Raw genomic sequence first — 72,089 nt, 5'->3', positions numbered from 1 at the left:
TGGCTAATGGGATTCCGATGCCATTATCCTGATTGTAAGGGAAGGGGCTAGCGGCACCGGAATTTTGCCCAGCGGCGGGATGCTGGCGTCGGTATATCGACGTCCAGCATCTCGTCCACCAGGATATACACTTTGTTATTGCTGAATCTAAATAAGCAATTCGTTTTCTCCTATCGTTCTTTGTTTTGTTGTGGTGCCATGCTTATTTACCCCATTTCGAATAATCTTGGTATAAAAATGATTTTATATGATATATTTTTTAACATTAAGCAGCATTTGCAGAATGAATCATGCTGGCAGGATATGTTTGATAAGAGCAGCAAACTGCGCAGGTTGAAAGTTGAAACCTTGAGATCTATTCAGACATGAGCCTGGTTTCTGGGTGTAGAGCAGCTCCAAGTCAGTCTGCTTTGTAGGTGCCACAGTGCTAACGGCTAGGAGTATATTTACTAAAAAAGTCGTTTTTAATCGATTTCAAATTGATCTAAATCGATCAACATAGATGACGTGTTTCAGGTGCGAAATCACACATTTACTGACACTTAAAATAAAAAATTGTGTATTAGTAAATGTGTGAGGAATCAAATGAAAGATCATGACGTTTTTGAGCCAGCATTCCAGGCTACCTTTTCTTCCAATGAACCGCCATTTACTGTCACAAGGAGATCCAAAGGACCTTGTGACATGCAGTCAGGAGAGGCAGAGCCTCCCCTGTCATACTCCCTCCCCTATTATACTCCCCTGTCATACTCCCTCCCCTATCATACTCCCTGTCATACTCCCTCCCCTATCATACTCCCTGTCATACTCCCTCCCCTATCATACTCCCTGTCATACTCCCTCCCCTATCATACTCCCTGTCATACTCCCTCCCCTATCATACTCCCTGTCATACTCCCTCCCCTATCATACTCCCTGTCATGCTCCCTCCCCTATTATACTCCCTGTCATGCTCCCTCCCCTATCATACTCCCTGTCATGCTCCCTCCCCTATCATACTCCCTGTCATACTCCCTCCCCTATCATACTACCTGTCATGCTCCCTCCCCTATCATACTCCCTGTCATACTCCCTCCCCTATCATACTCCCTGTCATACTCTCTCCTCTATCATACTCCCTGTCATACTCCCTCCCCTATTATACTCCCTGTCATACTCCCTCCCCTATCATAGTCCCTGTCATACTCCCTCCCCTATTATACTCCCTGTCATACTCCCTCCCCTATCATACTCCCTGTCATACTCCCTCCCCTATCATACTCCCTCCCCTATCATACTCCCTGTCATACTCCCTCCCCTATCATACTCCCTGTCATACTCCCTCCCCTATCATACTCCCTGTCATACTGCCTCCCCTATCATACTCCCTGTCATACTCCCTCCCCTATCATACTCCCTGTCATACTCCCTCCCCTATCATACTCCCTGTCATACTGCCTCCCCTATCATACTCCCTGTCATACTCCCTCCCCTATTATACTCCCTGTCATACTCCCTCCCCTATCATACTCCCTGTCATACTCCCTCCCCTATTATACTCCCTGTCATACTCCCTCCCCTATCATACTCCCTGTCATGCTCCCTCCCCTATCATACTCCCTGTCATACTCCCTCCCCTATCATACTCCCTGTCATACTCCCTCCCCTATTATACTCCCTGTCATACTCCCTCCCCTATCATACTCCCTGTCATACTCCCTCCCCTATTATACTCCCTGTCATACTCCCTCCCCTATCATACTCCCTGTCATACTCCCTCCCCTATCATACTCCCTGTCATACTCCCTCCCCTATTATACTCCCTGTCATACTCCCTCCCCTATCATACTCCCTGTCATACTCCCTCCCCTATCATACTCCCTGTCATACTCCCTCCCCTATTATACTCCCTGTCATACTCCCTCCCCTATCATACTCCCTGTCATACTCCCTCCCCTATCATACTCCCTGTCATACTCCCTCCCCTATTATACTCCCTGTCATACTCCCTCCCCTATCATACTCCCTGTCATACTCCCTCCCCTATCATACTCCCTGTCATACTCCCTCCCCTATCATACTCCCTGTCATACTCCCTCCCCTATCATACTCCCTGTCATGCTCCAGAGCTTTGATATAAAAACTGTGTTTTTATACGTGTGCCTCCCCGGCCATTGACCTCACCGCACGTCACTGCGCGTGTTCATCATATGAATTTATCTAGAAAGCAGGAGGAAGTTCAAGATTAAAGGATTAGAATTTACTACAGCGTGATTCTAAAGTTTGTTTTTTGCTGCCACCGCCGCCATGGGGAAGTCAAAGACAACTTTTCCCAAGAAGATTTACTTGTATTTTGTAAAGATACTTATTCAGTAATGGGGGCTCTTGGTCATGAACACAACGTGGACGAGTGGAACCTTGTCCATTGACTCACCAAAAGTGAGCTTAGGTAACTTTCCTTCTATATCTATTGCACATACTGCAAACATGAGAGTCGTACAGCACGAAGGTGCTTTTATAAAAGCTTCTGTAACAGAAATATAAGGGAAATATCTTTGGAGATCTAAAGGTCATTGCACTTTTGCTGGGGTTGCAGCTAGGTTACACTGAGTACTGTTATTATTTATGTCAGTGGGACAGTAGGGACAAAGCAAAACCACTAAGTTCAGAAGGTTGTGGCCAAAATGCACCTCTCTAGTTCCAAGCAAAAAAAAAATGTTGTAATCTGGTCACTTGCTGACCCTGATACAATCCACCTTCCCAGGGCAGTTGTGAGCTGGCCCCTGGCCCCAGTACTATTGAGAGGGCGTGGCCTAATCCAGAAGGCGTAACCCCCTCAACAGCAGTCTCCCTGCTCCCACTGCAGCCCAGCACACAGCAGCCTGTGCTGGACTGCTGACAACTAAGGGGGGCGTGGCGTCAGATCCGGGCCCCCGCCAGGCCCCTCCCACCAATGAGCCCAGGGCCGGGTAATTAGTAACCCCCTCTCAACGCCCATGCACCTTCCTCCTTTGCACATCTACCTTAGACTTATGAAAAACTTTGTTAAAGCCATGGATAAAACAAAAACTGGATTCACATACGTGAGAAATAAGTTTCCCCGGATCAGTGATGCTGAAATTAAAGGAGGTCTATTTGTGACCCCCTCAGACCCGAGAACTGTGCAAGATGGGAGATTGGAAGTAGAGCTAAATGAAGCTGAGAGAGCTGCGTGGCAAAGATTCACAAGTGTCTGCTCTGCACAAACATTTGGGGGAGTCAATCGACCAAAAACCATACTGAACTAGTGGGTGACCACCGTACGTCTCCCAGAGTACCGTGGTGCAATACAGTATGTCATTAAAGGCTCACTTCTTGGACTTTCTCTTGGACTCTTTTCTGGAAAACATGGCTGCGGCGAGCACTGAGCGATTTATTAGGACACCTCTAACATCGAAAAGCGTCACCAAGGCAAGTAGGGACCCAGGGGGGCTATTTGCTAAGCAGTGTTAGGAGACAGAGTGAAAAGTGATAAGGTGCCAGCCAATCAGCTCCCAACTGTCATCTCACAGGCTGTGTTTGAAAAATGACAGTTGGGAGCTGATTGGCTGGCACCTTATCACTTTTCACTCTGTCTCCTAACACTGCTTAGTAACTAGACCCCCCCAATCTGCTGGCTGACTGCTGCTGGACTCTTAAAAGAGACGTTCCTCAGGCAAAGTACAACAGGAAATCAAAGCTTCTTTTTATACTACAGTTTGTCGTTTTGATCAGATTTAAATACATACGTAAATATTTTGGGGGATATTTGAGAGTAAATTGAATGTCTATCTATTTAGTGGCTTTCTACACGAAGTTATCATTAGTTCGCCAATCATGGTGCGGCTAAGGGGGCACTGCGACTATCATCGCAGACACCGATCGTCACATGCGTAGTGCAATCTGAATCAGGGCCTGTAAACACTAATTACAAAAAAAAAAGTAAATTCTTTTTTTTTTTTTTTAAATGGTATCCTCATTACTAGCCTCTGTAACTTTACCTTAACATAATGGCAGAAATATATATATATATATACTGTATATATTAGGGGTGTGCACCGGCCACTTTTCGTGTTTTGTGTTTTGGTTTTGGATCTGGATCTTTCTTCGTGTTTTGGATCTCGATTGGTTTTGCCAAAACCACCCTTCCGTGTTTTGGGTTCTGGGTTTTGTGTTTTGGATCTGTATTTTTTTGAAAAAAAGCATAAAAACAGCTAAAATCACAGAATTTGTAGGTTTTTCTGCTCCTATGCTATTATTAACCTCAATAACCTTAATTTCCACTCATTTCCAGTCTATTCTGAATACCTCACACCTCACAATAGTGTTTTTATGTCCAAAAGGTTGCACCGAGGTAGCTGGATGACTATGCTAAGCGACACGAGTGGGCGGCACAAACACGTGACCCATCTAGGCGTGAAACTGCAGTGGCAGACAGGATGGCATTGAAAAACTAGGCCCCAAACTGTACATAATGCAAAGAAAAAAAAGAGGTGCAAGATGGAATTGTCCTTGGGCCCTCCCACCCACCCTTATGTTGTATAAACAGGACATGCACACTTTAACAAAGCAATCATTTCAGCGCCAGGGTCTGCCACACAACTGTGGCTGAAATGATTGGTTCGTTTGGGCCCCCACAAAACAAGCTGGCAATTAATCTGTCCCTGCACAAACTGGCTCTACGGAGGCAAGAAGTCGTCCTCATCCTCCTCATCCACAGATTCCTCACCCTCTTCAGTGTTGTGTACATCCTCATCCTCACAGAGTATTAATTCGTCCCTGCTGGAACCACAGGTCCCTCTGTACGTTCTGGAGGCTGGTCTCCCTGGAAGAGTTGATCATTCATTTTATGAACATCATCTTCTCCACATTTTGTGGAAGCAACCTCCTACGCCTTTCGCTAACAAGGTTCCCGGCTGCACTAAACACTCTTTCGGAGTACACACTGGAGGGGGGGGCAACTCAGGTAAAATAGAGCCAGTTTGTACAGGGACCTCCAAATTGCTTCTTTTTCCTGCCAGTACAGGTACGGACTGTCTGACATGCCTACTTGGATGCTGTCACCGATGTAATCCTTTAACAGACTGACGCACGCTTGTCGCTGCTGCTTTGAGGATTCAAGTGCGGCTACAGCCCACACAATTCACAAAGACAGAAAAAAAAAAAGAATATTTTTATTGTTTGTGGAGCACACTTTGAGGGTTACACCACCCTCTAACAGACAGACGCACGCTTGTCGCTGCTGCTTTGAGGATGCAAGTGCGGCTACAGCCCACACAATTCACAAAGACAGAAAAAAGAAGAAGAATATTTTTATTCTTTGTGTAGCACACTTTGAGGGTGTCACCACCCTTTAACAGACAGACGCACGCTTGTCGCTGCTGCTTTAAGGATGCAGGTGCGGCTACAGCCCACACATTTCACAAAGACCGAAAAAAAAAGAACAATATTTTAATTGTTTGTGTAGCACACTTTGAGGGTGTCACCACCCTTTAACAGACAGACGCACGCTTGTCGCAGCTGCTTTAAGGATGCAGGTGCGGCTACAGCCCACACAATTCACAAAGACAGAAAAAAGAACAATATTTTAATTGTTTGTGTAGCACACTTTGAGGGTGTCACCACCCTTTAACAGACAGACGCACGCTTGTCGCTGCTGCTTTAAGGATGCAGGTGCGGCTACAGCCCACACAATTCACAAAGACAGAAAAAAGAAGAATATTTTTATTGTTTGTGTAGCACACTTTGAGGGTGTCACCACTCTTTAACAGACAGACGCACGCTTGTCGCTGCTGCTTTGAGGATGCAAGTGCGGCTACATCGCACACAAGTCACAAACACATTAAAAAAATAGTTTTTTATTTTTTGGAGCACTTCGTGAGTTACACCACCCTTTAACAGACAGACGCACGCTTGTCGCTGCTGCTTTAAGGATGCAGGTGCGGCTACAGCCCACACAATTCACAAAGACAGAAAAAAGAAGAAGAATATTTTTATTGTTTGTGTAGCACACTTTGAGGGTGTCACCACCCTTTAACAGACAGACGCACGCTTGTCGCTGCTGCTTTGAGGATGCAAGTGCGGCTACAGCCCACACAATTCACAAAGACAGAAAAAAAAAGAACAATATTTTAATTGTTTGTGTAGCACACTTTGAGGGTGTCACCACCCTTTAACAGACAGACGCACGCTTGTCGCTGCTGCTTTGAGGATGCAAGTGCGGCTACAGCCCACACAATTCACAAAGACAGAAAAAAAAAGAACAATATTTTAATTGTTTGTGTAGCACACTTTGAGGGTGTCACCACCCTTTAACAGACAGACGCACGCTTGTCGCTGCTGCTTTGAGGATGCAAGTGCGGCTACATCGCACACAAGTCACAAACACATAAAAAAAATAGTTTTTTATTTTTTGGAGCACTTCGTGAGTTACACCACCCTTTAACAGACAGACGCACGCTTGTCGCTGCTGCTTTAAGGATGCAGGTGCGGCTACAGCCCACACAATTCACAAAGACAGAAAAAAGAAGAAGAATATTTTTATTGTTTGTGTAGCACACTTTGAGGGTGTCACCACCCTTTAACAGACAGACGCACGCTTGTCGCTGCTGCTTTGAGGATGCAAGTGTGGCTACATCGCACACAAGTCACAAACACATTAAAAAAAATTTTTTGATTTTTTGGAGCACTTTGAGAGTTACAACACCCTTTAACAGACAGACGCACGCTTGTCGCTGCTGCTTTGAGGATGCAAGTGCGGCTACAGCCCACACAATTCACAAAGACAGAAAAAAAAAGAACAATATTTTAATTGTTTGTGTAGCACACTTTGAGGTGTCACCACCCTTTAACAGACAGACGCACGCTTGTCGCTGCTGCTTTGAGGATGCAGGTGGAATCTAGACGGGATTTGGAACCGAGGACACACTACCTCCATCAATTGTCTAAATCCCACTGCACTAATGTCGGATACCGGACGCACGTCTAACACCAACATAGCAGTGAAGGCCTCAGTTATACGTTTTGCTTCAGGATGACTGCTGTCGTACTTCATCCTCATCGCTAGGGACTGTTGGAGGGTCAATTGTTTAGTAAAAGTAGTGATGTTCCTACTTCCTCTCTGGGATGATGAACAACTCCCAGCAGCAGCAACAGCACTAGTAGGAAGTGGTTCTTGATCTTTCCCTATTTTATTTTTATCAGAGAAAGTTTGGTCCTCCATTTATGTTATATTGATATATATACGTGCGGCTAAAGCGCACACAAACACAGAAAATATTTTTTTATTTTTGCTGGAGAGTAGTGCACTTTGTGGGTTACACCACCCTTTAAGAAATGAGCCAGCCGGCTCTTTACTTATGGGACACAGGCGCACGCTTGGCGCTGCTCCTTTGTTGATGCACGTGCAGCCACAGTGCACACAATTCACAAACACAGAAAATAAATTTTTTTTTGGTTTGGACTGGAGTGTACTTTGGGGGTTACAGCACCCTTTAACGGTCAAGCCAGCCGGCCCTTTACTTATGACACAGGCGCACGCTTGGCACTACTTTGTTGATGCACATGCGGCTACTGCGCACACAATTCACAAACACAGAAAATAATTTTTTTTTTGGTTTGGACTGGAGTGTACTTTGGGGGTTACAGCACCCTTTAACGGTCAAGCCAGCGGGCCCTTTACTTATGACACAGGCGCACGCTTGGCACTACTTTGTTGATGCACGTGCGGCTACTGCGCACACAATTCACAAACACAGAAAATAATTTTTTTTTTGGTTTGGACTGGAGTGTACTTTCGGGGGTTACAGCACCCTTAACGGTCAAGCCAGCCGGCCCTTTACTTATGACACAGGCGCACGCTTGGCACTACTTTGTTGATGCACGTGCGGCTACTGCGCACACAATTCACAAACACAGAAAATAATTTTTTTTTTGGTTTGGACTGGAGTGTACTTTCGGGGGTTACAGCACCCTTAACGGTCAAGCCAGCCGGCCCTTTACTTATGACACAGGCGCACGCTTGGCACTACTTTGTTGATGCACGTGCGGCTACTGCGCACACAATTCACAAACACAGAAAATAATTTTTTTTTGGTTTGGACTGGAGTGTACTTTCGGGGGTTACAGCACCCTTTAACGGTCAAGCCAGCCGGCCCTTTACTTATGACACAGGCGCACGCTTGGCACTACTTTGTTGATGCACGTGCGGCTACTGCGCACACAATTCACAAACACAGAAAATATATTATATTTTTAGCACTTCTGGGGAGCACCCCTGATGGACAGAGCACCCCCTGGACAACACTACAGCACCTCTTTAGGACTGGGACACTGCACAGGACTTTGGAGTGGACACAGCCCCTATGGAGAACTGACTGCACAACACAGTCCAGCCAGCCCCTATGGACTTTGAAGTAGTGGACACAGCCCCTATTAACAACAGCAGCACAGCACAACACAGCCAGCCCCTATGGACTTTGAAGTAGTGGACAACAGCAGCACTACACTACACTACACTACACAGCCCTAACTCCCACCCTCCCTCTTCACTGTCCACAGCTGAGTGAGAAAATGGCGCCGACGTGGGTACCTTATATAGGATCCAAAACCCGCGAGACTCGGAAGGCGGGAAGATGACGTTTTGCCTCGATTTCAGAATCCGAGTCAGGCGGGAAAAGTCGAGCCTGACTCGGATCGGACTCGGATCGGGGGGGCTCGGGGGGGTTCGGATTTCAGAAATCCGAACCCGCTCACCCCTAGTATATATATCCTATTTTTTTTTTTTTTCACTGTGTGGGAAATCTGAAAGGTGGCACTGTGCAGTAGTGAAATGTTACATGGCACCTCCAGCATCCTAACACCTGACTACCAGGAATTGTTTTTTCTTCTTCGGGGTCCATAGCCATTATGTTGGGGTATATGGCTTTATCCAGGCACCAAACAGTTAATCCAAGCTCTCGGCTCCCAGGATGCACTCGGTCCTCCCCCATATACCCCCCCTCGTGCGTTAGTTATTCTGTTTGGTACGAGAAGGCACCGGACTAACAGTGGGACTGCTGGAGCAGTCCCAAAAGACAAGGTTTTTTTTTTTTTTATTCCCTCTGGGCAGGCGGCACGTGCTGAGCAGCTAAGCGTCTGATAGGAGACGCGCGTGTCACCTGCTACATCTACCCCCGCCGGCGCCGCAAGGCTGGTCTAAAGACTGGTACTTTCAGCTGGGGCATACTCTCTGGATCGCGACCGGGTACAGGGGATGCAGGTAAGTGTGATTGTGGGCGGCCGCTGACGCCGCACTCACGTGCGGTCCGTTTTCCGGCATGGAGACTGGCCGGGGAACTGCTGTAGTGAGCAGCCAGGGAAACCTGCCTCCTTTCACTTGATGTGCCTGACAGCTGGGGGGATGGCAGCGGCCCTGTCAGTGTGCCGGGTGGGTCCATGCAGCATAGGGGAGGTACGTTTCCCCGGCGACCTCTCCCCCAACCCTAACTACGGCCCTCACAAGGTTTGGGTTGCTCCTCCCAGCCTCAAGCTTTATGAGTTTGCCACAGTCACTCCTGGTTACTCAGGAGGTATTGGGTCAGTCTCCCTGTATGCCTCTCCCTTGGGACCAGGCATACAGAACTCCATGTGCTACTAAGCTTCAGGCTGTTCGTAGTTCATTGGGAGCCTAAATTGCATAAGCTCTGCTGAGATATATATATGCATTGTTTTTGTGACTTTTGTTTGAAACTGTGTGTGTGCTACAAGTGCTAACCGATCACTACTGTTTCCCCTTATAGCCCCCTGCTACCGGTGTGTGGGGTGATTAAAGGGAGTAGCATTTTCACATATGTACTCAGGGCCTGATTCAGACCCAGTCGCAAGTGCTGAGCGCTCGCAACTGGATCGATGTTTGCCCACTGGGCATGCGCACGACGGAGCCGGCTCCGTCGTGCGCATGCGCGAGACCCGGCTAACGACGGGTGCTCCGTCGCTCCGGGTCTCGCACCAAAGGGGGCGAGCTGGCGATGGTGATTGACAACTCGCCCCGTTTGGTAGGCAGGCAGGGAGGGTGGCTGGCCAAACGGAGGCGTTCCCGAAGGAACACTTGCCGTTTGGGTGCGGCCCCACTGACATTACCAGTGATGTTAGTGGGAGAGCTTCCGGCTCTATTAGAGCCAGAAGCTCTCTGGGGCTTGCAGCCACGAGACCCTACCACAAGGGTCTCGTCGCCAGCCCGATGGTCGCGATGGTCTTGACCATCGCGACCATCATCCTGGCAGCTCGCTATAGCTGTGGGTGGTCACCCACAGCTATGCGAGCAGCCAGGATGCCGCAAAAAAAAACGCCCAAATTCAGAGCGAGCACTCTTTCAGGGCGTCTGTCTCCGAATCAGGGCCTCAGTTCCTTGCATAAGGAAAAATTATGTTAAAGGAAGCCGAAAGACAGGTGGCAGAGGCCCCTCTGTTGGTATCTTGTATAGCCTGTAAAGCGGGTTTGTCCCCTGAGGATTTTATTCAAAATGGTCTGTGTGCTCACTGTTTTAGGGAGTCTCCACAGCAATCTAATTTGCCGGCTTCTGGGCAAGAACCCCCTCGGGCTTCTTTTTCCCAGATCCTGGCACAAGTGGCTGAACGGCTGGCAGTACCAGCGGCTCCAGTGATGAGATATCATCAGCCACTACAACCAGTCATGTTCCTGCCCCCTATGATGCCATCTTGGATGGACATGTTTGCGCATACAAGTCAAGCTGTACCTTCCTCTTTAATAGATTTTCAGCAGCAGCCACAGATGGCCAGGCCAATACGGCCAAAGGCCAGAAGGCGTTTGGTCGCTCATATGGGCCGGGACACAGACTCTGATATGTCCTCGGAGGAGGGCGAGGAGGCCCAGGTGTCCTCTCAGGAGTCTCTTTCAGGGGAAGAGGGAGATCATATTCTGGTGGCTGATGTCCCCTTCTTAATCAGGGCAGTCAAAGCAGTATTGAATATTGATGAGGAAGAGCCGCTGCAGAGAAAGGCGCCGGTATTTAAGCACCAGAGAGTAGTTAAAGATGAGTTTCCCAGATCAGAGCATTTGTCAGAACTCTTGGGGGAAGCATGGAAGGTTCCATAGAAGAAGTTCCATCTTTCCAGAAAGATCACAGCTTTATACCAGTTTCCTTCAGAACAGTGGCCCTGATTCAGAGCCGGACGCTCTGACAGAGCACTCGCTCTGAATCAGGGCCGTCCCTGCTCCTTTTTGGAGTGGCCGCCTGGCCGCTCACATAGCTGTGGGTGACCACCCACAGCTATAGCGAGCGGGCAAAATGATGGTTGCGATGGTCTTGACCATCGGGCTTGCGACGAGACCCTGCGGTAGTGTCTCGCTGCCGCAAGCCCAGGAGTGATTTTGGCTCTATCAGAGCCAAAAGCACTCCCACTGACATCACTAGTGATGTCAGTGGGGCCGGACCCAGACGGTAGGCGTTCCCATGGGAACGCCTCCGTCTGGACAGCCACGCCCACCAAAGGGGGCATGCTGTCAATCACCATCGACAGCACGCTCCCTTTGGCGCGAGACCCTTAATGACGGCTTGGCCATTGTTATTCGGGTCTCGGACATGCGCACGACGGAGCCGCCTCCGTCGTGCGCATGCGCACTTGGGCACCATTGACCCGCTTGTGAGCACTCAGCGCTCGCGAGTGGGTCAGAATCAGGCCCAGTGTTTTAGGTGGGAGGTCCCGCCTTCGGTGGACACACATGTGGCACATTTGGTGAAGAGTACCACATTACTTTGCCATCGGCCTGTTCTCTTAAGAACCCCACTGATAATAGACTGGATGGTTGTCTTAAGGCAGTTTTTTCAATCTCTGGGGCAGCCACCAGCCCGGCTATGGCTCCGGCTTGGGTTGCCAAAGCCATCGAAGAATGGGTGAAAACTTTGGGGGAATCCCTGCCAGAATTGTCTAAGGAACAGCTGTAGATTGTTTCTTATGTCAAGGAGGCTTTGTCCTATTTGGGGGAGGCAGCATTAGATGCAGGGATACTATCTGCTAAAGCATCAGCTGCCTCTGTGGGGGCATGTAGAGCCCTGTGGTTAAGGGATTGGAAAGCGATTCTGGGTCCAAAGGGCCTTAGAGTCCCTTCCATTTACAGGCGGAGTCCTTTTTGGCACGGACTTGGACAAAATTGTGGCTTCAGTGGCAGCCTCTAAGGCAGCTGGATTACCCTCAGCATTGGTTCCCAGGCAGAGAACTTCTTCCTTTCGCACCTTTCGAGCACAGGGGAAGGTCAGAGGGCAACCCTCTGCTAGAGCAAGTTTTAGCAGAAAACCTCTATCTAGAAAGCCCTGGCAGAATAAACGCCCAGGTTTCAGGTCCCAGGATAAGCCTGTGGCCTGATGGCACAATTCTAGATAAGTCCTACAAGTTATATACTGTAGTGCAACGTTGGTTCATTTTTGGGGTGTGGGTCCCCCTGGATTGCATTGGCTGATTTGTCTCAGGGCACTGCATTATTTATAACACGTTTTCCATTATAACACATTTTAACCCTTCACTGTGTGTTTAATATATATGTACTTCACTTTTTTATTTTCATTCTTTATATGCAGCTGCAGCTGCTCCTAACTAGCTCTTTACACTGCACTTTTCTTACTATGCTGGTGCCCTGGGGCGGCTTGGCTGGGGCAGTTTTTGGGGGGTCCTGCACTCTGGATTTGAACCCTAGTATGTTAGGTGCCTACCCGAAAGAGGTTACCTGGATATGGTGGGTAGGCCCATAAGCTTGGCCATGAGTATGCTAAAAACCTCTATTGATTGCAAAATTTTATTGCATTTATATATATTATTAATTATTTGGAGTTGTGCACCTGAGATTTGTCTGTTTCTGTGCAAGTTTATTCAGGTACCCAGGTTTCACAAGGAGACACTGCGATCAATCGTATTGGCCATGGAACCAGGGGATTTCATGGTTTCTCTGGATATCCAGGATGCCTACCTGCATATTCCAATTTAGTCTTCCCACCAGCAATTCTTTCGGTTTGCGGTGGGACAGGATCATTTCCAGTTTCAAGCACTACAGTTTGGTTTATCCACAGCTCCTCGAGTGTTCACCAAGGTGATGGCAGTGATAATGGCACATCTCAGGCACCAGTGTGTCAGAATTTTGCCTTACCTAGATGATCTCCTGTTACTGGGGCAGTCCCCATAGGGGTTGTTGTGTCATCTCGAATTGACAATCTCCTGTCTACACAGGCACGGTTGGGTCATAAACTGGAAGAATTATTTTCTCCAGCAAGTGCAACAGTTGGTGCATTTTGGGGGCGCGTCTGGACTCCGTGAGGTAGATATTATATCTACCGTAGGACAAGATTGCGGTCCTGCAGGGGCAAATACGCAGTCTGTTTCACAACAGACGAGTCTCAGTACACTTGGCAATGTGAGTGCTGGGGTCGATGGTGTCCACCTTCAGCATGGTGCAATATGCTCAGTTTCACTCCCGTCCATTACAGCAGTGGATCCTCTCATGCTGGAACGGGGAGTATCAGTCAATAAAGTCTCAAAGGTTCCAGCTGTCTCCAGAGGTGCGGTTGTTCCTGTCCTGGTGGTTGCAGACGGGCCATCTCAACCAGTGTTGCCAATTTTGGATATCGGAATGGGCCCTCCTCTCCACCGATGCCAGTCTTTGGGGCTGGGGAGCAGTGACAGGCCAGCACATCTTCCAAGGGAAATGGACAGAGGTAGAGAGTCATCTGCCCATAAATGTCCTGCAACTGAGAGCAGCGTTCAGGGCTTTAGTTCAGGCCCAGAGTTTATTGCACGGCAGACCTGTGCAAGTGCAATCCGACAATGTCACCACAGTTGCCTATCTAAATCGTCAGGGAGGCACTCGGAGTCGGGGAGCCATGACGGAAGTGTCAAGGATCCTGGTCTGGGCAGAGCATCACCTTCCTGCGATAGCAGCCGTGTTCATACCAGGGGTCCTAAATTGGCGGACTTCCTAAGTCGGCAGGATATAAACGTCGGAGAGTGGGCCCTCCATCCACAGGTATTCCAGAGCCTGGTAGACAGATGGGGTCTTCCTGAGGTAGATCTCATGGCTTCGAAACACAACCACAAGTTGCCCAGGTACGGGTTAAGGATTCTGCCTTTTGAACCTCTATATACCCCTGCCTATACTTGCTACTATCCTACCTATAAACCTCTAAGGATGACGCTAATTTGCGTACACAGTCATAAAGTAAATAAAGACTCCAGACCTAGAATCTGTGGTTCCAAAGCACAAAGTATTATTCAAGTAAAAGTACAACAGTTACACGCTATGATCCTCATATAATCTTAGCACAAAGAGATTATACAGACCCAAGTACAATTATACATACGCAGCGCTCTCTGGTCCAGATGTTAGGCATCAGCAAGAAACCCCTCGTACAGCAGCATTCAGCACAAAGACTAGGAATCCAGGGTCAGAGCACACATATTTATACCCCCCAGAAATAAACAACACAATAGGGAAGTTTGTTGCTAATACCATTGGTCCTAAAGGAGAGGGCATATGTTACAAGGCATTTAACAGGTTGATTCAAATAGACACAACCCAGCCTCTAACAACTGGGGGTCTCTGGTTTCCTGCCTCATGCAACATCCTAACAGTTGTTCATATAATGTACATTTTGTTGCTTGAAGTCTCTGTGGTCCATAAGTTGAGAATGCATGTTGCGATCTCTCCATCGATATTACCGGAATACTGTTGAGAGAGTACGCATCAGTACAATTCCAAACATGGCTTACTTATCACGTTTAAAACCTTAGTTACGAAATAACCTTTATTTCATAGCAATTATAGTAAATGTGCATACTTGAATCTTATACCTTAAAGCTTATTAAACCTTTTATGTGACTATGTAATGTGTAAGTATGCGGGGTGTGATGTAAAGACGCTAGTTAATTTGGGGCAGATGCGTGCGCATGAAGCTAATAAACAGCATTTTCATACAGGATCTTATGCGTGAAGCTAATATGCGACTAGTTAACAGCGCAATTGTGCGTATTAATGTGTGTATGAGAAATGGTGCACTTAAATCTCACTTAAGTGAACACCTAGCAGCGTGGAATGCTGAGCCTTATAGTTCCATGCCTTGCTCATGCCCCAGCAGCCCCCACCCTTTTCAGGCTCCAAAATACTAGTCTTTGTTCTCCCAGGGCCTGTGTGGATGCAAATTAGCACAGCTACAAGACCCAAACCTCAGATAACACTCTTGGCTTTGAAGGTATTTTATTGTAGGAAGCCTGCTAATGTAAGGTGCTACAAACGACCCTCTTGCTGTATTCGAGCAGGGCCACCTGGAGTGAGAGCAGACATTATGTCTATGAAGCTTGTCTACACAGGCTAGTTGTCACGTGGCCATTTGCTCTATTTAGCTAATGCAATCCAATTTTGACATACTGTACAGCCATTTCTGAAATATATCCTTTAGGGGAATTATAATAATATACACTTTATCCAGAGCACGCAAACTATGTAAAGTAATGAAATGGGCTTTTGATGAATCGCCGTAACTTATGGCGATGGTCACAGATGCAATCGCATGATGCTAATAGTAATATCGCCACATGTACTAAAGTGTGAGTTTATCTAAAATGGCGCTTTGGCGGCTATTCGCAAAATTCCAGCTTCGACAGGGTCCAGTACCAGGGATCTGTTAGCCAAGTTCACACATGCTCTGGCAGTAAGGTGGAATTTCGGGCTGACTTATCTTTTTCCGCCTCTGGCTCTTCTTCCCAGAGTCATCAGGAAGCTCAAGCAGGAAGACAGTGTGGTGATTCTTATAACTCCTGCTTGGCCCAGGCGCCATTGGTTCACCGATCTACAAAATCTATCCGTGGACACTCCGTGGCCTCTTCCTCTGAGGCGGGACCTGTTAGTTCAGGGTCCCAGCCTGTTTCTGAATCTTCTTCGTAGGTCTTTGATGGCGTGGCTCTTGAGGCCTCCATCCTCAGAGCCAAGGGGTTTTCAGATTCAGTGATACAGACGATAAGGGCACGTAAACCTTCTTCTGCCCACATTTACTATAGGATTTGGCGCTAGTGTTTTCAGAGGTGTAAACTGAGGAAATATGACCCTAGTGTGTTTAAGGTCTGTCGAGTGCTTTCTTTCTTCCAGTCAGGTTTAGAGCGGGGTCTTCATCTGGCCTCCATGAGAGTGCAAGCTTCTGCGCTTGGGGCTTGGTTTCAGTGCAGGGTTGCTCCGCTGCCTGATTTAAGGACCTTTTTCAGGGTGTTTTAAGGGTGCAGCCACCTTTTGTTCCCCCGGTAGCACCGTGGGATTTGTCCTTAGTACTCAAGGCATTACAGGCTCCCCCTTTTGAAATCGGTAGATCTCAAGAGGATGACAGCAAAGACAATGGCCCTCATTCAGAGCCACTCGCTATTTGCGGTCGTTCGTTCTAAAACAAGGGGTGGCTATTCAAATGAACCGTTCGCTCTTTGCGGTCTGTTCACTCCTCGAGGTCTGAACGAGCGAACAAAACTTGCGGTCGTTTTTTGAAAAAATGCGCCCCCTGGCCGCTCGCATCCTACGTCATGTCCGCTATTTATTAGATTAATCGAGTACATCGACCAGGGTATGAACTGCTCGCTATTCTTGGGGTTGGTTTTTGCTACCACAATTTTGCGAGCAGTTCTGGCTATAAAATAACCCAGTGACATGGTCAATGACGCTGCTGTTTTAATTATGCACACCCATAAAACGCCCGTTTTGACCTTTAAGCACGCCTGCGTTCGGATCTCCACTCCCCGTTTTCGAGCACCTTCCCATGTTACCACCCACATACGCCTACTCCTGTCACTCAAATTATCAGGCATTCGCTATTTTGCGAGCACATGAATTTCAACCGCACTGACTGGTTCGCGCATGCATATAACGATCCGTACGCATGCGCAGTTGGGCAAACATCGCTCGGAACGAACGAGCGGCCGCTTACGAGCGGCTCTGAATCAGGGACAATATTTCTTCTGGCCATCTCTTCAGGCCGTAGGGTGTCTGACCTGACAGCACTATCAGTCCGCTCTCCTTTCCTAGTGCTCCATCAGGATAGAGCGGTGCTGCGTACCAGAGCAGGGTATCTTCCTAAAGTGGTATCACGGTTTCATATAAATGAAGAAATTGTGTGTTTCTCTCTTTGGTGTTTGCCTTCTCTAGGTGGGCTTTATAACAAACTGACTCCCTGTAACCAGGGGCAGGGTATTTGGGGGAGGACCAAGTGCATCCTGGGAGCCGAGAGCTTGGATTAACTGTTTGGTACCTGGATAAATCTATATACCCCAATGTAATGGCTGTGGACCCCATGGACCTAAAAAAAAAGAGTTAACAAAGGTATGTTACACCATAACTCTTATTTTTTGTTTGTTTACTTTAAAGCTTTTGTACACATTGGGTAAAGTACACCTTGAAATGTTCTCCCCTGCCAAAGTGCAACTAGAAAATTTAATTGTATACCATTAAAAGTAAGATGAAGCCCAATCTCCACCAGCTCAGAGACAGTGACGTGCGGTGCCTCCCCAGCCAGGTAAATGGCTAGGGAGGCACTGGCTAGTATCAGAGCCAGATTTAAACATACATCTATGAACCCAAGGGTTCACGTGAGCATTATACAAAGGTGCAGCAGTATGTAGTGCTGGAAATTTGGTGAGTTTTGGTCAGAGGCATACGGAAAATATTGACAGGGGAGGCAGTGCCTCACCTGCCATAGACTTTTTACTCCAAAGTTTTGACTATAAAAATGATAAGAAAAAATTACAGTATACCTGAGTATGATAGGAAAGGCTCTGCAAACCTGCCTCACCTGACCACACATCATTGCTCAGAGGTGATACAAGATGAAATTCGCAGACAGGAAATGGTTGATAGTCTCCAGAACATCACTAAAAATTTCCTATGAAGAAATATCACCCTAATAATATATACTTGTTAATATGTGATTTTGTTTTTTGGTTGCTTAAGCTATGCAATACTTCTTGTAATTGAGGGGTTAATCGAAGGCATCGGGGTGGGGGGGTGTACTAATTATCAAGGCCTGGGTTTGTATGAGGAACCTGGTATGGGCTTGTGCCAGCTGTGCAAGGGGAATTATGACCCACTCCTTGGAGTGCCAGGTTTTGGCCATGCCTTGATCATCACCTGTGCCAGTCATTGCTCTCTACATCCCTAGGTTTAGTAGGCTAACATATACCACTGAAGTTCAGTTTTTTTAACTAAACAGTGAAAATGTAATAATTATTTATTTTTCTGAATAGTTACTGGAGGTTGGCACCCATAGTAGCAGTATATTGAGGGTAAACAAACAAGATACATTTTCTACGCATTCCCAGAGGTTTGTAAAGCTTCTCTGTCTGTCTCACATCTCTTACTGCTTTGGCTTAGCAATGAGATCAGTGACTCAAAGGTTCCAATACTAGCAATATATCAGTGTATTTATAGTAACTACAAGTGTGCTTAGTATTCGTCCACACCTATATGCCGGCATTTAAAGAATAACTCTGGCCCTGATTCAGAGCCGCTCGTAAGCGGCCGCTCGTTCGCTCCGAGCGATGTTCGCACAACTGCGCATGTGTATGGGTTGTAAAACGCATGCGCGAACCATTCATTGCGGTCGGAAATTGTGTGCTCGCAAAATAGCGAATGCCTGCTAATTTCAGTGACAGAATGAGGCGTTTGTGGGTGGTAACAGGGGAAGGTGCTTGAAAACGGGGAGTGGTGATTCGAACGCAGGCGTGCCAAAAGGTCAAAACGGGCGTTTTAAGGGTGTGCATAATTAACAAAGCAGCATCATCGGCCACGTCACTTGGTTGTTTCTTAGCCTGAACTGTTTGTATGATTGCGGTAGGAAAATCCAACCACAAGCACTGCGAGCAGTTCAGATGCCTTTCGATGTACTCGATTAATCAAATAAATAGCGGAGACGACGTATGATGCGAGCGGCCAGGGGGCGTCTTTACAAAATAGCGAGCGCATGTTTCGTTCACTCGCTCAGACATAGAGGCATCAACAGACCGCAAAGAGCGAGTGCTCAATTTAAATAGCCGGCCCCTTTTTCTGAACGAGCGAGCGCAAATAGCGTTTGGCTCTGAATCAGGTCCTCTGTTCAAAGTGATGTAGACTAATTCAAATCCTTTTCATGGTTACTACAGCAATAGCTTACAATTCCTGATACTTGAAATAGGCCTGCTGCCAGAAATCAGCTGCTTAAAATGCAGAAACTCACTTTTGAAGACATTTGACAGTTGACACTCTGTAGCTACCTTTGCAAGCATGAAAGCCAGCGGTTCATCCGCAGATTGTTTCCGTGGTTACAGATGATGCTATAAAAGAATTTAAAAGTTTTTAGTTAACATTAGCATACATGCCCTCTCTCCCAAGTGTCGCGGGAGGCTCACGATTTTTCGGGTAACCCCCCGCACCCCCGAAAGAGTAGACATATCTCCCGCATCCCACCCACTTCCTAGTGAAGTGGGCAGGATAGGGAGATTTTAGGACAAATTTGCGGGTACGTATTCAGGGGGTGGAGCTAAACAACGTGAATTGCGTCTTTAAGCCCTGACCCCTCCTTGCGCACCCGCGAATAGCGGGCTTCCTGCAAAGGGGGCGGGGCCTAATGACAGCTGTAACATGGCCTGCATCCCCCGAAGCCGAGATAACCGGGCTGCTCCCAGGAAATATTAATTAAAAGTCAGCAAGTATGAACATTACTGATGGAAAAACAGACACCAAGTATTATGCACTAAAAACATAACAAGAACCTTTAATAAAGTGCATTAATTTGGTCTCCCTGTAAAGGCCGGATTCAATTAGGTGCGAAATCGGACGATATTATCGCCGGTGAAATCGGGCAATTTTCGACAAAAAAATCAGGCATAAAAGAGTAGGTGCGAAAAAAAACAGGTGAAATAGGGTAGGTGCGAAAAAAATAGGCGAAAATAGGCGAAAAAGTCAGGACATGTAGGAAATTGCATCTGTACTGCAAAAAATGGCTGACGTACATCGGAAATTATTTTTGTACGATAATAGCCATAATAAAAGTATTTTGGGGACTGATAAGGTACCAGCCAATCAGCTACCAACTGTCATTTTTCAAACCCAGCCTGTGACATGGCAGTTAGGAGCTGATTGACTGGTACCTTATCTCATTTCACAGTCTCTTAACACTGCTTAGTAAATAGAACCCCCAATATGTTAAACCCATTTTCATAGATTTGTATTTTTCTTCACCCAAAATTTGACCGGACATTTTTCGCCAAATTACAAAAAACTTTTGGGTAATTTATCATTAGGGGGTGTCCAAAGGGTTCTGAACGAAATCCCCACCTTTTTAGGCAAACAATAAGGATTTTGCTTTTTTTTTTCACCTGTTCTGAGATGATGAAAACTTTTTGCCTGTTTTACACTAATTATTGCACTTGTGATAATTTGCCGCAAAATCGGCCGATTTCGCACCTAATTGAATCCGGCCCTTAAATGTGTAAAAGGCTCAGAACAAAATGGAAGATTTGTTTTGCCAATGAAGGATCATTTCATGAAAAGAACAAAATCTATTTGATTATGGCAAGAGGAGGAATCTCAGAGGTGTAAACATGGCAACAAAAAGTTTGATAGTTCAACCTATTGTAGTGTACAAATGTCAGTCATAGTGACAGGGAAGGGAGTAATGTAGAGCGGTGTTTACCAAATGTTATCCTGGTGAGGAAACCGCTACACTGGTTATTTGTAAAAATATGTTTATACTAGAGATGTGCGGTTTATTTCTCCAGAAATCCAAGTCAACCCGAATTTCGGGAATCCGGACCGACCCAAGTCACGGTCCTGATATCCCAATGGATCGGAAATCGGATTTTAAATCCAAATTTTGGGTTTTGGATTGCAAAAAGTACATGATTTTAGCTGTTTTTTAAAAACTTTTTATAATTTTTTTAAATTGAAAACAAAAATCCAGATCCAAAACCAAAACACTTGCGGGTGGTTTTGCAAAACCAAAACACAGGAGTCAGTGCGCATGTATAGTTTATGCAATTATCTAATGAATCCCACTGTAAATATCACCATCTTTATTTTATTGATGCTGTCTGCTGATTCGGGCTTGCCGCGTGCTCCGGAGGATGGATCTTAAGCTACGGTGATATACGACATCATTAGAACCTTGGCAAGTCCCATTTACATTATGAAAGTTGTGTTTTCACTCATTAGAACAAAGCCGCTTGACAAACAACGTCCTCCTATGATTTAAAGCAGAGAAGCAGTCATTAAAATTCCGCATATTCTATTTTCACGCTTTACTGAACTGTCCATATTGTTTTTCCAGTTCTCAAGGTTAATATTGCTGTAACCATCTGGATACGGTTGTCACCAGTCGTCACGCTGATTTATGGTAACGCGTCTTTGTACTAGTAAGTATATTATGACACGGGGTAGAGGACTACACAGTAAAATTAGAATAATCTGAGAATGTTCTTAAAGGTGTGTAATGGAACAATTTCACAATGTTACACTTGTATACCATTGTATTAAACATTCTTCTGGATGTCAAAATGGGTTGATGTCGAAAATAATTTTTTTCAGCGCTTTTTGGGGGCCTGATTCTGAGAGGCGCATAGCATGGTCACAATTCCGGCTAACCCTGTCTTCACGCCCAAGGGACGCTTATTCCTCATGCAAACGCCCATTCAGCCCTATGTGCCCAGTGGCAGAGGGTCGACAGACTTTAAAATATGCGTCCTCCTTCGTACCTGTACATTACACTGATATTGTACAGCAAAATGTTTGGTTCGCTAATATTATTGTTTTTGTTTTGTATAAAGCACCAATGCTGTACAATACAGTATGCCAATGGTATACATTATGGAGATCTTGTAATGCAACTGCAAACTCAGGGCCTCATTCATTAAGGATCGCAACTGCAACATCGCTCGCAATTGGCCGATTGTTGAGTACTGCGCGTGCGTATGCATCGCGGTGCACGTGTGCGAAGGCACCACTGCGATCACACTGTGATTAAGCAGACCACGCAGAGCCATGGCAGAGTGAGTGACAGGCAGTGAGCGTTTGGGGGTGGTGACGGGAGTGGTGTGAGAAACGCAGGCGTGTCGGTCCGTTTGAACGCCGTTGCACGGTCGTGCATAAATTGGCCAGGGCGATTGCATACGCAGCGTGAGTACTCACTGCGTCCGATGAGGTTAGCAATTTCCAAGTAAGGTCAGGGCTGCTGTAGTTCTGTAGGAGGAGCCAATGGTACTCGATGTTACCGATGTTTATGGAGGTTTGCAAGGTATTACAGATGTGAGATAGCGGCAGTGGGAGGCAGTGGGCATCTCTATGCTGGCAGTGCAACGGCATTGCGACTGCAATCATTAGCATATCTTTGCAGCAGACCTGTGTGCGTTTACGGTGCTGCGATCACAGTAGCTTGCAATGAATCAGGCCCTCTTGGCACTAACCACTGCTGCTCTCCTGACACGCAGAGAGTTCTCATCCTGCATATGCAATCGCAATTTCTAATTTAAACACGCCCTTGTATCGGCGTTTAAACGGTAAGATGCGCCTGCGTTTTTCAGACCACCCCACCGTTGCCTCCCACAAACGCTAACATCCTGTCGCTCACTATGCGTTTGGATCCTTTGTGTTTGCGTAATCACTAAACAATCGCAGCTCGTGCGCGGTGCGGCTTATACGCACGAGCAATGGCAAAAAATCGCTCAATCTGCGTAAAAATCGCCATTGCATCCGTCTCTGAATCAGGTCCGATTTGCTGCCTGGAACAGAAGCTAGAAGCTCATGTGCAGTTTCTGGTTTCTACCATAACAAAAATATATACAAAATATATATATATATATATATCAATGTTTCAGATGCCTTTAATAGCACCATTCATCTGGGTAAATGTTAAAAAACAAACTTACTTCTTTTATAACACCCAGTGTAGTCCAGGACTCCAGCTACCCCCCGACACGCTTTCAGGCACAGACCCAATGACGTCATGCGTCCCGTCGGCCACGTATGGGGGTCCAATTACCATAGTTACCAGTACACACCATCACCATAAAGAATAATCATAACACCTTCCTATAGACATATACAGTATCACATTCTAGCGCTGTACTAATACAACCAGCATTTTACCGCTAGCTTATACATAACATAATACACTAATTAATAATTGCACATTCCCGGCATCAAATCCTAGTGTTGCAATAAAAACCATAGCATCTTACTTCTAGCTGTACATATAGTATATCCACCAGCAATTGATAACCAAACTAACTGACCTCTACTGCAAATCCCAGCAACCAAAAGTGGACATATGAAGGTATAAATTTCCGCAAACATGTAGGACACAATGCACGAATGTCGGCCACTAAAACGTGATTCTGTAGGCAGGTCTTGTACCCAAATTTAGCATACATATTACAAACCCTAGATCATAAGAAACAGCCCAATGAAAGGTTCTCATTTAGACCTAATGGTGCAACAGTGTTACAATGAAATATCCATCTCGTATCCATCTTGTGGCTTTAAAATGTTTGGCCACAGGTTGCTCAACTACTTTTCCCTCCAGGGCTAAACAAATTGCTGAACTATGTTGAGCTGCTCGTTCCCTGAATGTACAGGCTGTTTTGCCTATATAGGCCAGTCCACAAGGACACTTAATTATATATATATATATATATAATGAATCTTGAGGTACAGCTCAACACGTGTTTAATTTCGATCTTCTTTCTCGAATATGGATGTGTCACCTCTGATTTCCAAATACAACCAGTGCACCTACATGAACCCAGTGCCTTTGTAAGGAAATATGTAGATGCTGGTTTACTATACAGTAGATCAGGAGTTCCCAACCACGGACCTCAAGGCACACTAACAGTAAAGGTTTTAAGGATAGCCATAGTTGAGCACAGATGGCTTAATTAGTAACTTAGTTATTTTGATTTAACCATCTGTGCTTAAGCATGGATTAAAACCACGACTGTTAGTGTGCCTTGAGGACCGAGGTTGGAATCACTGCAGTAGATAGTAGAGTCATTTTTGACCAGCCAGTCCTTCAGGTTTTTACCTTTTCTGGGACAGTTGAGGAGCCTTACATCCTTGAAACAAGACAACGACGTCTGATTTAATGATGGGCCACAGGCCACCGGAAGTTTGTTATATTTGAACTTGCTGTAGTAAAACCACTAAGAATAGCTTATTAGATCCTTTCACCTTTGTCTGTAAGCATTGTTCCCTAGACCAACATAAAGCCTTTTGTTGTGCGGCATCCAGGTCTTTTTGCTGGTAACCTCTTTGAAGGAATTTTTTAGACATTTCCTCCATTTTCCTCACTGCACCATCAGGATCACTTACAATCCTTCAAACTCACAAGAAATCCAAATAAGGCAAACCTTTTTCATTGGTAACGGGTGATTGCTACTTCCATGCAATATGGTATTTTTATCAGTGGGTTTATGATATATATTAGTCCCTAGATGAGACTCCAGAACATACAGATAGTGGATCGATGTTGTACTGCAGTCGTAGGTAAACTTAATGTCATCTTTTAGATTGATTTCAGCCAACTGAGCTTCAAAAGCTTACTTATCACCTGCCCCCCTTAATATATAATCATCTACAGTATATAGCTGGTGAACAAAATCACCCCACTACCAAATTGGGCATTGTGCGTGAATAATCTACCGCAAACATGTACACATTTGCGAAAGCTGGGGCCACGTTAGAGCCCATGGCACATCCCAGCATTTGCAAATAATATCCCTAATCGAAATAGAAGAAATTCCTTGTTAATGTCTTTTCCAGAAATACCAAGAAAAAACCCAATTCCGGGACCTTGTAATTTACATTATCGGTTAATGCCTGTATCCCTTCCCCATGCGGGATGTTCGTATAGAGGCTAACCACATCTATACTACTCAGAATACATTATTCTTGAAGCTGATTACATTCCAAAAGTTTTAAAAGTAACTCGATCATAGCTTTCAAAAAGGTAGCTTCAGCTTGGATTACTGGTTAGAGAAAAAAGTCCAAATATTTTGCAATACTATTGAACAAAGAATTGCAAACCAAAATTATCGGCCATCTGGGAGGGCATTCCAGGTTTTTGTGAACCTTTCGACAATGTATATAGTATAGGCATGATCGGGAAGTCCACTGTAAGTGCTTTAAAAGTAATCTTGTCATTAATGGCTTCGTTGTATGCCTTTTCTAAAATCTCATCGATCTCTTTTTGAAATTTAGGAGCCGGATCACACCGTAGTTTCCGATAAACACAAAGATCATTCAGTTGCTGATAGATCTCAGCGTTGTATGTTTGTCTATTTTGTAAGATGATTTCTCCCCCCTTATCAGCAGGTCGTATTAGGGAGTTGATTAAATGTTATGGTAAGAATGCTGGAAACTATGGTGGTGGAGAATTCAAGATGGGATCAAAGGACAAATCAAATCTTACGAAAACATAATTTGTAGCCTTGAAAATGCAACCAATTCAAGGCTGCAAATTATTTTTTCGTAAGATTTGGTTTGTCCTTTGATCCCATCTTGAATTCTCCACCACCATAGTTTCCAACATTCTTACCATAACATTTAATTGAAGCGTTATGTGTTTGTGGATCAAACACATATATATGTTTCAATGCGTGATTTACTGTAGCTACATTCACAGAAGGCAGTTGATTATTGCACTATTCTTTAAATTTCAAATTTCGTTATGTTTACTCACAGCCGATGACTGGTGCTTTCCAGGGAGATAGATGGCCTTATGACCACATGTCAGCGTTCAGTGCCTGCCCCGGCAGGACACTAGTCTGCTTCACTGACAGGGGCTGTGTGTACACAGGCTCTCCAGCTGCTTGTGCAGGGATGACTGCTGATAGCCTCACCCCCGCCGCTGCAGTGTCTCCCTCTCCCTCGGCTCTGTCATAGCCTGCCACCAAGCAGGCAGCCCTCCTGTCACTGGACAGTAGCCAGAACTTCCGGAGCTGCCTCCCCGCTGACGTGGCGGCTGACGCCAGGACTTCCTGCGTGGCTCCTAGCCACTTCCACTCACGCTGCCTGGTCCACCTCCCACGACGCTGCCTCTCTGGCATCATCAGGTAGACAGGGTGGGTGCCGCTGTCCCACCTTCTTCCCAGCTCCGGCTGGGCTCCATCTCCGGCTCTGCCCCCCTGCGCCCAGCAGCATATAGCCGCTCACTGGCTGCCCGGGTCACAGGAGGGCAGGCACTGGAGGGAGGGATCAGGAGACTGCCTCCCAGCTGCTACTAACAGCTGTTATATCTCCTCCCTCTCACCGGATCCTATTTTCCTGACAGGAACCAATTCACTCCCATCTATATTACTCCGCCCCCTTCTGCAACTATCACCAATGTCTGTGAAATGTATATCTGTAGCATGAAGCACTAAAGTCCACTGACATCATAGATATCTAACATGCACAGGGTACATACATTTCCACATATTTACTTATATTTACATCACATCACATCTATCCCTACAGTATATTTAACATTTACCTCATAAATGGCATTTTGCTGTAGATAGATGAATGAAAATATATACCTATTTCAATTGTATATATGAATTATCTCCGTAACCCTAACCAGGGTTACATATGTTTCAATGCGTGATTTACTGTAGCTACATTCACAGAAGGCAGTTGATTATTGCACTATTCTTTAAATTTCAAATTTCTCTGATGACATCAAACATCTATTTTCCAGTCAATCTCTTTAAATGTGGCAGTGGGTACATATGAAAGTCCTTTATTAAGCACTGACCTCATCCAATACATGGGAAGAGAGAGTAATGATTAAATCATTCTTAGGTGTTAACGCTTTCCTCTCCCTTGCGTTTGGGTGCGGATTCTTCTCCTTGTGCATCCCTGGCTCCGGTGACTGACCCTAAAGGGGGACTCTAGGGAGAGGTGCTTGGGGTGAGTTCATTTTCACTAAAGGAGGTGCTAGTACCAGTTGTTAACTCAGTATCCATCATAAATCTTCTCGGTTTGAAGGTGATTTTTCTACTGACTGATCTTTTCTCCTGACTGGGATACGTCCTGTAGCCCAAGGATAAACCGTTTGTTCTTCACAGTCTTGGTTCACAATGGATAATTTGTTCTTTTTATACAGTATTTAATCAATTCAAGTTTATAAATGTCCACTTTCAGGGACAGTTTCTCCATCCAGTTTTCACTGGTATTATTCAATAATAGATGTTTAGTAACCATCAACCCATCTACCCATTTCCTTACAAAGGAACCGGGTCGTATAGGTGCACTGATTGTACCACATGTCGCTACTTGGAAATCGGTTCGGAGGTGACACATCCACATCCTAGAAAGAAGATAGCAATTAAACACGTGTTGAGCTGTACCTCAAGGTTCATTATATATATTAATAAGTGTCCTTGTGGACTGGCCTACACAGGGGCGCCGAGATGGGGGAGGGGAGGGTACTAATTACTCGGGCCCGAGCTTGCTGGAGGGGTCTGGCGGGGGCCGTGGTCCGGCACCTTTCCCCCCCTGTCTTACATCACAATAGCCCAGCACATGCTGCTGTGTGCTGGGCTGCACTGGGAGGCTGCTCGCAGCTGCTAAGAAGCAGCCACAGCAGTCTCCTATGTCTGTGGGGGGGGGAGCGATCAAGCTGATCGTGCCCCCTACTGGTTATGCGCCGGGCTGAGAGGGCTCAGAGCACCCCCTCGCGGCACTGAGAGGGCTCAGAGCCCCCCCCCCCCTCGTGGCTCTGCAAAACTTGTTTATTTTTTTTCTCAAAGGGGGTGTGGCCACAACTGCCGCGATTAGACCAAGTCCCCTTTTACCCGGGCCCGCCGCGGCTCTTGTCGGGCATGGGCCTACATAAGCAAAACAGCCTGTACATTCAGGGAACGAGCAACTAGATCAGCAATTCGTTTAGCCCTGGAGGGAAAAGAAGTTGAGCAGCTTCTGGGCAAACATTTTAAAGCTGCAAGATACTCTCTGACCATGTTGGGATACAAACTAATAGACCATGTTCAGGGCCGCAACTAGGGGGGGTGATAGAGGTGCACGTGCATCAGGTGCCGGAATGCAGGGGGTGAAAAAGGGCTGACCTCTAGTGCCTGTCTCCTCCTTGGCGGTGCCCATTTTTGGATGCGCATTTCCAGCAGATTCCATGCATACTATCCGTCCGCATGGACTCTGCTGAAAAGGTCCATCCAAAACTGGACCTCTAGTGTCGGTAGGCCAGCAAAAGTGCCAGGAGAAGATGCTGAAAGCGGCAACGAACAATAAACCCCATAGCAACTAGCAATAAACCCCATAACAACGAGCATGTAACCCCCTGACAACGAGCATGTAATCCCCTGGCAATGAGCATGTAACCCCATGACAACGAGCATAAACCCCATGGCAATGAGCATAAACCCCATGGCAATGAGCATGTAACCCCTGGCAATGAGCATAAACCCATAGCAATGAGCATGGAACCACTGGTAATGAGCATAAAACCCCTGACAATGAGCAGGTAATTTTAAAGTAATTTAGAAGCCTTACTGTGGGGCATAAAATGGTGTCGGGCAAATATGTAAGTGGCACTTTGGTAATAGGCATTACAGTGTGTGGCATAATGTGTAATGGGCATTATGGTGTGTGGAATAATGTAAGTCACTATACCAGGGACATCTGACTAGTGCATTGCCTTATGGAGGAGCAAGGACAAAATCCAGGTACGGGAAGGGAGGGGACGCAAAATTGCTGCCTTGCACCGGGTGACAGATATCCCAGTTTCGGTCCTGCCATGTTCCACCTTTAGTAAGGGGTGGTGACAGGAACAAATGGTTACTGCAGTTGGAAGTGAGATGGATATTTCATTGTTACACTGTTGAGTGTTTTGCATGATTCTTCTTGTGGACATGGCACCGGCATTTATTCATTGATGAGTAGATAAGTGCTGCATTAATCACTGACTGTATATAAAGACTGCAAGAAAGATTATTTCATCACTAAATTACTGTTACAGTCTTCTCTTTCTGTAAGCTCTGTCCTGAGCTGGTGGTAATATACAGAATAGGTACTTCTAGTATTGCTGCAATACTTGATGAATAGCCTCCCCCATGCAGAAGCTTGTAATCAGTGCTTCTTATTGGTGCTACCCAGCAGTATCTGACCCTATTTTTTTTTCTACAGTAATTCCTACAACTTGTTCTAGACACAGGTATAAATCTGTTAAATAATTTCAGAGCTGCTATAAATCTTGCATCAACTTGGGTGATAATGTTTTCCTAAGAAGCGGTATATGTAAGAAGCAAATATGTAAGTGGCACTTTGGTAATAGGCATTACAGTGTGTGGCATAATGTGTAATGGGCGTTATGGTGTGTGGAATAATGTAAGTCACTATACCAGGGACATCTGACTAGTGCACTGCCTTATGGAGGAGAAAGGACAAAAGCACCAAATTTTTTTTTCTACAGTATAATTTGTAATTCCTACAACTCGTTCTAGACACAGGAATAAATCCGTTAAATAATTTCAGAGCTGCTATAAATCTTGTATCAACTTGGGTGATAATGTTTTCCTAAGAAGCGGTATATTTCATAGAAAAACACATCGCTTATAATTAATGTCAGGGGAGTTACAGAGTCATAACGTTATCACTGCTACCTCTGGTGGTAACGCCCTTTATATATGGGGCCTGATTCTGAATCGTACACAAGTTCTTATGCGGCCACATTCCAAATGCAAATTGCTAGCGCATGGAAATGCTAATGTTACTATATGCACATATTAATGTGTACCGATCTATGCCACCTGTTCCTGTACGTGAGAGCAGTCATCATCTCAGCTGAATTACTGTATGCGCAAAGATGCGTATGAAGCTCAAGGCTCACGTAGAACTCTGTATGCGGCCACATGCAAAGTTGCGTGTACCCAGTTTTACAGGCGATATGGCTTTTCAGCCGTTGCTAAATCTGCCCCTTAGAGAGTTTTTAATCTAAGACATTGGCAGATGCCTATTTTCAGGAGAAAAGACATAAACTTGCCATGTGATTTTAGTGTGAATTAGAAAGATAAAGCCATGGATTTGGAGGTATCACACACACACAATATGGAACAATACTTTAAGTCTATTTTTCTTGAACATCTTGGAAATCTGAGACCTTGGACCATTACAGGCTTTGATGATGTTTAGCTTTTTCATCTAACTGTCATGACCATGTTTTCCTTCAATGGTTTGTGCCAAAAACCTGTATCTAGCAATCCCCTCATTTCCCCTGAGAACTGTTCCAATTTTATTGCTCAGCATGAGCTCTCTGTCCTACCTCTGCTCCAGGAGATACAGTATATCTGAGCTGGTATATGGGTCAGGAGATAGAGGACAATATTCTACAATTAAAAGTCTTTCTAGATTGGATATTTCCCAATGAGCAACATCTAATGAGAGGGCTACATTCAAATATAAGAAACTATACTGGATGTGGGCTGACCAAAGTGTGATAGCAACCGAAGCGACTGTCCGATGTCTGATTACTAATTATTGTAAAGGTTGGACAATGAGAATTAATGCCTGGAGTAATATTGTGCGAGAAAGGGGCTGCGATCTTTATGGCTAGAAATAAGTGAATCTCCTGTGGCTCAGATTGTTGGATAATATTGGGTAATTGTTTAGAGCTCATCGTAACCATTCACATACATATCATTACTGGTTCAATCGAAAAAAATTTGGTTTATTGTTATAAACACCAGTTCAAAATATACATTTGATAAGTTAGCTGTTGTTTTTATCTTACTGTGGGTTTTTCTTTTAATTATTATTCTATTTTGTCCATCTCCTGCCAGTCTGGGATTAAATTATTTAGATTCCTTGCCTCTCGCGGTGTTGAAAGATCTGTTTTGTTGGCCATGGTCCCTCTACCTGAATTTCAGTGAGTCAGTGGGGCAACTCCATGCAACTGTATTGCAGAGTTCAGCTGCTGCTCCTGTAGCCCAGGTCAGAAGATGTGTAGGGGGTGTGGTGATATGGACTAAAATGGAGCTCACATCCACTAAAGTGGACAATGAATCCCCAATCTAACAGGCAGTGCAGCTGTAATTTATACACAACACAGGATGAGATGACGATAGAGGCTTGGGTGCTGGTATAATTATGGGTAGATGGTATAGGCTGGGGTAACAATATAAACTGGAGTTATAGGCTGGGGTGATGCCTCGGCATAAGACCAGAAAAGCCACATCTTGGGTGTGGAATTATTTTAACCCAAATCCTAACAACAGTTGTGAAGGCATCTGTACCATTTGTAAAGCCAAAATTAATAGAGATAGGGACCTTAACCATCTAGGAGCTTCCACCCTGTTACACATCCATCAAAAACATTTTTGCAAAATTTAGAAACTTTGGTTAAAAAAGTAACAACAAGCAGTCCAACGTCAGCTAGCTCCCTTCTTTCTGCTAAATCCAAGCACCTGCCATCTTCACCACCAACACCATCATCAACAATATCCTCAATCATGAAGCGATTGGTTTGTTTAGGCCCCCTCAAAACAAGCTACCAATGGGCGGCTGACATTGCTGGCAAACTACGTGCACAAACTGGCTTTACAGAGACAAGCTGTTGTCGCCATTATCAGATTCCTCACCCTCATCAGTGTATACATCATATTCATGCAATATTAATTTGTCCCCACTGGAATCCACCATTACAGATGCCTCTGTAATTTTTGCACATAATTGATGTTAAAGGTCTTTCTCATAGAATTTGTAGTTCATTTTGATGGACATCATCTTTTCCACATTTTGGGAAGTAGCCTCACAGGCCGATCACTGACAAGGTTCCTGGCTTTGCTGAAAACTCTTTTTTGAGTACACACTGGAGGGTGGGCAGCTCAAGTAAAACAAAGCCAGTTTGTGCAAGAGCCTCCAAATAACCATTTTTTCCTGCCAGTAGTCAAATGGACTGTCTAACATGCCTACTTGGATGTTATTATTAAAATTTTTGAAATAGTAGTCAACCATTCTTTGAATGGTGACCATATCAGATAGAGTCACGGTAGAGGTGTCATTAACTGTAGGCAATTCAGACCCGACCAGATGTCAAAAGTTAAAACTTGGTTGTGTTAACTCATCTGCATCACCAGTGTGTGTTTTTAAAGTTTAGTTTTTTCTCGGCAGATGCACTTGCTGGAGAAACTGAAGGAGAAGCCATCGCTGCATCACGTGCCACTTGAGCTGACAAGTTGCTTACCAACAGCTCTCTACATCTCTTCAGATCTGTGTCCATTGGGAAGAAAGACACAATGTCTACATCCCTTCTGGAAAGAAAATCCACTCCCAGCAGCAGCAGGCATGGCGCTCAAGGATTCTAAAAAAAGACACAATGTAAGACTTAAACCTTAAATCTTAAATCTTGCATTTGCACTGTTTGGCTTGTCCACATATCTGTGGTTAAGTGGACAGTTGGTACAATGGCAGTTTGAAGGCCACTATGTTTTTTTTTATGTCCCTATACAGGTTGGGAAATGCTTTTCAAGTGGAATCTTTGCAAAGGATTATTTAACAGTCAATTGTTGTTGGAAAGCTCTACTAGTAGTCTTCCTGGTCCCCTTCTGGGATGAAAATTCACTCCCAGCAGCAGAAGCAGGCATGGCACTCAAGGATTCTCAAGAAAGGTCACAACGTAAGACTTAAACTTTAAATCTTAAACTTTGCATTTGCTCTGTTTGGCTTGTCCACATGTCTGTGGTTAAGTGGACAGTTGGTACAATGGCAGTTTGAAGGCTACTAACTATGTTTTTTTTTATGTCCCTGTACAGGTTGGGAAATGCTTTTCAAGTGGAATCTTTGCAAAGGATTATTTAACAGTCAAATGTTTTGGAAAGCACTACTAGTATACTTCCTGGTCCCCTTCTGGGATGAAAATTCACTCCCAACAGCAGCAGGCATGATGCTCAAGGATTCTTCTGGGGCAAGGACTGATGTGAATAATTAAAATATTTTTTGTAAATGCCTCCCCTCCTCCCTCACAAATTTACTTTGGAATCACACTTACACATACTTTCAGAATACTCCAAGCAAGTTATTTGAACGCTAAAACAAAAACATCCGTCCAGGGTCCCTCCCACCTTTCTCTCTCCATTAATAACATCACCCTCTCTCCTGTCCTCGAGGTTTACTGCCTCTGTGTCATCCTTGGTCCTGCTCTCTACTTCATTCATCACATTCAGGCCATCAGTACTCAGCTACCACTTTTCTAACATCTCCAGGAATCGACCCTTCCTCTCCCCAGATGCCACCAAAACTCTCACGCATGCAGCTATCATCCCCTGTATTGATTACTGCAATTAAAATACTGATGGAGGGGATTCTGGCGGTCAGAATGGCGGCACCAGAATCCTGACACCTTTCAGAATCCTGGTGCTGGCATTCTGACCGCTGGAATCCCAAAGGTAAGTAGCGGGGTTATGGGAAGAGTTAGGGTTAAGGTTAGGCACTAGATGAAGGGTTAGGCACTAAGCTGGGAGGGTTCGGTTTAGGGTGTGGGGAAAGGGAGGTAAGGGTTAGGCACTAGAGGAGGAGGTTAGGGTTAGGCACTAGAGGAGGAGGCTAGGGTTAGGCACGGCAAAGGAGGGTTAAGGGTTAGGATACCGACCAACAAAGTGTCAGTATTCTAACCCTGTTGGGATGCCAGCATCGAGATTCTGACTGCCAGGACACCCCAAAGCCAGCATCCAGTACCCAACCCCTGCAATATTCTCCTTTCTGGCCTTCCTCAGTGTAGTATGTCTTTACTTCAATCTATCCTTAATGCTACTCATCTCATTTTCCTCTTACTATAAGGGAACTGCCCTATCCCATTGGCATCCAGTGCAAACTCCTCAGCCTCACAGATAAAGCCCATATAAACTCCCAAGCCCACATATAAACTCCTCCCTCACCTACAGTACATCACCAACCTAATCTCCTTCATCACTCCCTCCTCTCCTCCTCTGGCAGCTGTCGTACATCTAGGGCCCCATTTAACAATCTAAATACCAGCTGAATATTTTCTTTAGTATCGCAGGGATACAGACGAACATGCCACTGGTATTCATCATTACATACCTCGCCGGCAAGGTTCAGCAATGTCCTCCTCGTCGCAGGTGTCCACCGCTCACCAGCTGGAAGCCTATCGCTGCCAGTGACCGGCTACTCTGTCAAACGCAAGTGTGACGGTCAGTCTGCGCATGTGTATATGACTGTTTAACTCGGCGGGGACCCGACAGTGCCTGGAAGACTTCAATGAAACCAGAAAGGCTGCTGCCGGGTCCCCATTGCAGGCATCTAAAAATGGCGAGAGAGACGCAGTAACAGACAGTGTTATCTCAGATTGCCGCTGTTTGTAGAATATTGAAAGGATGACATAACCCCTTTAGCATTTGCTAAAAAGGGTTATTTATCGTTGTTAAATGGGGCTCCCAAGATTTCTCCTGCATTGCCTCAGCTTTAAACGTTCCCTAAAAATAAATCCAATGTGTCGTGAGGGGGGTGCGGTCCGCCCCTCCGAGGGTGAAACCATAATGCCGGCTCCTCTTTGCAGTGTGACATTCTCCAGCACCCGGCTCCTGGCAAAGAAGCCCAGCATCATCTCTTGTGTGTTGCCACCGGAGTGATGTTATGGGGATCCCCTGCAAGGCCATGCCCCTTTATTTAGGCTACGCCTTCTTTTTGGCCGGGCGTGCCTCCAGCACACGGCAGTATCCAGAGTGCGCAACAGGAGATACCGGACCCTCTAACTAAATCCTACTCACCTGATCTCCTTTCACAATCTGTCCTCCTCTCCACTCTGCCTTCTAACCCCCCTCCAAGCATTTAACTCCTACATTTAGGATCTTTAATTGCCCTTCCTTCCCCCTACAAGGACAGGTAAGTTTAAGACTATAAGGGTGCAGGGTTTGCGGTGTGGGCCCCCCTGGATGCAGGGGCCCATGTGCACGGCACGCCCTGCACCCATTATAGATACGCCCCTGACTATCTCCATCCACTTTATCTCTCTCCGAGGCTTAGTACATAGACCCCTGAACCTCTTCAAATCCACTCTTCTGAAAAAGCCCTGAAAACGTCACATACATGAAAATGACAGCAAGCCGGGGCATATCTATAATGGGTGCGGGGAACACGGGCCCCTGGGTCCATAGTATTACTTACCTCTCCGGAGTCTCACGTCGGAGCAGGTGTCCGGCGCTGTAACAACAACTGGAAAATGGCCGCCGTGGCCATTTTTCCGTCGTTTGCGCATGCGCAGTACTGGGAAAATGGCCATTGTGGCCATTTTCCTGGTGACCTGTGCATACTCTATAGACTCTGGGCGCACTCTAGAGCCCAGAGTCTATAACTCCGGCGGTGGCCACGCACAGCTCAGTGCGCTGCCGGCAACCGGGCGGAGAGGAGGGGGCCTGTGTCTAGAAATGCCCCTGACAGCAAGTAATAATTATCATTACCTATCCCGCTTTCTATCTTCAATTATCCGTTATGGGGCTTGCACTGGTTTTGGTAAAGCGCGCCTCATAATAAAAGGCAATAATAACATTAAATTACACTCATTACCGCACAATGAAGACAGCGAGGCCATTAATAATGATAAAACAGCTTTATTTTCATTGAGCAACGTGTGTCTTTAAATGCATAGCAGTATATCTAAATGCATAACAGTATATCTAAATGCATAACAGTATATCTAAATGCATAACAGTACCGTATATCTGGCTTAAAGGATACGTTAGTCTAAAAATGCAAAAAAAAAAAAAGCTACCGCCATTAAAAGCAAAACCCTCCAGAGGGGAAGGGGCCATTCTTACGAAGCACATGACAAATAGTCCAATTTTACGGCACAAAAGCTGTAATATAATCCTAAAAATTAAGATAAGTATAGTAATAATGAGCCCATAATCATTCTAGTAAGATACAGTAGATATTTATCCCCTGGGACGTCTGTATCACATGTTGATACGTCAGCGCTCTAATCAGAGGCCGGCAGCATCTGCAATCAATAAATCTTGAGCGATGTCCATCTGGATGTTGGTGATGTTTTGTGTCTGTTAATAACAAAGAGAGGAAATAAAAAAAAGTTCCTCAGTACTTCCAGTTACAGCTTGAATGGGAATCCAACCCTTATGCCTTATTAAAAATACATGCATGATTGAATTAAACAGTGTTACTTAAATTAAGGGAAAACATTTATGTTTATGATGTTTGAGATCTATACACTTTTACCCCGGAGACGGTAATGAAATGCCGCAGTTCAGCAATAACTTGATTGCCATGCTGGTGCTGCAAGTGACATGAGACATGAGTCTCTGGCATTGCCATGTTGGCAGATAAGTATATAAGTTGCATAGGTTCAGGGGCTTACATTACTAAACATTGGCGGCTTTGAGAGCTGGATGTACAAGGGCAGTAGTAATACGTGCAAAATCAGGCTTGTTTTGCCAGTATTACTGATGCACCTTTAAATACAGTCTGAGATCTGGCAGCTTTGGAAAAACGACCTTTGGTACATATAACCCATGGGGTTTACCTCTTTCTTGCGAACAAAATATGATTTCTGTTGTCCTGACTTTTTAATGGGGGGTAATCAGTTCTACCGGATGGCCGTGAAGTGCCTCCGGGATGGTTGGAAGGAGCTTCGCCACCAGTATCTTCGCTCATTTTTTTTCGGATTCTGCACTCGGGTCCGATCCTCTTAGGGGGAGAGTTAATAACGCTTGGAGATAAATAGCACCAACCAATCAGTTAGGATTGGAGCTGATGGGTTGGTGCTGTTTATCTCCAATTTTATCTCTCTCCAAGCTTTATTATATGCCCCAAAGGGGAATTCAGTTGGGCCTGTCATGCCGCCGGGCATCGCTACTATGTGAGGCTGCACACATATTGGCAGTATTTCGGTTGGGCTAACATCACAAGTTTTACCTCGCACCTCTATGGGGTATGAGGGAAAAAGTGCCAAGATGGCAGACATGGTGATCGGTAAGTTAATTCCCCACATTGGCTACCTACACTGTCGGCGGATCGCATTTCTTCAAAGCCTGAGGTACGTATGATGAAAAAATACTACGGTTTTTGAGTCAAATGCATCTTGTGATTAGGGAGGTGCGGTTTGGTACTCCAGAAATCTGAATCCACCTGAATTTCGTGAATCAGGGTAAATCCGAGTCTCGGTACTAATCTCCTGAGGAGATCCGGGTAAATCCGGGTCTTTGTTCTGATCTTTTTGCAGTTTGGAATTCGGATTTTAAATCCGAATTTTGGGCTTTGGATTGCACAAATTACCTGATTTTAGCTGTTTTTAAAATTTTTAATCTATTTTTTATTTAAATAATCCAGATCCAAAACAAAAAAAACTTGAGGGTGGTTTTGGCAAAACCAAATCCAAAACATTAGGAGATACAGATCCAAAACTAAAACACGGGGGTTGGAGCACATCTCTACTTGTGATACATGTGATAACATATATATCTATATATATATATATATGCAATCATAGAGGGAAAGCGCAAACGTGAGAATAGTAAAATAAACACAATATTTAATAAAATCTGCTCACATACATCAAAGTTAGAAGTTTCACGTGTGAACTGGTGGGTCTGTAAACTTAGCCGGACATCTTCCGTAGACCCACACCCCTTGATGAAGTCTCTGACGAAACTAGTTGGGCGTGGCCAGGAACTGTGAGACTGTGGAACAGTCATCTGTCTACTTCCAGAGGCAGTGCGGTGTGCGGCTGGTCGCTGAGTACGGAAGAAGTCCGGCGAAGTTTGCAAACCCACCAGATCACACGTGAAACTTCTAACTTTGATGTATGTGAGCAGATTTTATTAAATATTGTGTTTTTTTTACAATTCTCACGTTTGCGCTTTCCCTCTATGATTGCATTCTAGTCTGTGTATACCTTCCTCAAGCATAAGGAGGACTGGGATTAAGCAGCAATACATATTAAGAGAAAAGAAAGAAAAAGTCTGGATTTTACAGGACACCATTGCGCAGAGTGTGGACATTTGTCCTGAACTATATATATATATATATATATATATATATATATTAGTGATGTGCACCGACCCTCATTTTTTGGTTTTGGATCTGTATCTCCTCGTGTTTTGGAACTGGATTTGTTTTTTTTCAAAACCGCCCCTTGCGTGTTTTGGCTTTGGATCTGTATTTTTTTTTTTAAATTATAAAAACTGCTGAAATCACATAATTTGGATTTTTTTTGTTCCTACAGTATTTTTAACCTCGATAACATTAATTTCCACTTGTTTCCAGTCATTTTGACCACCTCACAGTTCACAATATTGTTTTCATCCGGTTTAGCAATAAGTTAGCTGGCTGATTAAGCTAAGCGGCAGCAGTGGGCGGCACAAACACGTGGCAGTTCAACTTCCAATATGGCACATAAGGAAACATATGTTTTCATTAATCAAGAGGCCTGAGGGAGTTGGAGTATGTATGAAGTTGAAGGCAAGGAAAGGAAGGGTTGATTGGTAGTAAATTTATTTAAATATTTTGATTCCGAAACAAATTTATGAGGGAGGAGGGAAGAGCATGGGTGAACAATATGTCCCATGTTTTGCCCACAAAATCAACTTGGTGGTTAAGAATATTTGTTTTTCAATTAAAGGGGCATGCAGGAGATGCTGTCTGTGGCCATAAACATTTCTGGACATTTATGGCATTCAGCAACTGCATGTCAAAGACTGCAGCAGCAGTGGCAGTTCAACATCCAACATGGCACCTCAGGAAACAAATGTTTTTATTATTCAAGAGGCCTGAGGAAGTTGGAGTATGTATGTAGTTGAACGCAGGAAAAGGAGGATTTGATTAGTAGTAAATTTTATTATTTTTTTATTCTAAAGCAAATTTATGGGAGGGGAGGGGAGGAGGGAAGGCATTTACAAAAAATATTTAAATAATTCACATCAGTCCTTGCCCCAGAATAATCCTTGAGCGCTATGCTTGCTACTGCTGCTGGGAGTGGATTTTAATTACAGAAGGGGACCGGAAAGTCTACTAGTAGTACTTTAAAAACAACTGACTGTTAAACAATCCTTTGCAAGGGGGAGCAGTCACCCAGTTGCATAGCAGATCACTGACACCATAACATCTATGTTGGTATTAGATGTGCGTCCAATATACGCCAATAATGCAATGGGTTTTAGACAGTTAATTGAGGTCCTGTGTCCCCGCTACCAAATCCCATCATGATTCCACTTCACTAGAAGAGCAATTCTCAACCTGTACAGGGACATTAAAAAAAAACTGAATTAGTGGCCTTCAAAATGCCAATGTACCCACTGTCCACTTAACCACAGATATGTGGACAAACTGATCAGAGCAAATGCAAGATTTAAGATATAAGGTTTAGGTCATACATTGTCTTTCTTCCCAATCTGAAGAGATGCAAAGAGCTGTTGGTAAGCAAATTGTCAGCTCAAGTGGCACATGATGCAGCGATGGCTGCTCCTTCAGTTTCTCCAGCAAGTGCTAAGAAAAAACCCAACTTTGTCAAAAGACCCACTGGTGATGCAGTTGAGTCAACACAATATACAAAAAGTTTTTGGATGGATGTGCTGCAGATGACGTAACAGGGAGGAGATTCCTAGATGGTTAAGGTTCCTACCTCTACTTACTCTGGCTTTACAAAGGGTACAGATGACTTGACAATTGTTGTCCGGATTTGGGTAGAAATAAATCCACACATAACAAAATTGATTTTTTTGTCTTGTGCTCAGGCATGACAATGGGCTATTCCTTATCATGGGCAATAACTGTTTCTTTCACTGGTGCCAGATTTACACAAACAACATCCTCATCAACAACATCCTTATTAGCATCAGCTACACAAATATCCGGCTCATCCTGGTGCACTTCCACAGAAGCATCCTCGATTTCTATGTCAGCATGTTATTTTGTGCTTATATCATCATAAGAGGCAGAACCAACAGTCATAAATAAAGGCCAGGGCCTTAGCTTTTCCTTGCCATTTCATGTGGTGAAAGGCATGTTGCCAATTTTATGTCTTTCTGCAGCTAACTTTCCCTTTGATGTTTTTTTCTTTACCACTGTAAAAGATTGGTTCTTGATTTTAGATGCCCTGACTTAAGCCCTGTATGCCCTTGGGCATCAGCTTTAGTAGATGATGTAGATGGACTAGTATCGTCATGACTGGTGGCACTAGCAGAAGCTCCAGCACTAGTCTGTGGTTCCTGCTCTCTTAATTGATCATTTTCCATATCCACAAATACGAATGAAGTGGGGTACAGCACACACGTCAATTTGTACCAATTTGAAATATTACCCTGTGGTATTAATGACCTACAGTGTCACAAGATTTTTTATGAATAAAAGAATAACACTGCGCTACCACTCACAGTGTCACAATATTATTTGTGAATAAGAATAACACATTGCACTGCCACTTAGTGTCACAAGATTAATTATGAATAAGAATAACACTGCGCTACCACTTAGTGTCACACTTTTTCTAAATAAGAAAAGAATAACACACTGCGCTACCACTTAGAGGGGTATTCAATATGAAACGTTAACTTCACTGTCTAAGTTAATGTTTCATATCGGAGTTTTTACCTGCGTTAAAGTATCGGGCGTGCGCCCGCTTATCCCCATATTCAATATAAAATTAATGAAAACGGGAGCCTCCGAAGTTGGATTTGCGTAAAGTTACGAATTTTTCCTTAAAAAAATTGTAAGACCCCCTAAAGTTGTAAAAACATGTGGGATCACTATGGGTACCCCCGTTTTAGCCTTTAAATGAAAGTTGGGGATTTAAATAGCCGCAGCAGGTGTTTTTTCCCGACATTGAAGAAGTGATGCAGAAGAGCACTTAGGTTTTTTTTTTCGTTTTTTTTAAGTGGTCCCATCAAATTTGGGGTACATGAAAATGGGTACTAGCATATTTTGATGTCCCTAAAGTAAGTTTTAAAAAATTCTGCAATAGTGCACCTGCTGCTATAAATCTATTCTAGAAAACACCTGCCGCATACTTGCAGAATAGCCCTGAACCTATTTCCCTATTGTTAATAATTTTTTTCCCTTTTTTTTTTTTTCGCCCCAATTTTTAAATACATTTTTTGGGGTGTCCCTATTTTTTTTTTCAACTTTTTTTGACACAGTCCTTTATTAAATATCATTCCCAGGGGTGCAGGCTATTTTTTTTAAGCCTGCACCCCTAAACCCCAATTCTGCACTTTTTTTCGACACCTATTCAATGGTGAAAAGTTATCACCGTTTTTTATCAAAGACTTTTCAAAACTGCGATACGTCTTTGAAATTGAATACGGTGTAAAACTAAAAACCTGCGATAATGACGTCATAAGTGCGATATTAACGGAAAAGCAATGTTTTCGCTCCCATATTGAATACCTCTATTAGTGTCACACTTTTTCTAAATAAGAAAAGAATAACACACTGTGCTACCACTTAGTGTCACAAGATTTTTTTCTGAATAAGAAAATAACACACTGCGCTACCACTTACAGTGTCACAATATTTTTTAAGAATACACTGCGTTTCCACTAACAGTGTCACAATATTTTTTTTACGACTACACTGTGTTATCCACTTACAGTGTTGCAATATTTTTAACGAATACATTGCGTTTCCACTTACAGTGACACAATATTTTTTACGAATACACTGCATTTTCCACTTAGTGTCACAATATTTATTATACACTGCGCTACCACTTACAGTGTCACAAGCAATACGTGTATGACTATTACACTGTGCTCTGACCAGCAGCATCACCGTAGTAATAATAATAATATAATAATAATGTAGTACACTGGGGTGCAGCACACAAAAAAAAATATATAATTTTTTTATTAATTAAACTATTAGCTTTTATTTTTTTTTATACACTGGTCACCCTTGAATGGACAGAGCACCCCTGGTTGGACATAAAAGCCCCTGCCCCTGGATGGACATAGCAGTCCCTGCCCTGGATGAACACAGCAGCCCCTGGATGTATACAGCAGCCCCTGCCCTGGACAGATACAGCAGCCTTTGGATGGACACAGCACATCCGTTCACTACTCTCTCCACAGCCGGAGTGATATGACGCAGATGACGTGTACCTTTATAGTATCCACAACCCACGAGAATCCGACAGTGGGAGGAAGGATGACGTTTTGCCTCGTTTTGGGATCAGAGTAAGGTGGGAACTCCCGAGCCGTGCTCGGATCTTGGCTCGTAATGTGAAACTCGAGGAGCAGGTCCCGCTCCTCTGTAGTATATATATATATATATATATATATAAAATAGTTAATCTTAAAACAGTATATGCCACTTACATGTAAACACCAAAATAAAAGTCTCATCCAAATTGTGAATAAAAATTTAAGCCAAACAAAGATAAAATATTCTGTGTCTGTCATACATTGCCTTGCAGAAATAATTCATGATACCCAACAACTAATCTGAGTTCTTCTAAAACAGAAGACCTAGATAACTGCAGAGAAGTGATGCAGGGCAGAGGCTAATGTCACACCATTAAATTCTGCCTTTCATTCCCCCTCCCTGTGATTTTATGAGCAGAGGACATAAAACTGTGTCCTCAGAAGTCAGGAAGTTGGATGAATGTGACCTGGAGGATAGTGGAGGTAATTCACATTCTTATTCTGTCCACACAAGTGCACCCCACTCATGGGAGTTATGTGGGGCACTGGGGACACTCCGTGTGAGATGAGTCACAATAATAATGTCACTGTGCAGCCATTTATTCTACGGGTTTGTGTCTTACTAACTGGTCTGCTGCAAAGCTTTACTAAGCAATGTCTATCTATCTCATATCTATCTATCTATCTATCTATCTATCTATCTATCTATCTATCTATCTATTTCATATCTATCTATCTATCTATCTATCTATCTATTTCATATCTATCTATTTATCTATCTATCTATCTATCTATCTATCTCATATCTATCTATCTATCTATCTATTTCATATCTATCTATCTATCTATCTCATATCTATCTATCTATCTATCTATCTATCTATCTATCTATCTATCTATCTCATATCTATCTTTCTTACTATCTATCTCATTTCTATCTATCTATCTAGCTCCTATCTATCTATCTATCTATCTATCTATCTATCTATCTATCTATCTATCTATCTATCTATCTATCTATCTATCTATCTATCTCATATCTATCTTTCTTTCTATCTATTTCATATCTATCTCATATCTATCTATCTATCTATCTATCTATCTATCTCATATCTATCTTTCTTTCTATCTATTTCTATCTCTCATTTCTATCTATCTATCTATCTCATATCTATCTATCTATCTATCGATAGCCTAATGGTGCATACACACGATCAGATTTTTCCTTCAGATATGAACGATAACGATTTAAAAATCGTTCAGTCGTTCATATCTGAAGGAAAATCGTTCATATCTGACATGCCTGAACGATGGACGATCAACGATGCGCGTTCCCGTTTGTCAGATAACGATATCTGACATCTGATGGGTTTGCAGTCAGACTTGGACGATTCCATTCATTTTAATGCAGGTAAAAATCGTTCAAACGTTCAAATCGTTCAAAACTTTGGTAAAATCGTTCAAATCGTTCAGATCGTTCAGATCGTTTAATCGTTCAATCGTTCATCTGACAAATCTGACAAGTCTGACAAATCTGACCGTGTGTACGCTCCATTACCCTAACCCTCCTCTCCCGCAGCCTAACACTAACCCCTCTTGCAGCCTAACCCTCCCCTCCCACAGCTTAACCCTATACCCCCCCGCAGCCTAACTCTAACCCTTCCCCTGGTGCCTAGCCCTCCCCCTAACCTTGTTACAATACTAACCGCCAGGATCGCACCCGCCGGGATCCCGTTACCTGAATTCTGAGTGCAGGCATTGAGTGCTCTGACTGAGGAGAGGTCAGAGGGGCTCCATGCTACAACTGTGCATCCACTGTCTTGGAGGCCGGAGGTAGGATGAGGTACTTGCCTGTCTCATCTGTACTGGGCCCTACACATACTGTGGATGTAGTTATCACACCGGCAGATGGCATGCCGCCGGTCTGAATCATGACCCAGGATTTAAGTTAGGGGTCAAAATACCAAAGCCTATCGTAATCCCGACGTCGGAATCCAGAAGGACGGTAGCCCGAATGAGGTAAGTGCCCTTAGTGTTAGCCAAGGGGGGGGGAAGTGCTAGGTTTAGGCAGTGTAGCTGGTTTAGGGTTAGGTTTGGGCGGGGCTAGGGTTATGCACCCCTGGGGGAGAGTGTTAGGGTTAGGCACCCCTGGGGGAGAGAGTTAGGGTTAGGCACCACTGGGGGGGGTAGGGTTAGGCACATAGGGGGGAGGGTTTGGTTTATACATGAAGGGGTGAGACTTAGGGTTAGGAACTAATGGGGAGGGTTAGGGTGCGGGGAGGGGAGATTTAGGGTTAGGCTACAAGAAGGGAGGGTTAGGGGGAGAAGGGTAAGTATACTTACCCGGTCCCTGTCGGGGTACCAATCATCGAGATGCTGCTGTCTGTATTTTGACAGGAGGCATCCTGACAGCCGTCATTACATACCGATTCCCACATGCTGATAGCAGCAGGGGCATATTTACTGTATAATAGAGATGTGCGCCGACCCCTGTGTTTTGGTTTTGGATCTGTATTTCCTCTGGTTTTGGATCTGAATCTGGTTTTGGATCTTTTTCCTTGGTGCTTTGTTTTTTGTTTTTGGTTTTAGATCTATATTTTTTCCCAAAAAATTATAGAAACAGCTAAAACCACATAATTTGGGCCTGTTTTTGTTCCTACAGTATTATTAACTGTAATAACAATCATTTTCAAGCATTTCCATGCATTTTTAACCACCTCACAGCTCACATTATTGATTTTTCACCAATACAGGCCAAAGGCTGCAGCGAGCTGGCTGGCTAAAGTAAGCAACAGAGCAGCAGCACAAACACGCGGCAGTTTTAAAAAATATAGGACATCTATGAAACATTGTCACACAGCAGTGGCAGACAGGATGGCAGTTTAATAAACTATAATAATAATGTCAGTCGGCAGTGCCCCAAATTGTGCCAAATGTAAAGCAAAGAGGTGCAAAATGGAATTGTTCCTCCCACCCACTCTTATGTGGGATATTAAAAAGGACATGCACAGTTTAACAAACCAAGCACTTTAGTGACTAGGACTGACCCTTTCGTGGCTGAACTATTTGGTTTGTATGGGCTCCGACGAACATTTTTTGGAAGGACTACCTTCAATTATTAAGGAGGACTTGATGATGAGGGTGTTGGTGGTGGAGATTGCATGCACTGGTCCAAACTGCTGGTAGCTGATACTGGACTGCTTGTTATAAATTTACAAATTATTATAATTTTGTTAAACAAATTCCATGAACTTGCTGCAAATGACGTAACAGGGAGGAGGTGCCTAGATGGTTAACGACCCTTCCTCTGCTGACTTTGGCTTTACAAATGGAATAGATGCCTTCACAACTGTTGTCAGAATTTAGAATAATACCACACCCAAGACGTGGCTTTTCTGGCTTTCTTTTTATCATGATCAAGAACTGCTGCCACTGGTGGCCGATTTACACAAACAAAATCCTTCTCATCAACATCCTCATTAGCGTCAAATAGGACACACATTTCCCCCTCATCCTCCTTTTGCACTTTCTCCACACTATCATCCTAATTTTCTATTATTTCACCATCTAATACAAGCACAGCCGTCATGGCATCAGTGATCCGCTGTGAAACTGAGTGACAGCTGTTATACTTTCTTCCTCTATCATAGGACTGTTTAACAGTCAATTGTTTTTTTAATTACTACTAGTAGTAGTCTTCATGGTCCCTTTCTGGGATGAAGATCTACCCCCAGCAGCAGCAACAGGTGTAGCACTCAAGGATCCTTCTGAGGGACCACGGAACCATGTATAGGACAGGAGTCAGTTATTCTTATGAAATTGAATGCAGGACTATTATTATTATTATTATCTTTTATTTTAATGGCGCCACAAGGGTTCCGCAGCACCTTACAAAGTACATAAACAAAGTACATAAACATTTGAACAAAACAAGAAAACACTGACATACAGTACAAGACATTGCAGGACAAGTACATGGTATATAAACATTTGGAGTATAGAGTAGATAACGATGTAAGTAAAGGATGAAAAATACATGAGGTAAGAGGGACCTGCTCGTGAGAGCTTACATTCTAAAGGGACTACTTCCAATCACGAATGAGGATGTTGATGATGATGCAGGTGTTGGTGGTGGAGATTGCAGGTGCTTGGATCCAGATAGAAGGGAGCAGCTAGGTGACACTGGACTGATTTTTGTTCAATTTTTTTTTCCCCAAAGTTTTGGAATTTGAAATACCCTTTCCAATTTGATGAATGCGCTGCAAGTGACGTAACAGAAGGAGGTTCCTAGATGGTTAAGGTCCTGACCTCTACTCACTGTTACATGGGAACGGTTACAAATGGCTTGGCAAAGGTTGTCTGGATTTGGGTTGAAATAATTCCACACAATGGAAGTGGATTTTTTGGTCCTTTGCCCAGGCATGGCAACAATGGGATTTTTCCCACCATGGGCAACAACCTTTGCCTGATTTACAGTTTTTACACAAACATCCTCCGCAGCAACATCCTCATCATCATCAACATCTTCATCCTTGTTGTTATCGCCAGCTGCGTAAATATCCACCTCTTCCTCCTGGTGCAATTCCACAGAAGCATCCTCGATTTCTACATCAGCATGTTGACTTGTGCTGCTCATCCCCATGTTTGCAGAGGGCACACTAATGGTGGAAGGAGGATCCTCTTCAAGTACAGTATTAGAAAGGTCAGGCTCACACATGGCAACCGCGGACACACTTGGACTCGCCTTGGGGATTTGTGATTTTTCGGAGCACACAGTTGGTTCCAGTCTCTTACTCGTCTTAACAATTTCAATTTTTTTTGCACCTCTCCTACAAGCAGAAGGACTTAGAACCAGCAGTCATAAATACAGGCCAATGCCTTATCCTTTCCTAAATAAGCTTTAGATTTTTTTTACTATAACAGGGTAAAAGTAGATATTTTTTTACATGGCCTGACTTAAGCCCTGTTGCATCGGGCTTCATAGATGACGTTGACTGCCTTGCATCATCATCATGACTGCTGCCAGCAGCTACAAGAGACTGGTATGTGGATCCTACTCTCCTGTCATGTGACTGTCCTCCATACTCACTGCGGTCTTACAGCAGTGTCACCAAACAATTATAGCGCAGCTAAGTTGCAGCTAACGCACACAAACAACCACACACAAAAAAAATGGTTTTCATTATTTCTCACTGGCGGGGAAGGAAGCACCCCTGAATGAGGCAGCAGTCCCTTGATTAATGACATGGCAGGCAAAGCACCCCTGCACACCTACGTTGCTGATAAGTGTGGCTAATGCACACACACACAGAAATAAAATACTTTATTTTTTCAACACTAGGGGGGAAGCACCCCTGAACGAGGCAGCAACCCCTTGATAAATGAGACAGGCAGCACCCCTGTGCACCTACATTGCTGATAAGTGTGGCTAACGTGCACACACACGCACAAACATTTTTTTTGTCTTTTTTTACTCTGGGGGTGAAGAGCACCCCTGATTGACAGAGCACCCCCTGGACAACACAGCAGCAAAGCCAGCCAGCCCCTATGGACAAAAGCCAGCCCCTATGGACAGGACAACAGCCAGTCAGCCCCTATATGGACAACCATCAGCCAGTTCCTATGGACAGGACAACAGTCAGCCAGCCCCTATGGATAGGGCAACAGCCAGCCCTTATATGGACAACAGCCAGCCCCTATGGAGTGGAAAGGACAACAGCCAGCCAGCCCCTATATATGGACAACAGCCAGCCCCGCCCCCTATGGACATAAGCAGCCAGCCCCTGAGTGACAATGAAAACAGTAGTCAGCCCCTATATATGGATAACAGCCAGCCCCGCCCCCTATGGACATAAGCAGCCAGCCCCTGAGTGACAATGAAAACAGTAGTCAGCCCCTATATATGGATAACAGCCAGCCCCGCCCCCTATGGACATAAGCAGCCAGCCCCTGAGTGACAATGAAAACAGTAGTCAGCCCCTATGCACAGCGTCAGCAACAGCACATTCACAGCCCCCTCTCTCTTCACTCTCCACGGGCGGAATGAAAAATGGCAGTGATCGCGGGATCTTTTATACAATCCAAAACCCGGGAGAATCCGACAGCGGGATGATGACGTTTTGCCTCGTTCTGAGATCCGAGTCAGGTGGGAAAACCTGGGCCGTCTCGGATCTTCCTCGTATCTTCTAAGTTCAGGTGGGTTTGGATCTCGGAAATCTGAACCCATTCATCTCTAATTTATAACGTGTGCAGGCTGTGCGGTGCACACAGGTTCCAGGGCACACACCACACACCCTGCACCCATAGGTTTTAATTATTCATCCCTCTGAAGTCCCACACCGGGCTGTCTCGCCAGAGAAAACACCTGAAAAATGTCAGCATCGGCCATTTTTCTGGTATTCTAAGCATGACACTAGGGATATAACCCTAGTGCGACCTGCCATGCGCTGTAGAGTCCAGGCCAGGGTTGCCTACCCTCCCGATTTCTGCGGGAGCCTCCCGCTATAAGCTCTACCCTCCCGCTACCCTGCAGAGTATATTGAATCCCCCGGTTTCCCCCACTGCACCGTCAAAACTCAGCAGTGCGCATGCGCGACTATGTTGAGGCGGGGCCTGAGCCAAAGGACAACGTGTGACATAATTTCGCCGGCCACCGAGGGGTTTGTAAGTAGCGGTGGCTCTCTCAGTCATTGCCGCTGGGCTGGGGAGTATGCTGACCATGCCGGGCCCCTTTTGATGCATTGGGTGCGGCAGCCTCGAAGCACATGCCTCAGCCGCGGGCTATCTATGTGCGGCCACATCCCTTCAAGAGAAGGTAACTTTTTTTAAATTCTTCTGGCCCGTGTTGGACTCTGTGGGCATTCCCACTTACTCTAAACCCCTCCCCGAGCAATTGGCTGCCGGAGGCAACTTGCCAACCCAGAGACCAGTCACTTCACCAGCACAGCTCAAGGATCTGGCACCTTCCACGTGCAGTGACAGTGTGTGAGCCTCCCCCCTACACAGTGTGACTAAGCTGATAAGGACAGCCTCCATTGCCACCTCCCGCAGTGTGCACCACTATAGCCAGCCAGTCTACCCCTTCCCCCCACAGTGAGAGCTGATATAGAAAGCTTCAACCCTCCCCCCACTGTAAGGACCCCTATAGCCCAAAGTGTGCACCCCTGTAGCCATCCTCCTAACCCCCTGCCCATAGAGTGAAACCCTGCTTCCTAACCCTCTGCCCACAGTGTGCATCCCTGTACCCAGCCTCCTACCCCCCTGCCCATAGTGTGCCCTCTGTAGCCATCCTCCTAACCCCCTGCCCATAGTGTGAAACCCTGCCTCCTAACCCTCTGCCCATAGTGTGCATCCCTGTACCCAGCCTCCTAACCCCTGCCAATAGTGTGCACCCCTGTAGCCAGCCCCCTAACCCCCTGCCCATAGTGTGCATCCCTGTAGCCAGCCCCCTGCCCATAGTGTGCACCCCTGTACCCAGCCTCCTAACCCCCTTCCCATAGTGTACACCCCTGTACCCACCCTCCTAATCCCCTGCCCATAGTGGGCACCCCAGTAGCCACCCACCTAATCCCCTGCCCATAGTGTGCATCCCCGTAGCCAGCCTCCTAACCCCCTGCCCATAGTGTGCATCCCCGTAGCCAGCCTCCTAACCCCCTGCCCATAGTGTGCACCCCAGCATGCCCTAGCAAGGAAAGGGAGACTACACCCTGGTGAGTAAGCCAATCATGTTTTTACTGAAATAATTTAAATAATTAGATAACGCATCTCTCTAATTAATTGTGTTTGTGTGTATATATTAGGGGTGAGCGGGTTCGGATTTCTGAAATCCGAACCCCCCCGAGCCCCCCCGATCCGAGGCAGATCCGAGTCAGGCTCGACTTTTCCCGCCTGACTCGGATCTGAAATCGAGGCAAAACGTCATCATCCCGCCTTCCGAGTCTCGCGGGTTTTGGATCCTATATAAGGTACCCGCGTCGGCGCCATTTTCTCACTCGGCTGTGGACAGTGAAGAGGGAGGGTGGGAGTTAGGGCTGGTGGGCTGTGTAGTGTAGTGTAGTGTATTGCAGAGTAGTGTTGTGCTGGGCTGTGCTGCGCTGTGCTGCTGTTGTCCACTACTTCAAAGTCCATAGGGGATGGCTGTGTTGTGCTGTGCTGCTGTTGTTAATAGGGGCTGTGTCCACTACTTCAAAGTCCATAGGGGCTGGCTGGACTGTGTTGTGCAGTCAGTTCTCCATAGGGGCTGTGTCCACTCCAAAGTCATGTGCAGTGTCCCAGTCCTAAAGGGGTGCTGTAGTGTTGTCCAGGGGGTGCTCTGTCCATCAGGGGTGCTCCCCCCAAGTGCTAAAAAAATAATATTTTTTGTGTGTTTATGAATTGTGTGCGCAGTAGCCGCACATGCATCAACAAAGTAGTGCCAAGCGTGCGCCTGTGTCATAAGTAAAGGGCCGGCTGGCTTGACCGTTAAAGGGTGCTGTAGCCCCCAAAGTACACTCCAAACCAAAAAAATATATATTTTCTGTGTTTGTGAATTGTGTGCGCAGTAGCCGCACGTGCATCAACAAAGTAGTGCCAAGCGTGCGCCTGTATCATAAGTAAAGGGCCGGCTGGCTTGACCGTTAAAGGGTGCTGTAACCCCCAAATTACACTCCAAACCAAAAAAATTATTTTCTGTGTTTGTGAATTGTGTGCGCAGTAGCCGCACGTGCATCAACAAAGTAGTGCCAAGCGTGTGCCTGTGTCATAAGTAAAGGGCCGGCTGGCTTGACCGTTAAAGGGTGCTGTAACCCCCAAAGTACACTCCAGTCCAAACCAAAAAAAAAATAATTTTCTGTGATTGTGAATTGTGTGCGCAGTAGCCGCACGTGCATCAACAAAGTAGTGCCAAGCGTGCGCCTGTGTCATAAGTAAAGGGCCGGCTGGCTTGACCGTTAAAGGGTGCTGTAACCCCCAAAGTACACTCCAGTCCAAACCAAAAAAAAATAATTTTCTGTGTTTGTGAATTGTGTGCGCAGTAGCCGCACGTGCATCAACAAAGTAGTGCCAAGCGTCCGCCTGTGTCATAAGTAAAGGGCCAGCTGGCTTGACCGTTAAAAGGGTGCTGTAACCCCCAAAGTATACTCCAGTCCAAACCAAAAAAAAAAATATTTTCTGTGTTTGTGAATTGTGTGCGCAGTAGCCACACGTGCATCAACAAAGTAGTGCCAAGCGTGCGCCTGTGTCATAAGTAAAGGGCCGGCTGGCTTGACCGTTAAAGGGTGCTGTAACCCCCAAAGTACACTCCAGTCCAAACCAAAAAAAAAATTATTTTCTGTGTTAGTGAATTGTGTGCACAGTAGCCACACGTGCATCAACAAAGTAGTGCCAAGCGTGCGCCTGTGTCATAAGTAAAGGGCCAGCTGGCTTGACCATTAAAGGGTGCTGTAACCCCCAAAGTACACTCCAGTCCAAACCAAAAAAAATATATATTTTCTGTGTTTGTGAATTGTGTACGCAGTAGCCGCACGTGCATCAACAAAGTAGTGCCAAGCGTGCGCCTGTGTCATAAGTAAAGGGCCGGCTGGCTTGACCGTTAAAGGGTGCTGTAACCCCCAAAGTACACTCCAGTCCAAACCAAAAAAAAAATTATTTTCTGTGTTTGTGAATTGTGTGCGCAGTAGCCGCACGTGCATCAACAAAGGAGCAGCGCCAAGCATGCGCCTGTGTCCCATAAGTAAAGAGCCGGCTGGCTCATTTCTTAAAGGCTGGTGTAACCCACAAAGTGCTCTACTCTTCAGCAAAAATAAAAAAATATTTTCTGTGTTTAGCCGCATGTATATATCAAATCGATATAACATAAATGGAGGACCAAACTTTCTCCGATAAAAATAAAATAGAGAAAGATGAAGAACCACTTCCTCCTAGTGCTGAAGCTGCTGCCACTAGTCATGACATAGACGATAACATGCCATCAACGTCGTCTGCCAAGGCCGATGCCCAATGTCATAATAGAGGGCACATACAATCCCAAATGACAAAGTTCAAGAAAATGACCTTGAAAAAAACATTTAAATCAGCTGAAGAGAAACGTAAACTTGCCAATATGCCATTTACGACACGGTGTGGCAAGGAACAGCTAAGGTCGATCCCTAGTATGTTCATGACTAGTGGTTCAGCTTCACATGACGATGGAAGCCCTCCTCCCACTAAAAAAATCAAAAGAGTTAAGCTGGCAAAAGCACAGCGAAGAACTGTGCTTTCTAAGAAGATATCACAAATCCCCAAGGAGAGTCCAAGTGTGGTGGTGGTTGCGATGCCTGACCTTCCCAGCACTGGACAGGAAGAGGTGGCTCTTTCCACCATTTGCACGCCCCCCGCAAGTGCTGAAAGGAGCACCCACAGTCCACTTGCTGATATGCAAATTGAAGATGTCACTGTTGAAGTACAACAGGATGAGGATACTGGTGTAGCTGGCGCTGAGGAGGAAGTTGGTGAGGAGGATTCTGATGGTGATGTGGTTTGTTTAAATCAGGCTCCAGGGGAGACAGTTGTTGTCCGTGGGATGAAAAAGCCCATCACGGTCATGCCTGGGCAGAAGACCAAACATTCCACCTCTTTGGTCTGGCAATATTTCTATCCAAATCCGGACAACAACTGTCTTGCCATATGTACCATGTAAAGGTGGAATAAGTAGGGGTAGGGACGTTAACCACCTAGGAACATCCTCCCTTATACGGCACCTGCAGCGCGTTCATAATAAGTTACTGTCAAGTTCAGAAACTTTGGCTAAGACCGTAAGCAGTCCAGGGACACCTAAATCCCGTTGTCCTGTTATATCCAAGCGCCTGCAAACCACACCGTCAACTCCCTCCTCGTCAATTTCCAATTTCCTCCTTAGTCAGGATCGGAAGTAGTCCTGCAGGCCATGTCACTGGCATGACTGACTCTCCTATCGGGGATTCCTCCGGAGGATCATGCATTGCTACGCCTCCTGCTGCCGCTGCTGCTGTTGCTGCTGCTGGGAGTCGTTCATCATCCCAGAGAGGAAGTAGGAACACCACTACTTTTACTAAACAATTGACCCTCCAACAGTCCTTAGTGAGGAGGATGAAGTACGACAGCAGTCATCCTGAAGCAAAACGTATAACTGAGGCCTTGACTGCTATGTTGGTGTTAGACGTGCATCCGGTATCCGCCATTAGTGCAGTGGGATTTAGACAATTGATGGAGGTAGTGTGTCCCCGGTTCCAAATCCCGTCTAGATTCCACTTCACTAGGCAGGCGATACCGAGACTGTACAGAAACGTCAGAAAAAGTGTCCTCAGTGTCCTGAAAAATGCAGTTGTACCCAATGTCCACTTAACCACGGACATGTGGACAAGTGGAACAGGGCAGACTAAGGACTATATGACTGTGACAGCCCACTGGGTAGATGTATCACCTTACGCAGCAACAGCAGCAGCGTCACCAGTCGCAGCATCTCAGAAACGCCAGTTCGTTCCAAGGCAGGCTATGCTGTGTATCACCGGTTTCAGTAAGAGGCACACCGCCGACAACCTCTTAGAGAAACTGAGGGAAATCATCGCCCAGTGGCTTACCCCACTTAGACTCTCCTGGGGATTTGTGATATCTGACAACGCCACCAATATTGTGCGGGCATTACATCTGGGCAAATTCCAGCATGTCCCATGTTTTGCTCACACAATAAACTTGGTGGTGCAGAATTTTCTGAAAAGCGACAGGGGCGTGCAGGAGACGCTTTGGGTGGCCCGAAAAATTTCTGGCCACTTTCGCCATTCAGCGACTGCGTGCCGAAGACTGGAGCGCCAGCAAACACTCTTGAACCTGCCCCGCCATCTCCTGAAGCAAGAGGTTGTAACGCGGTGGAACTCAACCCTCTATATGCTTCAGAGGATGGAGGAGCAGCAAAAGGCCATTCAAGCCTATACATCCACCTATGACATATGCAAAGGAGGGGGTATGCACCTGACTCAAGCGCAGTGGAGAATGATTTCCGTGTTGTGCAAGGTTCTCCAGCCCTTCGAACTTGCCACACGTGAAGTCAGTTCAGACACTGCCAGCTTGAGTCAGGTCATTCCCCTCATCAGGCTTTTGCAGAAGCAGCTGGAGAAAGTGAAGGAGGAGCTAAGATGGAGCGATTCCGCTCGGCTTGTGGGACTTGTGGATGAAGCCCTTCATTCGCTTTGCCAGGATTCCAGGGTGGTCAATCTGTTGAAATCAGACCACTACATTTTGGCCACCGTGCTCGATCCTAGGTTTAAAGCCTACGTGGTGTCTCTCTTTCTGGCCGACACAAGCCTGCAGAGGTGCAAAGACCTGCTGGTGAACACACTGTCAGCTGAAGCAGAACGTGACACGTCAACAGCTCCTTCTTCATTTTCTCCCGCAACTGGGGCTGCCAGGAAAAAACTTAGGTATCCTAAGCAACCCGCTGGCAGTGATGCAGGGCAGGCAGGACCAAGTTTGGACATCTGGTCCGGACTGAAGGACCTGGCAACAATTTCTGACATGTCTACTGTCACTGCATATGATACTGTCACCATTGACAGAATGGTGGAGGATTACATCGGTGACAGCATCCAAGTAGGCATGTCAGACAGTCCATACCTGTACTGGCAGGAAAAAGAGGCAATTTGGAGGCCCCTGTACAAACTGGCTCTATTTTACCTGAGTTGCCCCCCCTCCAGTGTGTACTCCGAAAGAGTGTTTAGTGCAGCCGGGAACCTTGTCAGCGAAAGGCGTAGGAGGTTGCTTCCACAGAATGTGGAGAAGATGATGTTCATCAAAATGAATTATCAGCTCTTCCAGGGAGACCAGCCTCCAGAACGTACAGAGGGACCTGTGGTGGTGGATTCAAGTGGGGACGAGTTAATACTTTGTGAGGATGAGGATGTACACACTGAAGAGGGTGAGGAATCGGTGGATGAGGAGGATGAGGATGACATCTTGCCTCCGTAGAGCCAGTTTGTGCAGGGACAGATTAATTGCCAGCTTGTTTTGTGGGGGCCCAAACGAACCAATCATTTCAGCCACAGTTGTGTGGCAGACCCTGGCGCTGAAATGATTGGTTTGTTAAATGTGCATGTCCTGTTTATACAACATAAACCCAAGGACAATTCCATCTTGCACCTCTTTTTTTTCTTTGCATTATGTACAGTTTGGGGCCTAGTTTTTCAAACTGCCATCCTGTCTGCCACTGCAGTGCCACGCCTAGATGGGTCACGTGTTTGTGCCGCCCACTCGTGTCGCTTAGCATAGTCATCCAGCTACCTCGGTGCAACCTTTTGGACATAAAAACACTATTGTGAGGTGTGAGGTGTTCAGAATAGACTGGAAATGAGTGGAAATTAAGGTTATTGAGGTTAATAATAGCATAGGAGCAGAAAAACCTACAAATTCTGTGATTTTAGCTGTTTTTATGCTTTTTTTCAAAAAAATACAGATCCAAAACACAAAACCCAGAACCCAAAACACGGAGGGGTGGTTTTGGCAAAACCAATCCAGATCCAAAACACGAAGAAAGATCCAGATCCAAAACCAAAACACAAAACACGAAAAGTGGCCGGTGCACACCCCTAGTATATATACATATATATATATATATATATACATATATATATTAGGGGTGTGCACCGGCCACTTTTCGTGTTTTGGTTTTGGATCTGGATCTTTCTTCGTGTTTTGGATCTGGATTGGTTTTGCCAAAACCACCCTTCCGTGTTTTGGGTTCTGGGTTTTGTGTTTTGGATCTGTATTTTTTTTAAAAAAAGCATAAAAACAGCTAAAATCACAGAATTTGTAGGTTTTTCTGCTCCTATGCTATTATTAACCTCAATAACCTTAATTTCCACTCATTTCCAGTCTATTCTGAACACCTCACACCTCACAATAGTGTTTTCATGTCCAAAAGGTTGCACTGAGGTAGCTGGATGACTATGCTAAGCGACACGAGTGGGTGGCACAAACACGTGACCCATCTAGGAGTGACACTGCAGTGGCAGACAGGATGGCAGTTAGAAAAACTAGGCCCCAAACTGTACATAATGCAAAGAAAAAAAAGAAGTGCAAGATGGAATTGTCCTTGGGCCCTCCCACCCACCCTTATGTTGTATAAACAGGACATGCACACTTTAACAAATCAATCATTTCAGCGCCAGGGTCTGCCACACAACTGTGGCTGAAATGATTGGTTCGTTTGGGCCCCCACAAAACAAGCTGGCAATTAATGTGTCCCTGCACAAACTGGCTCTACGGAGGCAAGATGTCATCCTCATCCTCCTCATCCACCGATTCCTCACCCTCTTCAGTGTGTACATCCTCATCCTCACAGAATATTAATTCGTCCCTGCTGGAACCACAGGTCCCTCTGTACGTTCTGGAGGCTGGTCTCCCTGGAAGAGTTGATAATTCATTTTATGAACATCATCTTCTCCACATTTTGTGGAAGCAACCTCCTACGCCTTTCGCTGACAAGGTTCCCGGCTGCACTAAACACTCTTTCGGAGTACACACTGGAGGGGGGGCAACTCAGGTAAAATAGAGCCAGTTTGTACAGGGACCTCCAAATTGCTTCTTTTTCCTGCCAGTACAGGTACGGACTGTCTGACATGCCTACTTGGATGCTGTCACTGATGTAATCCTTTAACAGACAGACGCACGCTTGTCGCTGCTGCTTTGAGGATTCAAGTGCGGCTACAGCCCACACAATTCACAAAGACAGAAAAAAAAAAAGAATATTTTTATTGTTTGTGGAGCACACTTTGAGGGTTACACCACCCTTTAACAGACAGACGCACGCTTGTCGCTGCTGCTTTGAGGATGCAAGTGCGGCTACAGCCCACACAATTCACAAAGACAGAAAAAAGAAGAAGAATATTTTAATTGTTTGTGTAGAACACTTTGTAGTGTCACCACCCTTTAACAGACAGACGCACGCTTGTCGCTGCTGCTTTAAGGATGCAGGTGCGGCTACAGCCCACACATTTCACAAAGACCGAAAAAAAAAAGAACAATATTTTAATTGTTTCTGTAGCACACTTTGAGGGTGTCACCACCCTTTAACAGACAGACGCACGCTTGTCGCTGCTGCTTTGAGGATGCAAGTGTGGCTACATCGCACACAAGTCACAAACACATTAAAAAAATAGTTTTTTATTTTTTGGAACACTTTGAGAGTTACACCACCCTTTAACAGACAGACGCACGCTTGTCGCTGCTGCTTTAAGGATGCAGGTGCGGCTACAGCCCACACATTTCACAAAGACCGAAAAAAAAAGAACAATATTTTAATTGTTTGTGTAGAACACTTTGAGGGTGTCACCACCCTTTAACAGACAGACGCACGCTTGTCGCTGCTGCTTTAAGGATGCAGGTGCGGCTACAGCCCACACATTTCACAAAGACCAAAAAAAAAAAGAACAATATTTTAATTGTTTGTGTAGCACACTTTGAGGGTGTCACCACCCTTTAACAGACAGACGCACGCTTGTCGCTGCTGCTTTAAGGATGCAGGTGCGGCTACAGCCCACACAATTCACAAAGACAGAAAAAAGAACAATATTTTAATTGTTTGTGTAGCACACTTTGAGGGTGTCACCACCCTTTAACAGACAGACGCACGCTTGTCGCTGCTGCTTTAAGGATGCAGGTGCGGCTACAGCCCACACAATTCACAAAGACAGAAAAAAGAACAATATTTTAATTGTTTGTGTAGCACACTTTGAGGGTGTCACCACCCTTTAACAGACAGACGCACGCTTGTCGCTGCTGCTTTAAGGATGCAGGTGTGGCTACAGCCCACACATTTCACAAAGACCAAAAAAAAAAGAACAATATTTTAATTGTTTGTGTAGCACACTTTGAGGGTGTCACCACCCTTTAACAGACAGACGCACGCTTGTCGCTGCTGCTTTAAGGATGCAGGTGCGGCTACAGCCCACACAATTCACAAAGACAGAAAAAAGAACAATATTTTAATTGTTTGTGTAGCACACTTTGAGGGTGTCACCACCCTTTAACAGACAGACGCACGCTTGTCGCTGCTGCTTTAAGGATGCAGGTGCGGCTACAGCCCACACAATTCACAAAGACAGAAAAAAGAACAATATTTTAATTGTTTGTGTAGCACACTTTGAGGGTGTCACCACCCTTTAACAGACAGACGCACGCTTGTCGCTGCTGCTTTAAGGATGCAGGTGTGGCTACAGCCCACACATTTCACAAAGACCAAAAAAAAAAGAACAATATTTTAATTGTTTGTGTACCACACTTTGAGGGTGTCACCACCCTTTAACAGACAGACGCACGCTTGTCGCTGCTGCTTTGAGGATGCAAGTGTGGCTACACCGCACACAAGTCACAAACACATTAAAAAAATAGTTTTTTATTTTTTGGAACACTTTGAGAGTTACACCACCCTTTAACAGACAGACGCACGCTTGTCGCTGCTGCTTTAAGGATGCAGGTGAGGCTACAGCCCACACATTTCACAAAGACCGAAAAAAAAAGAACAATATTTTAATTGTTTGTGTAGAACACTTTGAGGGTGTCACCACCCTTTAACAGACAGACGCACGCTTGTCGCTGCTGCTTTGAGGATGCAGGTGGAATCTAGACGGGATTTGGAACCGAGGACACACTACCTCCATCAATTGTCTAAATCCCACTGCACTAATGTCGGATACCGGACGCACGTCTAACACCAACATAGCAGTCAAGGCCTCAGTTATACGTTTTGCTTCAGGATGACTGCTGTCGTACTTCATCCTCATCGCTAGGGACTGTTGGAGGGTCAATTGTTTAGTAAAAGTAGTGATGTTCCTACTTCCTCTCTGGGATGATGAACAACTCCCAGCAGCAGCAACAGCACTAGGAGGAAGAGGTTCTTGATCTTTCCCTATTTTATTTTTATCGGAGAAAGTTTGGTCCTCCATTTATGTTATATTGATATATATACGTGCGGCTAAAGCGCACACAAACACAGAAAATATTATTTTATTTTTGCTGGAGAGTAGTGCACTTTGTGGGTTACACCACCCTTTAAGAAATGAGCCAGCCGGCTCTTTACTTATGGGACACAGGCGCACGCTTGGCGCTGCTCCTTTGTTGATGCACGTGCAGCCACAGTGCACACAATTCACAAACACAGAAAATAATTTTTTTTTTGGTTTGGACTGGAGTGTACTTTCGGGGGTTACAGCACCCTTAACGGTCAAGCCAGCCGGCCCTTTACTTATGACACAGGCGCACGCTTGGCACTACTTTGTTGATGCACGTGCCGCTACTGCGCACACAATTCACAAACACAGAAAATAATTTTTTTTTTGGTTTGGACTGGAGTGTACTTTCGGGGGTTACAGCACCCTTAACGGTCAAGCCAGCCGGCCCTTTACTTATGACACAGGCGCACGCTTGGCACTACTTTGTTGATGCACGTGCGGCTACTGCGCACACAATTCACAAACACAGAAAATAATTTTTTTTTGGTTTGGACTGGAGTGTACTTTCGGGGGTTACAGCACCCTTTAACGGTCAAGCCAGCCGGCCCTTTACTTATGACACAGGCGCACGCTTGGCACTACTTTGTTGATGCACGTGCGGCTACTGCGCACACAATTCACAAACACAGAAAATATATTATTTTTTTAGCACTTGGGGGGAGCACCCCTGATGGACAGAGCACCCCCTGGACAACACTACAGCACTCCTTTAGGACTGGGACACTGCACAGGACTTTGGAGTGGACACAGCCCCTATGGAGAACTGACTGCACAACACAGTCCAGCCAGCCCCTATGGACTTTGAAGTAGTGGACACAGCCCCTATTAACAACAGCAGCACAGCACAACACAGCCAGCCCCTATGGACTTTGAAGTAGTGGACAACAGCAGCACTACACTACACTACACTACACTACACAGCCCTAACTCCCACCCTCCCTCTTCACTGTCCACAGCCGAGTGAGAAAATGGCGCCGACGCGGGTACCTTATATAGGATCCAAAACCCGCGAGACTCGGAAGGCGGGATGATGACGTTTTGCCTCGATTTCAGATCCGAGTCAGGCGGGAAAAGTCGAGCCTGACTCGGATCGGACTCGGATCGGGGGGGCTCGGGGGGGTTCGGATTTCAGAAATCCGAACCCGCTCACCCCTAATATATATATATATATATATATATATAATACTCGCTTACTGTATATATCGCACACACGACTTGCTCTCCTGCTCTCTCTGTTTGTATATTTTATATATGTGTGTATATAAATATATATATATATATTATATATACAGTATATACACAATGTACAGTATGCATATGATAGATGTATATCTAAATCTATCATATACACACAACGCTCTTTAGCACTCACTATTTGTGTATAATATATATATATATATATTATATATATATATATATATATATACGCGTATGTATTGTGTAGTGTGTCCGTCCAATGCGCGTGCACAATGGTCGTTTGTCGCATTGTTCCATAAGCTGTGTTGCACAGCAGATGGACAATACAATAAACCACCTGGTGCTGTTACATACAGAAGGTAATGACACATCGCGCCTGCCTATACCGGATCGTGCAGTGTGTACGGTGCACGCGATGTATCATTAAATCACATCGCACGGCTGAGTCACACATCGTAAAGTTTGTTCCCAGCTTTAGACTCTTTAGACATTTTAAGTACTGTACAGTATATGGTCTTTTTTAAATTACTATTGTCACTGGTTTTATATAGATTGTTGTATTTGCTAGTTGAGTATAGGGGTAAATTTACTAAAGTGAGTTTTTAGAAGTGAGTTTTAAAAGTGATGTTGCCCATAGCAACCAATCAGATTCTACTTAACATTTAACTAGCACCTTCTAGAAGATAATAGCTAGAAACTGATTGGTTGCTATGGGCAACATCACTTTTAAAACTCTCTTCTAAAAACTCTCACTTTAGTAAATTTACCCCTAGGTCTTAGAACATAGGGTTTACTTCTCACTGCTTTTTATCTCTAATACCCAAACCTGTTCTGGCAGCATGCTGCTCTTAGTACTATAGTTTCGACTGCAGGAAACTATAGTACTAAGAGCACTTTCACTGCAGGACAATAGATATGCCCATAGATTGAGCTGGACACGCCCATTGGGCGGAGCCAGACACGCCCCCTTGGTGCCGCGGTACGCGCGGCACATGCTACTGCCATTTACAATCTCCCTGAAACTAATTTTCAAAAGTAGGCAAGTATGGTCCAGGCACACTCTAGTGCCCAGAGTTTACAAGTGCTGTGGCACTGAGCACGTCTGCCGCCGCAGAGAGAGGAGGGGGCCCGGACAGAGAGAGCACACGGGCCCCCTCCTCTGTAGAAATGCTCCTGATAGCAGCCCTGTTTACCAGGGTCACTAGTGCAGACAAACCGCATTTGTCTGCATATGAAACCATCCATTACTAAAGAACTAATGGAAGATTCTGATTTTGAAGATAATAATCAAAATTCCTTAATAAATCCAATTGTGTCCAAAGTGTAACACATTAAATGTCAGTGAAGTGAATATTTATCTTCTCACATGCTGTAGTATCCCGCTAATCCCTCTCAATAAATATGTCGTCAATCATTACTGTATGACAAGCCTGACAAGCCTGTGGCTCTCCTGCAAGCCCTCCCACTGATTGACCTGTAAAGCATGCTGGGACTTGTCGTTTCACAACAGCTGGAGAGCCACCGGTTGGCCGGGCCTGCCGCGTAATCACAATTGATCAACTCAGTTAAAGGGGACTCATCATCATCATCATAACAAGAATACAATAGGCAATTTTAAGGCTATGGGGGTCTATGTACTAAGCCTTGGAGAGAGATAAAGGGGACGGAAATAAAGTACCAACCAATCAGCTCCTCGCTGTCATTTTTCAAACAGTCTGTAAAGTGACAGGAGCTGATTGGTTGATACTTTATCTCTTTCCACTTTCTCTCTCTCCAAGGTTTAGTACATCGACCCCTAAGTGTCCCATTCTTGCCAATGTCATCACCTCTGAAACGTTGCTTTTTTGATATCTTTAATCAAATGTATGTAAACGCTATCTCTCCTCTCTCGTACTGCCTCCTCCCAAGCATCATTATAATTATAGTATATTCTATGATGTCAATTAAAAGAAAAACTGTAAAGCATTTTCCTAATTAGTTACAAGTAGAGATGTGCAGTCCGGTTCTCCAGAAATCCTCATCCAGCCAAACTTTGTGAATGTGGGTAAATCCGAGTCGCGGTTCTAATCTCCTGAGGAGATCCGGGTAAATCCGAGTCACAGTTCTAATCTTTTTGCTGTTCGGAATTCAGATTTTAAATCCGAATTTCGGGGTTTGGATTGCATAAATTACATGATTTTAGCTGTTTTTAAAACTTATTTATTTTTTATTTTAAAAATCCAGATCCAAAACCAAAACTCTTGAGGGTGGTTTGCAAAACCAAATCCAGATCCAAAACCTTGAAGGAGATACAGATCAAAACCAAAACACAGTGGTCGGCGCACATCCCTAGTCAAAAGGCAAGCTTAATACTAGCATTACATTAGTATTTGGCAGTGCTTATTCGGATTCTGTTCAGCTTTGGATAATACTTTGCCACCGACGTAACTGTTGATAGTGGAGTGTGTTACGGCGCAGACTCCATTTTGTTCTGTCCAGGAAGGCTTCATTCCCTGTTCCAAGATGGCTGCCGAGGTTAGTGCTGCACATGCGCGGCACCATCTTGTCACTGTGTAAGAGTGCCACAGTGGGAGACGATAGCTGCATACACTCACCTGCTGTTGAGCTGTATGACACCCCTCCCCGCTAAAGGTCCGCTCCATCCAGATTCAGTGTGTATCACAGTGAGTATGTCTGTACATCATTTGTCCTCCACTAAACCATCCCTCTGGTTGAGCAAGTGTGCTGTTCATAGTGATAAGGCATCCGCTGGGGTGCAGTGTCGGACTGGGGCATGAAGGGACCACTGGGGAATGTAGGAGTATAGGCTTGTGCTGAAGGAGTGTGACCAGCCACCACAGAGGGACCACCTACTTTGATTGGCAGGAAGACTACTCTCTGTGTAGTTTCCATAGAAGCCAACCCCAACAAGTTCATCAATGGTCCTGCTCCAACAAGTTACTGACCCCCTAGTAAAGTAACAATGTATAATCTGAGTGAACGGTCTGGAATTTGACCACTAGAGGAGGTGTTGGGGCCCTCAGGCAGTGGGGCCCACCAGGAATTTCCCCGTACACCTGTGGGCCAGTCCGGCCCTGCTGGTGTGTACATAAACTCTGCCATAGCACCGCATCTGTACACATGTATTTCCAACATAGAACAACCCAGGAGTGCCAGTGCTTGCCCAGTCCATACTGGGCAAGCACAATTGCTTCCCTCTGTCTATCTGTCTCTCTGTCCGTCCATCTCTCTCTCTCGCTTTGTCCTCATTACTATTTCAGTACTGATATCACGCACTCACTGTAACAGACAAGTAAATAATACATTGTCCGGGTGAGTGAGGTTGGGTACGGGTTATGTTTGTGCTGCAAGGTGTCTGTACAATGTCTAATTAGTAGATTTACATTTGGTATGAAAATGTCAGAGGTCAGAAAACCTAACGCATAAATATATGGGAAATCTCCTAACGGGCATTTATATTTTATTACATGTCTGGGGAAAGGGAAGATTATTTTTCTATGCAAAACAATTGTTTTCAGATACTATATTGTATTTGTCTCAGTGAAAAAATAAATTTGCTAATTAACTTTCTAAACCAATCTTATCTTAGCTTAACACTAGACTTACACTAATAAATTAAGTCACGGACACAAAACAGCTTGGCTAAAAGGTCACAGCTTTTATTTATCAATTAAATTTAATTCACCTAACCAAGGTGGCCATGAGACGCTGCAATCTCAGTACCAGCCTTCTAGATACGAAACAACTCGGGGGACGACTGAAGAGGCCCCTCTATAGCCGCACTTACGAAGGACTCGTCTTCCTCCTGGGCACAATCCGAATGCTTCCGTACAAGAAGCGCCTGGGTCCTCCCACACAGAGTAGGACAAACTCGCCATGTACAGTACATCAAGGGCCAGGGCACTAACAACGTTTTCTTGCACCACATAAAGCCACTGAGATGCAGCGTTCTCCCGCCAAAGCCAGCTTCCCACAAAAGAAACTAGCCTAAGAAAAACAACAAATCCATAAAAACAATCCTAAACCTAAAGCATTAAGGTGTACTCCATCAGGACGAAAAAATCTAGCAAAGTCTGAGCCTACAAAAGCTATGCCTAATCACCAAGCCTCCAATCGACAACACGTGCTAGTTCAAAGCTGACCATTTTCCTTACCCTAAACAAGGCCTTATGATTACAGGCAACCCGTCGCACCAAATGAGGAACCAACTCAAATCAGACAATGCGCACAGTCGGCTACAGCAAATTGACTTCAACCAGAATCTCCCACAGTCGTACAATCAGCTCCAAACCCTTCACATGACAAATGTTATTGCCACTCACATGCAACACCAACCAGCCAGGCGCACCCCAATGAACTGCAGAATCAATCAATAAGTCCTTAACAGATGCACACCGGCGGCCACGCACGCCTATCAACCACACATGCCGTCCACCAAGCAACAAACTGGCACACCGTGCCAAGCCATGACTCTCAGCCCTAACATGTAGGAATGGTCCACAAGCCAAACCTGCTCATCTTCTGTTTCCTTTAGTGTATGAAAAGAAAAAACCTTGACCGGAAGCCACCGCACCAAAACCAAGTCACAATAAGCTTTACAAAATTGAAAAGACATAGCAACTAACTAACAGGGGTCAAAAAGGGGTAAACAGGCAACTCGAGTGAAAAAGAAAAACTAAAATTGGGCCAGCTCAAGGTCAACGGGAGGAAAAATAAAAAAATCCCTAAACACCCCCACTGACCACCCACAGCTTAAGTGAGCGGTCAGGTGATGGTCGCGACTGTCGCAACCTTCGGGCTTGCGACGAGACCCTTGTGGTAGGGTCTCGTCTGCCACAAGCCCCAGTGAGCTTCCGGCTCTAAGAGAGCCGGAAGCTCACCACTGACATCATTCGTGATGTCAGTGGGGCCGCCCCCAAACGACAGGCGTTCCTTCGGGAACGCCTCTGTTTGGCCAGCCACCCCCACCGACATCGACAGCCGCCCCGTTTGGATGCGAGCGCCAGAGCGAGGGATTTCTCGCTCGCTCCGGGGCTCGCGCAGTGCGCACTGCCCGGCCATCGACCTGCTTGCAAGCGCATAGCGCTTGCGAGTGGGTCTGAATCAGGCCCTGAGTGCCGGCATTTAGAAATGTTATATATATATATATATATATATGTGAAAGTGGAATTGGGAAAAAGCATGCGCCTAATAGTGTAGTATTTAAAAACAGTGATGTACGTGCTCAAAATAAGATGTGCGTACCAAATAATAAATCTTTAAAGCTTATCTGTGATGTCTTTACTGGGGTTCCATATGGTGGTGTGTGTATGGTCCTCCAACAAATCAGGAAAACCTTAATAGGAAAGGCTCAACCAGAGCCGGATAGAACACAAATATAGTGTAGTATTTTTGTTTAAATATAGCACATATAATTAAATATATATTGCGTACCAGAAGGATACTTGGATATCTGCATGTAATACTCTGATATTCCTCTAGGATCCCATGGACAACCTCATGGTCTGCGCACTGGTGGATAAGGTTTAGCCTACGAACACGCCCGCACATATACGCTGTGTATAAGAAATGAAATTATACGGGTAAAACTGCCATGACACAATGTCGTGCAGATCAGCTACGAAGTATTTTATGCCAGCACTGAAGATGGCGCTATAGTTATATTTAGTTGTTAGTTACCAAAAACTTTCTATAATTTCAGAAAAAAAAATAATCCAGATCCAAAACCAAAACACGAAGATTAATGCAGATCCAAAACCAAAATATGGGAGTCGGCGCACATCTGCAGTTCCAACTTTAGATAACTTTGCTTTATCACTCAAGTTTCTTCTATGCCAGACAGGGGAGGATTGAGAACTAAAAAAGTGTCCTTGGAAACATATGAAAAGTGGCCTCATGTAGGTTAGAATAAATCAACTATAAGCCGGGCCCAACAGAAAAGTAGGCGGAGTTAGCAATACATTAGCTTTAGCCACAATGGTACCAATGTGACACGGTAGGCGGAGTCACAGCACAGGCAGGAGGATCTTGTAAAGATGAACCTGCCGCCATCAAATGATTATGGGTTTCCACCATTGACTCTTTCAATGCGATGGTAAATAACCATTATATCAAAATAATTTGATGGAAAAAAAACATTGTGATGATATGCTGCCATTGGGAAGCCGGCATTGAATTGATAGTGCCCTCTTCCTGACGTTTTCTCTCTGTTGCCACTCCCCCTGATTATCTCTTTGTCTGTGCCCCTTTGAAGAGGAGGAGGCACTGAGACGAGACGAGGGGACGGAGCTTAGGGGCCAAGGAGTCAGAACAGAGAAATAGGAGGCGGGGCAAAAGAGGTGTTATGGAGCAGGGCAGGTCAGCCTCACCCGACGTCCCGGAAGGGGCCAACCCTAGGGCACATGCTGCAGGCAGGCATGGATTTGGCTGCTGGCAGGGAGGAAGGCCGAGAATGCTGCCTGTCTGCTCCCATAGTGTTAGAGCACAGAGCGACCAGGGAGCATCCTCTGCCTGCTTCCCGCAGCCAGCTAATCATATGCAGAGCGCGGCTGCAAGCAGCCCTGGACTACTAACATTGTACCGGCCCGGGGCAAATGCCCCACTGCCCCCCCCAGGCCAGCGGTGTGGGCTCCCCTGCACCCATTATAGATATGCCCCTGCAAATATTCACACTAAGGGCCTGATTCAGAGCCGCTCGTAAGCGGCCGCTCGTTCACTCCAAGCGATTTGCCCAACTGCGCATGCGTACGGATCGTTATACGCATGCGCGAACCAGTCAGTGCGGTCGAAATTCATGTGCTCGCAAAATAGCGAATGCTTGATAATTTCAGTGATAGGAGTAGGCGTATGTTGGTGGTAATGGGGGAAGGTGCTTGAAAACGGGGAGTGGAGATCTGAACGCAGGCGTGCTTAAAGGTCAAAACGGGCGTTTTATGGGTGTACATAATTAAAACAGCAGCGTCATTGACCACGTCACTGGGTTATTTTATAGCCAGAACTGCTCGCAAAATTGTGGTAGCAAAAACCAACCCCAAGAATAGCGAGCAGCTCATACCCTGGTCGATGTACTTGATTAATCTAATAAATAGCGGACATGACGTAGGATGCGAGCGGCCAGGGGGCGTATTTTTTCAAAAAACGACCGCAAGTTTTGTTCGCTCGTTCAGACCTACAGGCGTGAACAGACCGCAAAGAGCGAACGGTTCATTTGAATAGCCACCCCTATTTTCTGGACGAGCGAGCGCTAATTGCGTCTTGCTCTGAATCAGGCCCTAAGGCAGCAAGCTGTTTATGTGCTGGCACTCATGTAGTTACAGCACTTTTTTTATTCTTCCTTTGGTCTAATTTTTAATTCTTATAACTACAGTAGTTCCAGGAACAGGGAGAGATCAGTGAAATCATTTCAGATATGAATAAAATACGAGTAAACATCTGCTCCAAAGTACGGCAGCTGCTATAAATCTTATATCTGCCGGTAACTGTGGGTGAGTAGAAAAAAAAGCTGCACTAAAGTATACACAGTATTAAACGGGTATTAGGAATAACCTCTACGTGACCAAATACAGGCACAAGCTATGACTCAATGCTCCCAGGCAGGGCCGGCAAAATAAATCTTGGGGCCCGGTACATTCATGTTTTTGGGGCCCCCTATACTCTCTCCTAGTCCTTATCCTAGCCTGTCACACACCCCTCTTCCGAGCCCCTGTATCAGTCACACATCCCTCTTCCCCAGCCCCTGTCACATCGCCCCCTCTTCCCCAGCCCCCGCCTGTCACACACCCCTCTTCCCCAGCCCCTGCCTGTCACACACCCCTCTTCCCCAGCCCCCGTCTGTCACACACCCCTCTTCCCCAGCCCCCACCTGTCACACACCCCTATTCCCCAGCCCCCATCTGTCACACACCCCTCTTCCCCAGCCCCTGTATCAGTCACACACCCCTCTTCCCCAGCCCGTCACATCTCCCCCTCTTCCCCAGTCCGTGTCACACACCCCTCTTCCGCACCCCCGCCTGTCACACAGAGCCGTAACTAGACTTTTTGGTGCCCTGTGCCAGAAAGAGCATTGGCGCCCCCTCATTTTTCAAAGGGACATAATGCACTCAAAAAAGGGCCAAGGCTTCATGGGGAAGAGATAGGAGAGGCAGGAGATGCTGGGGATGAAATAAGAGGAAGCTACAAGCAAGAATGATAATAAACAGAAATTTGACAGGCCCAAACAGCGCCCCCTGACCTGTGGTGCCCTGTGCGATGGCACCGGCCACACTACCCTAGCTACGGCCCTGCTGTCACATGTCCCCCTCTTCCCCAGCCCTGTGTATGTCACATGTCCCCCTCTTCCCCAGCCCTGTGTATGTCACAAGTCCCCCTCTTCCCCAGCCCTGTGTATTTCACATGTCCCCCTCTTCCCCAGCCCTGTGTATGTCACATGTCCCCTTCTTACCCAGCCCTGTGTATGTCACATGTCCCCTTCTTCCCCAGCCCCTGTGTCTGTGACATGTCCCCCTCTTCCCCAGCCCTGTGTAAGTCACATGTCCCCCTTTTCCCCAGCCCCTGTGTATCTCACATGTCTCCCTCTTCCCCAGCCCCTGTGTATGTCACATGTCCCCCTCTTCCCCAGCCCCTGTGTATGTCACATGTCCCCCTCTTCCCCAGCCCTGTGTATGTCACATGTCCCCCTCTTCCCCAGCCCTGTGTATGTCACATGTCCCCCTCTTCCCCAGCCCCTGTGTATCTCACATGTCCCCCTCTTCCCCAGCCCCTGTCTATGTCACAAGTCCCCCTCTTCCCCAGACCCTGTGTATGTCACATGTCCCCCTCTTCCCCAGCCCCTGTGTCTGTGACATGTCCCCCACTTCCCCAGACCCTATGTATGTCAAATGTCCCCCTCTTCCCTAGCCCCCATGTATCTCACATGTCCCCCTCTTCCCCAGACCCTCTGTATGTCAGGTCCCCCTCTTCCCCAGCCACCATGTGTCATATGTCCCCCTTTTCCCCAGACCCTGTGTATGTCACGTCTCCCTCCTCCCCAGCCACCTTGTGTCATATGTCCCCCTTCTCCCCAGAGCCTGTGTATCTCACATGTCCCCCTCTTCCCCAGCCCTGTGTATGTCATATGTCCCCCTTCTCCCCAGAGCCTGTGTATCTCACATGTCCCCCTCTTCCCCAGCCCTGTGTATGTCACATGTCCCCCTCTTCCCCAGCCCCTGTGTCTGTGACATGTCCCCCACTTCCCCAGCCCCTCTGTATGTCACATGTCCCCCTCTTCCCCAGCCCCTGTGTATGTCATATGTCGCCCTCTTCCCCAGCCCCTGTGTATGTCACATGTCCCCCTCTTCCCCAGCCCCTGTGTATGTCACATGTCCCCCTCTTCCCCAGCCCCTGTGTATGTCACGTCCCCCTCCTCCCCAGCCACCATGTGTCATATGTCCCCCTTCTCCCCAGAGCCTGTGTATCTCACATGTCCCCCTCTTCCCCAGCCCTGTGTATGTCATATGTCCCCCTTCTCCCCAGAGCCTGTGTATCTCACATGTCCCCCTCTTCCCCAGCCCTGTGTATGTCACATGTCCCCCTCTTCCCCAGCCCTGTGTATGTCACATGTCCCCCTCTTCCCCAGCCCCTGTCTGTCACATGTCCCCTTCTTCCCCAGCCCCTGTGTATGTCACATGTCCCCCTCTTCCCCAGCCCTGTGTATGTCACATGTCCCCCTCTTCCCCAGCCCCTGTCTGTCACATGTCCCCTTCTTCCCCAGCCCCTGTGTATGTCACATGTCCCCCTCTTCCCCAGACCCTGTGTATCTCACATGTCCCCCTCTTCCCCAGCCCTGTGTATGTCACATGTCCCCCTCCCCCCCAGCCCTGTGTATGTCACATGTCCCCCTCTTCCCCAGCCCCTCTGTATGTCACATGTCCCCCTCTTCCCCTGCCCCTGTGTATGTCACATGTCCCCCTCTTCCCCAGACCCTGTGTATGTCACATGTCCCCTTCTTCCCCAGACCCTGTGTATGTCACATGTCCCCCTCTTCCCCAGACCCTGTGTATGTCACATGTCCCCCTCTTCCCCAGCTCCTGTGTATGTTACATGTCCCCCTCTTCCCTAGCCCCCGTGTATCTCACATGTCCCCCTCTTCCCCAGACCCTGTGTATGTCACATGTCCCCCTCTTCCCCAACCCCCATGTGTCATATGTCCCCCTTTTCCACAGACCCTGTGTATCTCTCCTGTCCCCCTCTTCCCCAGACCCTGTGTATGTCATATGTCCCCCTCTTCCCCAGCCACCATGTGTCATATGTCCCCCTTTTCCCCAGACCCTGTGTATGTCACGTCCCCCTCTTCCCCAGCCACCATGTGTCATATGTCCCCCTTTTCCCCAAACCCTGTGTATGTCACATGTCCCCCTCTTCCCCAGCCCCTGTGTATGTCACATGTCCCCCTCTTCCCCAGCCCTGTGTATGTCACATGTCCCCCTCTTCCCCTGCCCTGTGTATGTTACATGTCCCCCTCTTCCCCAGCCCCTGTGTATGTCACATGTCTCCCTCTTCCCCAGCCCCTGTGTTTTTGTCACATGTCCCCCTCTTCCCCAGCCCCTGTGTATCTCACATGTCCCCCTCTTCCCCAGCCCCTGTGTATGTCACGTCCCCCTCTTCCCCAGCCCCTATGTATGTCACATGTCCCCCTCTTCCCCAGCCCCTGTGTATGTCACATGTCCCCCTCTTCCCCAGCCCCTGTGTATGTCACATGTCCCCCTCTTCCCCAGCCCCTGTGTATCTCACATGTCCCCCTCTCCCCAGCCCCTGTGTATGTCACATGTCCCCCTCTTCCCCATCCCTGTGTATGTCACATGTCCCCCTCTTCCCCAGCCCCTGTGTATGTCACATGTCCCCCTCTTCCCCAGCCACCATGTGTCATATGTCCCCCTTTTCCCCAGACCCTGTGTATGTCAGGTCCCCCTCCTCCCCAGCCACCATGTGTCATATGTCCCCCTTCTCCCCAGAGCCTGTGTATCTCACATGTCCCCCTCTTCCCCAGCCCCTGTGTATCTCACATGTCCCCCTCTTCCCCAGCCCCTGTGTATGTCACATGAAAGAGGGGGAGCTGGGGAAAGCAGATGCGGTATAGGTACCGGTACATTTGTTGTCTATAAAACAATCACATACTTTGCATTCTTCTGAGTTTCTCTGGGAATGTGATATATCACAGTGCAGGCTTTCATTATTCTGACTGCTTTTAAATTAAAAATGTTTCACTTGGGAAAGAGCAATTGTGTGTGAACATGGTATATTGTTAGGTTTTGTAGATACATCTGATTACAGACGTTCGGAAACTTTTTTTTTTTTTTTACAGAATTATCAGACTATTCATTTGCATTGTAAATGTCAGTGTACGCCATATATCATTGTGTATTAATTTGTGGAACTAAAGGGAATTTGAAGCATTTGCATAATCCACAGCATTTACAATGACATATGCTATCCAATTTAAAGTGTGCACAGCTCCAACATACAGTGAAGGTTCTTATTATATGGCCTCAACCACAAATCGGACTTACTGTACCTGTGAATGTTCATTAGTGCTGTCACAGAGGCCTGAGGCACAAATGCAGAGGGGGAGGGGGGCGTTCAGGTTGCTGGAAACCCCCTCCCCAGCCCACACCATGACCACAATCGAAATACTATATAATACAATGTTACTAGTGCTGCTTGTTCTTCTCAGTATCACAAATGTAATAATTAGCACCACCCGAGGATCTTTTAACAGGTGTCAGCC

Source organism: Taudactylus pleione, unplaced genomic scaffold (genome assembly GCF_031769625.1).
Source record: "Taudactylus pleione unplaced genomic scaffold, aTauple2 ptg000510l, whole genome shotgun sequence".
NCBI lineage: Eukaryota > Metazoa > Chordata > Amphibia > Anura > Myobatrachidae > Taudactylus > Taudactylus pleione.
The sequence above is the reverse complement of the archived record's forward strand: the minus strand, read 5'-3'. Positions refer to the sequence as shown.